Source organism: Herpailurus yagouaroundi, unplaced genomic scaffold (assembly GCF_014898765.1).
Source record: "Herpailurus yagouaroundi ecotype Mexico unplaced genomic scaffold, PumYag 216, whole genome shotgun sequence".
Lineage (NCBI taxonomy): Eukaryota > Metazoa > Chordata > Mammalia > Carnivora > Felidae > Herpailurus > Herpailurus yagouaroundi.
In genome coordinates this window covers 3,821,583-3,891,791 of record NW_024412447.1, presented here as the reverse complement: position 1 = coordinate 3,891,791, position 70,209 = coordinate 3,821,583, and the positions used below count along the sequence as shown (strand labels likewise).

General features: G+C 51.4%; 2 protein-coding genes and 1 long non-coding RNA gene across 5 annotated transcripts in view; all 3 read right to left on the bottom strand.

The window, feature by feature from the left end:
* LOC121017531 (uncharacterized) overlaps positions 1-569 on the bottom strand; it is a 3,438-nt gene extending 2,869 nt beyond the window's left edge. The window contains exon 1 of the long non-coding RNA XR_005784803.1: positions 1-569. This exon is cut by the window's left edge and continues 127 nt beyond it. This is a non-coding gene — a long non-coding RNA (uncharacterized LOC121017531).
* Positions 570-18,625: 18,056 nt separating this feature from the next.
* On the bottom strand, positions 18,626-58,414 carry WIPI2 (WD repeat domain, phosphoinositide interacting 2). 3 transcript variants are annotated; one of them, XM_040455786.1, is made up of 12 exons: positions 58,158-58,414; positions 51,110-51,192; positions 31,819-31,988; positions 29,667-29,763; positions 28,924-29,021; positions 28,403-28,495; positions 25,646-25,716; positions 23,247-23,354; positions 22,141-22,305; positions 21,175-21,282; positions 20,246-20,343; positions 18,626-19,327 (listed from the first exon to the last, which is right to left on the bottom strand). In XM_040455786.1, exons 1-12 carry the CDS (start codon positions 58,229-58,231, stop codon positions 19,215-19,217), a joined length of 1,278 nt encoding a protein of 425 aa, XP_040311720.1. In that variant the 5' UTR covers positions 58,232-58,414; the 3' UTR covers positions 18,626-19,214. The 3 variants fall into 3 exon arrangements, with proteins under 3 accessions (XP_040311720.1, XP_040311719.1, XP_040311721.1); XM_040455785.1 differs by having other exon boundaries at positions 20,213-20,343; positions 58,158-58,412; XM_040455787.1 differs by lacking the exon at positions 51,110-51,192 and having other exon boundaries at positions 20,213-20,343; positions 58,158-58,412.
* A 1,679-nt stretch (positions 58,415-60,093) lies between these two features.
* Positions 60,094-60,388, bottom strand: LOC121017835 (NADH dehydrogenase [ubiquinone] 1 beta subcomplex subunit 1-like). The gene has a single exon (XM_040456311.1). The coding sequence runs from the start codon at positions 60,328-60,330 to the stop codon at positions 60,157-60,159; it is 174 nt and encodes a 57-aa protein (XP_040312245.1). The 5' UTR covers positions 60,331-60,388; the 3' UTR covers positions 60,094-60,156.
* Positions 60,389-70,209: the final 9,821 nt, after the last annotated feature.

Sequence of the window (70,209 nt, the reverse complement as noted above, 5' to 3'; positions counted from 1 at the left end):
AGGAAACCCTGGATTTTATCAGATCTTCGGTGGGGCCCCCGCTTCCTCCCAAGGACTAAGAAGCCTCGGGGGAGGTTTCTTCCAGCCCTAGATGCCCAGATATCTCAGCCGCCGCTGACAGGATGACCTTGGCGGGTTCATCCCCAGACTTCCCTGGACGTCTCCCCGGTCTTGTCCTTCGGCCCCTCCTGTCTGCGTGGCGCCCTGGGAGCTGCCCCGTATGGACCACACCCGTGGGGTCTCTGCCTCTGGCTCCCGGTTGGGTTTGCTGGACGGAAGGCCCCGATTCTCTCTCTCTCTCTCCGCCCCTCCCCTGCTGGTTCTCGTTCTCTCTCAAAATAAATGAGTAAGCCTAAAAAAAATGTCCTGCGTGGTAACGCTCAGTCGATGCGGAGGGTGAGGCAGGACGGAAGAGGCGACCCCGGCCTTGGCTGGGGGAACGGACAGCCGGTGGCCCTTGTGGAAAGCGGGACAGGGCGTGCGTTACCCGGTGCCCCCCAAACCGGTGGTGCGCGCAACAGCGTGGCTCCTTCCGCTTGCGGGTCTGGAGGTGAAGCGGCCTCCGCTGGCAGCTCTGGAGGTGAAGCGGACTCCGCTGGCAGCTCCCGAGCCGCGTGTCGAGCGTGGTCACGGGCGGGTGGTGGCTCCTCCCCCTGCCCCGCCCCGTCCGTCTGCTGCCCCGGCCAAGGCTCCCAGTGCGCGGATGGAGCTGCCGGGGCCTCTCCCCCACGTGGCGGCCTCACGGGGAGCCGGACTACGTGGGTGGCGGCATGGTGTGGCTTCGACGGTGTCCAAAGGCCCAAGCCCCAGTACCTGTGAACATGACCTTGTTTGGAAATAGGGTCTCCACACAGGTTCAGAGGAGGTCCGAATGGATTCCAGGGGGTCCTAGCCCAACGGCCGGTGTCCTTAGAAGCAGGAGAGCTGGACAAGGACACATCATGTGACAATGGAGGCAGAGACTGGGGACATGTGTCTACAAGCCCAGGGATGCCCCGGGGTTGCGGTCATTCAGCAGAAGGTGGGAGAGCGGCCTGAACCGAACCTCCCCCCCCTCCCCAGGTCACCCCTGCTCCTGCAGAGGGAGCCAGAAACAAGGTGTGGGCAGGGCCGTCTTGTCCTGTGTCCACCCCCATGTGGTCGTTCCTCTGTGAGTGTCTGTGCCCTGAAATCCTCCTCTTAGAAGGACCCCAGGCCTCTTGGATTGGGGCCCACCCTCGTGACCTCATTTTACCATAATTACCCCCTTAAAGACCCTGTCACATTTTGAGACGCTGGGGGTTCAGAACAGAAGGTTAATTTGGGGGTCACAATTCAGCCCACGTGACGATGCTCTGAGTTACCCGGTTGTGGACTTTGTTGCAGTGGCCACGGGAGACGGGGACATAACTCAGGGTTCATGGAGCAGTTTTCCCAAGAGACACCGTGGCCTTTCTTGACACGGTCACTGCGTCCTCGTCCGCCCGTGGTGGTGGTCACGAAGGTCCGCCCGGGCAGAGCAGCTAAGGGTTTGCAGACGCCCACCGAGGGGGGCCTGGGCTGGGAGGAAAGGTGGGTGGTGAGAAAGAAAAGAGGGACAAGGGAAGTTACTAGAAATAAAGATTGTAGTCAGTGGAACCATATGCACAATATGACGTTCGGGGGGGGGACGCGCAGGATGTGCGTTGCTGGATAAAATGCACGCGGGCCAGGTTTCTGGGGGGTAACGTGTTCATGGGGAGAAAAGAGCTCAGTCCTCAGCCAAAGGTTCGCCTCCGGGTTCTCCAACATTTGCCTATAGAGCCCCGAGACGTGCAGGATTTGGGGGTGTTGCTGATACCCGGGAAAGCACTCCCATGCCCCGGCCCCCAGGATGTCACAGGGGCGACACCTGCCTGGTTTGCAAAGTCCTGTCCTCAGAAGGGCTGTCATTCTCCCGGGGAGGCTCCAACACGGGGAGATCTTGGTCTCTGGGGCCCGCGGTTAACTCCGGGCGCGCCGCCGCCCCGACGCATCTAATTGTCCCTTTTTAGCCAAAGGCTGTGAGGGGCCCGATGGCTTCCCCATCTCAGCTTTCCTGGGCTTGGAAGGGACATTTAATGATAACTGCGGCTGCCTTGTTGAGCCGCTGGTTGCTGCGGGCGACCGGGATTTTTCCGTTTTGACCCAAGGAAGGAGGGAAGCTTCTCTGGGACTCTGTGTCCCTGCGCCCCAGCCGCGTGGCCGTGGGCAGGTCGCGCCTCCCTCCTGGGCCTCTGTCATCACGTCCACGAGATGGGGATGCCGCTGGGTCAGAGCAGGGGGCAGTCCTGGTTCCGGCACGGGGTCGCCCACCTGGGACGCACCTGCCGGCCAGGCCCATGTGTGCGTTTGGCGGAAGGCCCTGGGAGCGGCTGCAGTCAGCGACCTCGCTTCCCTAGCCCCCAGGCCCCCTGAGTGCCCGAGGGCCCTCCAAGCCACTGCCCCCTCCCCCGGGGGCCCCGCCTGGGCCTCCCTCTGCAAAGCACACTCAGGACCCCCTCTCTGTTCCCCCGGCCCCACCTGAGCTCTGCCCCAGACGCTGCCCTGGGACTGTCTTCTGCGTGCCTGTTGCACGTGTCCCTTGGATGCCGGCAGCTCCAGACCAGAGCTCCAGCCCCGCTTTCTTCTCGGCTCCAGGGACACAGAGCCAGATGCCTCGTGGCTGGGAGAGCATGTGAGGAAGTGGGCCTGGGGGCGGGGGGGTCAGGGCTCCCACCGGGCCTTACTTTCTGCTGGAGGGACCCCGGGGGGCTGGTGGAGGGACGAGTCACAGAGGCCCGGTGACATCTCCGATGCCTCGCTCTGGTCCGGACGCCCCAGGTACGCCGGCCGTACGTTCGGATTGGGTTTCTGAAACTTGCCCCTGAAAGGGTCCTGACTGATCCAGCCGTATGGGTCCCTGCCGGCCGGTCGTTTGGCAGTCATGGGGGGCGGGGGGCGGTGATGACAGGTGAGATGCCCTCCCCACGTACGTCACCGCTTGTGACAAATGCGAACGAGGGGAAACACGAGGGGCCGGCTAGAGAATAACAGGGGTTCACGTAGTGGGTGGTCGGGGCAGGCCTCCGAAGAGGTGATGTTTAAGTGGAGACGCGGTCGAGCGGCGGGGAGGCAGGTGGTCCGTCCGTGGAAGGGGCCTCCTCACCTCGGGCCGCACCAGGAGCAGGGCAGGGTGGGGTGTGGCGGGTGAGCTCGGGGCCTGGATGAGGACTTGGAAATGGCAGGGGCCGCAGCATGTAACCACACAGGGGCTCCAGCCAGGGCGGGGCAGGGGCCCGGAGGCACTGGAGCCAGAGACCCCCAGCTCCTGGCTCACAGCGCCCCACCCCCGCCTCCCCGAGAGGGCCTGACCCTCCTGGCTCCATCCCCGTGGGAAGATTTCTGATTGGCCCAGCGTGGGTCACATGGCCACCTGCTGGTGAGGAGCGTGGGTGGTCGGATGGTCCCTGCATGGCTGGGGGAGGGGGAGGGGGGGGCTTATCCCAGGAAGGGGGTGCTGTTCCAGGACAGCAGAGGATGTGGCATTCAGAATGACGGGCAGTGGCCACGACAGCATCTAGAATGTTCTTCAGGAGAGAGCCAGAAATTTAGAAGAGAAAGAGATTCTAAGAGTTAAGTGGGAACCAGCCCCTCGCATCTATTCTGGTCCCTTTGATCCTTATCAGTATTGTCAATTCCATGACAACGAGGGACGAGCGCTTTTAGGCTGCGATTTTTGTAAGCAACCAAGCTGATATTTTTATCGCTACAAACTCTCCCAACGGCTGCTTTCTCGAGGGCTGCGGTCAGGGCGCGGAAGGGGCTCTGGGGCCCGTGGTGCCGCAGGGCTGGGGACGCTCCGCATGGGCCTCAAGCGGGGGGGGGGGGGGGGGGGGGGGGTCCTGTGACTTCATCCCTGCTGCTGGGCCCTGTCTCGTTCCTCCGGCTACCAGGCCCCCTCCCCTCTCTCCCCTGCAGCCCGTGTCCTTTGCCTCCTCAAGGACATTTGCAACCAGAGAGTGTCATCCGTTCACTCAGTCTGCATTTCCCTCGAAAACACAATCTTCAGCTTGAGAGGCCGCGCACGTGCACACACACACACACACACACACACACACACACACACAAACACACACCCTCCCTGTGCCGACCAGTCTCTCTCCATGCCGGTGTCAAGATGGGCCTGGATTGAAACCTCACTCTGCTGTGTGTCTTTGGTCACATTTGTCAACCTCTCTGAGCCTCGGGTTTCTTATAAAATGGGAAAAGCCATCCAGAGCGGACGTAAAGGCCAGGGCTCACCTGGGAAGGCCCCGCAGGGAGCCTGGTGCCTGGGGTCCAGTGGCCAGAGGCCCAGGGCCGTGCCTGGCACATGGTGGACCTCGGCTGTTCTTGAGCGGGACTTGGGCCACCTCGGGCCAGCGGCACAATTTGGGGCAGTGTCAGCCTCTGCAGCCTGGTCTCCTCCCTCACAGCCCCTCACGCTCCCCCAGAGGCCCCAACACACCAGTGATTTGCACCTGTCTGCCTGCTCACCCCCTCCCAGACGTCAAAGTCCTGTCGCCTGCAGCTCCCCGTGGGGATGTCCCCTGATGTCGCCTGCTAACCTCAAAGCAGGCCCTCGGCACAGGTTCACGTGTCTTGCCCGTCTTCCCGAGAAACGCCAACTCCAGGGGACAGAAGCTGCTCCCGGCTCTCATCCCCGAGCCCTGGCAGGACCACGGTACTGTCGGGTTGGACCGAAGGGGTCCAGAGGCTCTGTGAGCCTTAGGACAGCAGCGCGTGGCTCCGAACCGCCAGCCACAAACAGTGGCCAAGCCTTGTCCGCCAGTCGCGGACGTGAGGACACAGGGTGTCCCGGGCTCGAAGGGTCCCGGTGCGTGGGCCAGAGGAGTCGTTTGCTCGAAACTGTGCTCCGCGGGCTGAAGGCCCAGGATTCCGGAGAGCCCTGCCCCAGGCCTGCTAGTGCGCATCTCTAGCGCTCGCCGCAAGACCCCGGGGCCGGGTTCCGGCAGCGCCTCCAGCCGCCGAGCTGGCACAGCGCAGCCTCATTCCCCCGAACCGCACGGCCACTCGCCCAGACCGACTTGAGTTCCTGCCAACCTGGCCGGGGGCCGAGGCGTTAAGGGCGGGAGTGACCAACCTGTGTCAAGATGAATAATGTCGGCGTTTTCTGACCAGGAGAAAAACAAGAAAAGTCAGTAGGCTGGATGTAAAATGCTGTCACTTTGGAAGAGGGTTTGGCTGGTTCCTAGGAAGACGCACCATCTTTCTACTGTACAATCCAGAAATTATGCCCCTTTAGCCCCCAAAGGAGGGAAAAACTTAGGTCCCCACGAAAACCTGTACACAGGGGCGCCTGGGTGGCTCAGTCGGTTAAGCGCCGGACTTTGGGCTCAGGTCATGATCTCACGGTTTGTGGGTTCGAGCCCCACGTCGGGCTCTGTGCTGACGGCTCGGAGTCTGGAGCCTGCCTCGGATTCTGTGTCTCCCTCTCTCTCTGCCCCTCCCCTGCTCATGCTCTCTCAAAAATAAATAAATAAATTTTAAGAGAAAAGAAAAGAAAAGAAAATCTGTGCGCAGATGTTTACGGCAGCTTCATCCATAGCTGCCCAAACTTGGAAGCCACCAAGATGTCCTTCACCAGGCGGTGGATAAATAACACCGTGGTCCATCCAGACAGCGGGATATTATTCAGCCCTAAAAAGGAATGGCCCATCAAAGTGTGGAAAGACATGAAGGGGCCTTAAATGTGTATGTTTACGTGAGAGGAGAGGAGCCAGTCGGAAAAGGCTGCATACTATATAGTCCCAACTATATGACGATCCGGAAAAGGCAATTACAGAGGCAGCACCAGATCAGTGGTTGCCAGGGGCTGGGGGCAGGAGGGGTGCAGAAGATGTGCAGGGCAGTGAACTTGGTCTGTATGACATTATAATGATGGCTGGGGCTCATCATACATCGGTCCAAACCCCCAGAATGTGCACCAAGAGCGAACACTCACGTTAGCTGTGGACTTTGGCCGATTATGTTGTGTCCACATAGCTTCAGGGATTGTAACAACATGCAGCACCCGGGTGGCGGATGTGGGAAATCTCTGTATCTTCCTCCCAGTTTTGCTGGGAGCATAAAACTGCTGTAAAAAATTTAAGTCTTGGGGCGCCTGGGTGGCTCAGTTGGTTAAGCATCCAACTCTTTTTTAAAAAAAAAATTTAATGCGGCTCAGTCAGTTAAGTGTCCGACTTCAGCTCAGGTCGTGATCTTGGGGTTTGTGAGTTGCAGCCTTGCATCAGGCTCTGTGCTGACAGCTCAGAACCTGGTCCCTGGACTCTTGATTGCGGCTCAGGTCACGACCTCATGGTTTGTGGGATCGAGCCCTGAGTCAGGCTCTGCAATGATGGTTCTGAGCCTAGTTGGGATTCTCTCTCTCTCTCTCTCTCTCTCTCTCTGCCCCTCCCCTGGCTCTTTCTCTCTCAAAAACAAAACAAAACAAAAAAACTTAAGTCTTAGAAACCACTGGCAAGCCAGGCTTTCTGCTGCTCCGACGACCAAGCCAAGTATTTGTTGAGGGGTTCAGGCAAAGTCTCTGTGGAGGTTTAAGACACTGCCTCAAGTTCTCTGACCCCCTGCCACCGAGAGGAAGGCCCATGTCCCCTCATCTTGCGTGTGCATGGGTCAGGGGAGTCGGGGGGCGAGACACTGGGTCACGGAAGCTTCTGGTGCTTCTCACTGGGACATCGGCTCCTTGGGAGACGCCCCACCGCCCTGCAGGGCACTCGGTCACAGCCCTGCCCCCTGCCGATCTCCTGCAGGCCCTCGGAGCCCTCAGGTGACCCCTCAGGTGACGGCAGTGCCTGGGGACATCTGACTGCAGCCTCAGGGGAGACCCCAGCAGGGGACGGCCCAGCAGAGCTGAGGACCTGCAGACGGAATCCTGAGCGAAACAAAAGGTGTTTCAAGTATGTTCTGTGCAACTGTAACCAGAGAGGGGAGGAAGCATTTAGCCAGCTGGGCCCCTGCCAGGTCCTGGCGCCCTCTGAGGTAGGTAGGATTAGTACCCCATTTCACAGATGGGACAAGTGAGGTGCGGGGAGGTTGGATACCACGACCAAGGCCACACAGAGAGGGGGTGTGAGCCCAGGGCCGTCTGATTCTGAAGCTGGGGCCCTAGGCAGAGCTGCCTCCGTGAATGAGCCCGCGATGGTCAGCACTGTCCCTCCCCCCAGGCTGGCCAGCATGCTGACGTGGGCCCTGTCGGGCACTGGGACCTGCGGAGGGTCCCTGGCAGTGTCCCCCAAGGACGCCTGTGTCTAGCCTTCACCCACTGCTCTGGAGACCCCGGGTGGAAGCCAGGGAGGGTCGTCCTGCCCCATCCCGCCAGGGTCCTAGAGGGCCACAGCCTGAGGGACAAGGCCGCCCCAGCCGTAACAGGCAGCTCCTTTTCCAGGACCCGGGGCTCAGAGATGCCAGCTGGGATCTTACCACCCACCGGCTGGAGCCACCTGTCCACCTGCTGCGCCCCTACGTGCTTTGTGAGCGGTTCCTGGCTCTCCCCAAGTTCATCTCCCGGGGGAGAGAAGAAGCCTCAGGCAGGTGGAGGTGCACCCTCCTCCCTCAGGGCCTCGTGCTCCCCTCGTGGGTTTTGAAGGGTCTGTGCGTGTGGTCTCCACGACAGAGGCCTCCAGCCTGGTATCATCCCCGAGTCTTTGGGTTATTATGGTTTGCACGGTCCTGGCGGGCGTGTGGCAGCCTCCGTGGGTCGGTGATCCCCAAGGGCAACCGTGGGAGGCAAACCAGCAGGCTTGGCCGCTGAGCGTCCTCCCTCCCTCCCCCAGGTCGTACCCCACCCCCACCCATCTCCTGCCAAGTGGCCTCACCCCTGCTGGCACCTGCAGACTCAGGAGCCTGTGGTGCCCAGAACAAGAACAGTTTTAATAAATGGAAGGGTCTGGACGTAAACCAGGCACAGAGAGCAGCGGGTGCTGAGTCAGGAGGGCCAACACATGCCAGCCCCGAGGCCCAAATCCAGCCACTCCCAGGCCCCACGCGCCATGCAGGGCGACCTCCCAGGGCCCTCCCGGCAGGTGAAGGGGCTCACATGGGCGCTTTAAAGCAGATCGTTCAAGTTGTAGAAATGGTGCAAGCCAGCGGTTAAAGTCGCCATTGAGAATTAAATGACACAGGCGTATGATTAAATAAATAATACTCAAAATGACGGTTACTTAGGTTTGGTGAGGCCACGGTTAGGAGACGCCTTTTGGTGGTTTCCCACAGCTTGTTTGTGGGCTCGCCCAACCTGTGGGGGCCTCCTGGGTGCCAGCTGGTTCTCCTCCCGGCCGGCCTAGGGCCCGGGGCGGGGGTTCTGGGTGCGCCCAGTGGCCTTGGCCTCCTTCACAGTTTCCAGATACTCAGCAGGCAGAAATGCTGGAGCGGAAGTGATTTCTTCTGAGATGTCAGAGGCGAAGAGAATTCTCACCTTCCAGAGGGCCTCGTGGAGGAAGGCGGGAGGGAACGGGCATCTCAGGCCCGGGAGGCCTAGTTGGAGGCACACGATGTGAGCCCCAGCTTCCCCAGCGACGGGTCCCCGGGGGGGGGGGGGGCGCGCAGGGGGGGGGGGGTGGGCCCCCCCCGCCCCCCGCCGCCCCCCCGCCCACACCGCCTTGGGCAGCTCCTCCCACACAGCCCCTCCCGGGCAGCTCCCGTGATGAGGAACCACCGTTGGGCTTTGCCCCCTGGAGAAGCCGAGAGGCTAATAATCTTTCTCCAAACACTTCACGCATGATGCAATCCTAGACTCTCCGAGTGCAGGCCTCACAGCCGGGCGAGCGTGAGGTTCCTTGGCAAGTGCTCTTTGTAGACTCTGGAAGAGGTCCCTGGCTTCAAGGAGAGCTTCTTGAGCTCTGCCTTGGAGGAAGAAAATGTACGCGTGCGGTGTTTGCAAATGGCCTCTGCTCTCAGCGCCTGTCCGGGGTGCGGCCTGGGAGCGCAGGGGTGAGAGGCCGGGCCCCTGCTTTGCCATTATTCGCCCAGCGGACGCGGGCTGTGGCTCAGCTCTGCAGGGGAGGTTGGACTAGGCCAGACTGGATGTGATGAGGCGGGTTAACGAGCCTGGTGCGGGTGTTTGCTACCTCTAGGTCCTTGGCTCACTGGAGGGCAGGAGGCGTTCAGCTGTGCCCGGGGGCCCAGGGAGAGAACAGCAGGTTGGGGAGGAGGGGTCGGGGTCGTTGGGGGCTCTGGCTAGCCCGACTCCAGAAAGCAGCACTTTGTCGTGGGGTTTGGGTGACAAGGGAAAGGGCAGGACCGCGGGCGCTGGGCTGGGGCGCGGGCGCACGGTTTCGTAGGGCAGACTGACAACCTGTGCTCCCCTTCTTTCTCTGTCCCTCGTCCCCCTGCTTCCCCCGCTTCCTCTCCGCCACCCACCCTGACCCCTGCAGCTGGGGCACAGCCGGCCTCTAGGTGCCGGCGACCTCCACCGGGGGGCCAAGCAGTGCTCGAATTTGCCGAATTCCTTCAACTTCCCAACTTTTTATTATGAAAAGGGTCGATCTTACAAAGTGGTTGAAAGATCAGTAGAAACAGACCCTCTCCTGGATTCACTCTGCCCTCCTTCCTTGCTGACGCCCAGCGTTTTCGTAATACGTATACATCACTTTAGCATCCCAGGCTGGTCATTATTACTGTCCTTACTTTTTGGTAATAGCCTGCATGTCTTTGCTCATCATTGCTTCTCCCCCCCCCCCCACCCCCCGAACAGGATACATCTTTTCTTTTATTCTTCTATCCCTCTGCGCAACGGGTAATTATTCATTCATTGCACAAGTGTCACGGGCAGCTCGGACACTGGAGCTCTTCACGGAGCCTGGTCGCTTGGTCAAGTGCCGTTACTCAGGTCTTAGCGACGACCCCGGGTGACCTCCTTCACCTCTGTATTCTCTAAGCTCTGCTGGCACAGGGGACTAGTGACTTGTGTTGCCTTCACAACCAGGCACCGAACTGAACATTCTTTTGTGATCCGAACACATCTGCATGGGTTTTCTTGGGCTTTCCAGGGAGACAATCAGATTATTTGCAGACACCGGAATCCTGCCTCCTCCTTTCCAGGATTTTTTTAATTTTGCTTTTAATTGTGTACATAGGTACACCATAAAATTTCCTGTTTTAACTGGTTTTGAGTGTAGAGTTCAGTGGCATTAGGTACACGCCCAATGCTGCATAGCCTTCACCACTATTTCCAAAGAGAAACTCCGTTCCCATCTCCCAAGCCCTCTCCACGCCCCTCCTGGGCCCTGAGCTCGGCAAGTGTCCTGGGTCTCCTTCAGGGCTGGTGGCCAGGGCCATCCTGTCCCTTTTCACCGGGCAGCTCTTCTGTGACTTATGTTTGGAACGTCTCTGTCCTGATGCCATCTCAGATTCAGGGTCCCACCCGAGGCTGCCGTCTGGATCTGGGGTCCCCACGCCAGGCACCTGGGCCGCGAGCCTGAGCTCACCGGTTTGCTTTTTGTTTCTCAACCTGGGGATTTCTCCGTCTTTCTTTGGAGCATTTATAGCTGGAGTGGGGGTGGTTCTGTGTCCGCCAGGTTCATTCCTGTTGCTAAAACCCTCCACGTTTCCCTACCAACCCACACAGACTCCCATGGCAATCCTTCCGTTTATGGAGCAGAAACCACGGTGCCTGCCTCCCCCGTGGGCTCCCGGGTGTCTCCTTTGAAAAGTGAATACTGTATCTATCCAACGATCAGTTGAAACATAAAGTCAGGCAAACACTGCAGAGGATTTGAGGGCTGAACAGGAGTTTGAAATGACAGCTGGGTAATCACATCTTCTCTTAACTGGCCTGTTTCTTTACCAGGTTTTATTTTAAGCGCCTCCAGCATTTGTGTGGCTATTGCGAACCTCTGCTCAGAGCTCTTTGGCAGCCAAGCTCTCCCCCGGCTTATGCAAATAGAAACCCCCCAGAAGGCAGCCCCCCACGCACACTGCGGAGCTCTGGGTTTCTCAGGCAGTGGAGGGACCGGGCCTGGGCATCGGGCCAGCAGCCTCTCCACCGCCCGCAGGGCCCCCAGTTCAGCTCTCCTGCCGTGGAGCTGGTGCATCCTTTTGGACACGAGGTGCTGGGAGCGCCCTTTCCCTTGGTTTTAAAGACACAAATGCAGGGGCACCTGGGTGGCTCCGTCGGTTGGGTGTGTCCGGCTCTTGATTTTGGCTCAGGTCATGATCTCGTGGTTCGTGGGTTCAAGCCCAGCATCAGGCTCCGCGCTGGGGGTCCTTGCTCTTCCTCTCCCTGCGCCACCACTCCCCCCACCGCCCCGCCTCTTAAAAATAGACAAAACTTTAGAGACACAAGTTGGAAAAAAAAGACATTCAGTGTCCCACGGGGCTGGGGAGGGCGTGAACTGACTGAAATGCTCACAGGCTGCCAGTGGAAGTGAAAACCGGTACAATCTCGGGCAGTCTCCGAGGATGGCCGTCCCCCCTCTCTTCCCACTGTTCCACATGCAGAGGTAGAGCTCCCCCTCCCTTAGACCTGCCCTGATCTTCTGACTCGTCCGGGTCAAAGGAACGAAGTCAACAGCACAGCATACCAGTTTTTATTTTGAAAAGAAAGCCGGCAGCCTCCACGTTCACTCTTTGCAAGTCGGCCACCGTGTAAGAGGTCTGACCGCCAGCAAGCCACCATGCTGCAAGGAAGCCCAAGCAGCCACGTGGGGACACGGCTGCCCGCGCAGCTGGTGACAACTCCAGCCACGTGAGTACAGAGGCCTTTTGGGGGTTCGAGCTGATGGAGAGCGGCTGGGTCCAGCCAGATTGCAGTCGTGATGAACAAATGTTTCAAGCCGAGTTGTGGCTGATGTGCTCTGCAGCAGGATCTCTGTTCCGCCATAACCATCTTGGAAGGCTGGTGCCATCTTCTGAGGCTGCACATTGGTAAACCTCATGCTCCGGCCACCCCACTCCTAGGGAATAACCCCACAGGAGTGTCCCCAAATACGTATACGAGAATGTTTGTAGCGACGATGTTCGGACAGCCCCAACCTGGAGACGTCTAGTAAGACCCACACGTCCAGCAAGAGAAGTACATGTAAACAAGTGATGTCAATGTCACTTCCACACAACGGAAAACTACACGGCCACGATGACACGTGGGAATTTCCTGAAAAGCCAAGAGAAAAATGTAGATGTCCTCTTCTAAATATATCCTCTGGGACAGTGGGGCTGTCTATAAAACCCAACAAAAAAGTCTTTTCATTCCTTCCTCCATTCATGGGTCTGTCGAGTCTTCATGGATCCTAAGTGAAATGCTCCATATTCGAGGAAGTTGCAGGCTGCAAGTGAGGTCACCCGGGAGGAGGGGGCTGTGGGTGTGCAGCAGGGGTGCCCAGGGAGGGGAGACCTCCCGCCAGGCCTGAGGACCTGCCTGACGTCACATCCGGCTGCCCACGGGAACCCGGAAGAGAGTCCTGGTGTCTGGGACATCGGAGGTGACCTTTCCCCTGCTGTAGGCTGAATGTGCCCCAAATCCATAGGTCGGATCCTAACTTTGGGGTGCAGCCCTCGCGAATGGGATTAGTGTTCTTACAAAAGAGACACCCGCGGAGCTCCCTTGCCCGTCCCACCTTGCGAGGCTGCAGTGAGAAGACGTGGTCTGTGAGCCAGGAAGCAGCTCCCTCCAGACACAGAACCCGTCAGCCCCTGGGTCTGGGAAACCCGGCCTCCTGAACTGCGAGACACGCACGCGCCACGCACGCACGCACGCACGCAACGTCACGCCCCTGCCGTCCGACACTTCCTGGCCGTCTTCTGGCTGCCACCGTAAACCTTCGCTCGGGCGGCCTCTGTGCCCCACACACAAATCCTTTGTTAGAGAGCAGATTCCAGTGTGGGGACTGGAAAGATAAGACCTCCGTTAATAGTTGAGGGAGAACACGATGTCGCGGCAGAGCTACATTATCATGTAAAGAGATCAACTTATAAAATGCCGTCAGAAAAGCAGCTGGAAGGAAACACACCAAAACGTTAACCCTGCATCAGCTCAGGGTAGGGGTGGAGGTGGCCTCGGTCCTCTTTATCCATCCCTATTTTTTTCGGAATTGTGCGCACAGACCCTCTGCGTTTACGATCAGAAAACCGTTACCAATGTTTATGTTGAACACAGAGCGGGTGGGAGGGGCTTCAACCAGGAGGACCCCACCCCTGTGTGCCAGGACCACCGCACGCCCGCTTCCCAGGCAGGAGGCAGAGGGAGCTCCCCCTCCCACACTGGCCCGCAGGCCTCCTGCGTGCTGCGCCCAGGAAACGGGGCCTCTAGGCCCGCACCGCACAGATGCCTGCACAGCCCCGCAGCTAAGACAAAGAGGAAGACGGCCGAGGGCCCCCTCTGTGGGCCTGCTCCCCACGTGTCACGCGCTGTGGGGCGGCTGGGAGAGTGGCCCAACCTCACTGAAGGGCCGAGGAGAGGGACCCACAGTGTCAGGGCGAGGTGGCATGTCCGGGTGAGGCGGGACAGCCGTCCACCCCATTATGAAAACCTTACCTCGAGGGATTCCAAGCAGTCTGCTGCTGGAGCGTAATCGCAAACAGACCATGTTTTATTTCCATTTTTTATTCAGAGAGGAGCCCAGCAACCGTGGCTCTCACCCGCCAATGCAATCGGTGAGCGTTAACAGAGTAAGCCGGAAGGTCTAAGCCCCGGAGGCACAACAGGGTAGCTACCTTTAAGTTCAAATCCAGCAAGTTAATGACGGCGTGTTCCCGCCTGTCACAACCGCGCGGACGGAACGGATGAGGAGGCAGGTCCCCTTGGAGCGCACGGCCGGCAGCGACAGAGCCCCGTGTGGTCTGTCCCTATGACCTCCCAAACCCCGTTCCCTCTGAAGAGCCTAGCTAGTGACACAGCCAACGTGGCCTGGCATTTCCTTCCCCGAGAGGCTATGCGATGAGCATGACCAGCCCGGGGGGAGCCGGTGACCGGCCGCAGCTGGGAAGTCGTGTAAATGGAAGGGAGCGCTCCATTTAGAAGCCACCTAACATCATTATCCCCCATTACTACAGGTACTGCAGTGGTGACCAGGGCAGGCAGGGCGAGACTTCTAAGGGCTTCTTTTTAGAAACTCACTTTATCTTACTTAAGAGCTTGTTCTGGGGCTGGCTCTCTGGAAAGCTGGTTTGAACAGGGCATCCCAAGGGCATCATTTGAAAAGGTGGTTGGAGTTTGTAACGTTCCCCATTTAATATGCACCCTGCCTTCTTGTTTCAAGCGCTTCAATCCCTACAGGACCCGCGTGCCTTCGCGCGACGCCCATCTCGGCGTTCCCGCCGCGTGGACACGTCTGAGCCCGCTCGTGTCCTGGGCCCGACAGACTCCGACTAGACTGGGGAAGGTCAAGGGGTGTCCTCCGGGGAGAAAAGGGGCAGCAAAGAGCCCCAGCGCTCTGCCCCAGCCACCCCGCGTCACGCTCCCTTGAGACAAAAGGCCCAGACGCTTCTAAAGATACATCTTTGTGTCAATCCACTGAAATAAGCACAGGAGGAAAAATAAATTACAAATGTTCTCTGTAAAAAAAAAAACACGACGACCGTGGGCGCGTGCAAAGACTCACGGGGTCTCGTGTGCCTCCCCGCAAACCGAACTGCTGTGTCAGCGCCCTCACACAGGACGGCGGCTGTCAGACCGACGGCGTGCGGTCCCAGCAGGGACGCGGCCCCCACGGCTTCGGGCAGTCGCCCCCTCAGAATCTCACCTGCTGGGGTCCCGGCACGCCTTTTCAGGACATTAGACGTGTCTCCGCCTTCGACGTAAAAAGGAACAAGTCCTCCAGCCTGGAGGGAGGTCTGTGACACAGCAAACCGGTGCCCAGGAGGAGGCGCTGCCAACAGAAGCCTCCACACTAGCGCTGCGCCCCGGTGACAGCGGGGCCCAGGCAGGGGTGCGGGCGGAGCTCCTCCCGCTACAGCCTCCTCCCCAGACAGAACCCCACGGCCTCGGGGGCGGGGCGAGCGCACGCACCTGCTCAACCCTGCCCAGCCCGCGAGGGGCGGCGTCCTGGGAACATCTGGCAGATGAGGCCGAGAACACTAGCGGACAGGAGCGTGTCGTCTGTTCCATAGAGGACAGGAATCAGCTCCAGAGGAAAACCTTTATGAGATGTCACTTGGGCTTCAGGACTCTGATATTCTGCCCAAGTGCTCGAGGCAGAAGGACAGCGCATTGAAACACGAGACAGATGAGATGGAGGGCCTGTGAGGCGGCAACGAGGCCGCGAAGAAAAGGACATCGCAGCTTCTAATTTCTTAATGCAGTTAGTTATAAACGCTAACAGCAAGGGGCCATCCGCTCGGATGTGGAATCGGTAAGCACGTTTCCCCACGGCGTGCGCGTGCGCACACGCACACCTTTCCCCCTCGGCCCCCTCATGCGCACGTGCACCACACACACACACACACACACACACACACACACCCTCCCTCCCTCCCCCCCACCCATATACACCGGCAGCACATACAACAGCTTCACCTACAAAGGAAATGTAAGAACGAACAGAAATTACAACTCGGTAAAGTGATACAACATAGGAGTGAGGAATCGAAACAGTTCCTTTAAATTCTGAGCTTTAAAAAGATTTAATTTTTCCAAATTAAAGACTTTCCTGGTCAGATATCGGGGAAGGATAAGAAGGGCTGGCCACGCCTCAAAATCCAATTTTTTTTGTGCTTCACAAAATCCACAGAATGAAAAGGTACAATACGGGCCAAGGGTCAGGACCTGGTAGGAGCCCAAATATCCATCAGTGAGACCGGCTTGGCAATGAGCTGTCATTGTACGTTCTCAGTAAGAAAGCAGTCATTCACAAAAGAGAATTCTATAGAAAGCGCTCCTCCCACACAGAATACCAGTGGCTTGAACGCACTCTTTTTCGTCTGACACCACAGAACCCGATCCAAAACCTTTCCGCCCGTCCACCGTCAGTTTAAGAATTAAGTACACTTGTAAAGTAACATATTTGGATTTTCAGCTGCACTAGCTACAGAGTCATACACGCATGTTAGCCGAGGGCTCCTGTCATTCCCTGCATGCACAAGACAGGACCTACAGACACATAGGGCAGGGGACAAACAAAACCAAACCAGCATGGCCCACGCACACCCCGCAGACGGCCGCACAAAACCTCGGACGACAGCGGGAATGAGCCCGGAACTCAGCTCCCACCACTGACTGGCCTGTGACCTGAGCACATCTAGTCTTTTCTGTACATGACTCACCATCTTCCCCATGGCTCCCCAAATGGATCTGAGTAGGCAGCGCCCAGGAGCCCCTCCTTGGCGAGCGGGGGGGGGGGGGGGGGGGGCGGCGGCGGCTGCAGGGGAGTGGGACAGACGAGGCACGAGCTTGTGGCCTGTGCCGGCAGAAGGGAGTCTGCTCTGGGGTGACTGTGGAGTCTCCCCCAGCAACCCTCCTGCCCAAGACCCACTCCCGCAGCTGCTCAGGGTCCTGGAATCTGGGAGTGGGAAAGGCAGGGACGACAGGGAGCCACGTGACCTTGACTGGGCCTTACACTCACACTGTTCTCGTTTCACCTTTCCCACCGGCTCAGTATTCAAACGAGAACCGAAGAAGAACCATCGGTTGCATTTGGTCAGACGAATTTCTGTTTCAAAGGTTAACCGGGCATTTGCAGCATGCATGTCCCGTTTAGGCAGTGGCCCCTCGGGGCAGGGACAGGAGGAGACCGAGGCCCCAGGCCCACCCAGGCCAGCTGACAGTACGGTGCCAGGATCGGGGGGCTGCCGCAGGCGTCTTCGGCTCCAGCTTCCACCTGACTGTGGCTTCCGCTGCTTTAGGAAACACAAAGGGTTTGGTCCCAGTCCACACCGCTCTATGAAGCAGGCTTCCAGGTTTTGTTTCCTACCCCGTGATTCTTTCGGAAGTTCGGAAAGTGAGGACATAATAAAGTTACTATCTGCGTACGGCTTGGAGTTCAGCACGTCAGTGCCCCGTCTGGTTCGGCTGGGGTCCCGTCTTGTTTAAGCCTCGGGTGCGGCAGCAAGAGTCCTGCTAATGTGCATCTCAGCGGCTTCTCCCAGATTTGTCCTCTCCAGCGCCCCCCGCATGCTCCTCCGGCTTGCTGATGCCCAGGCACAAAGAAGCACCTGGCCAGCCCTGTCGTTGCCCCTTGGGGCAGGGCAGGCAGTGACAGTCACAGCCACTCAGGCCACCTTTTCTAAGCGTCCGTCCCACCATCGAGGAGATGGCGGCTGACAGGGCCACCAATCCCAAAGACAGACAAAGCCACGCACTCCTGGCCAGGAGGAACCACAGAGCAGACGTGACTCCTCACGTCGCCACAAGCGTGCAGGCCGACGGAAAGGTACCCAGCTCGGCAATACTGAACACACAACAGGAAAGGCGGTTCTCTCTTTGGTAGTCAGGAGACCCTAGCTGAGGGCCCCACGTCCGCTACGCAGCCTCTGACACTAGTTTTCCCGTGAACACTCACCCTGGCCAAAGGCACCACCAAAGACATGGAGTGCAACGCCTTGCTCCAGAGGGAACAGCGAGTGGGCCTTCCGGGTCTGACTCGGGCAGGCCGTGTCCTGCGCGGGGCCTCAGCAGACGCACACCCTATCGCCCCCGTGACTGCGGGTCACGCTGGCAAGCGTGCCCGCCTCCAGCCTCCAGAGGAAAGTAGAGTATATTCTGCCCTCACCTTCGACTAATACGGCACGTCCACTCGTTGCCACAACCGGCGTTTCTGGAGATTTCTGCCACAGTCAGAGCTTACTCTGGGTGCCCCCTGCACCTAGGCTTTCTACCTGAACCGCCGGGCACACAGCCGCAGGCACTTGGAGCAGGTGCCTCTCCCCCTTCTCCATCCAGGCCGCACGACTGCCGAGACCAGACAAATACAACCCGGAGCAGATGCCTCTGCCCCTCTCCCGCCTCGGCTCAAATGCCCGACAAAGGGAAAAGGGAGGGCAGACACATTTTTGCTTTTTCACTTCTATCCTTAACTGTCACCATTCCACAGAATCCACCACGATCCTTTATGCCGCTAACTCCGTTTGAACGGCCTCAAAACTTTACCGGCTAGATGTCTTGGTTTGGAATGCAGAGTTTGAGGTATCTGCGGTTGTTTCAGGCTGTGAAAACGAAAAGGGAAGCTGGGCAAACACTGGGACCCGTGACCACAGCCCCGCGTCACTCTGCCGGACAATTCCTTAAGACTAAATGGAAAAGGCACGTATCACACTGGAAGGCAGGCGCTCAGAGCCAACCTCCCCGTTTCTAGCTCTCTCTACCACTTCTGACGCAGGTGAGGAGAGCCCCTGACAGTCAGCGGGGCTCAAGGTCAGAGGACAACTCGGGTAGCCACCACGCTGTAATTCTGTGCTCTGTGGGTCCAGGGAGCCGCTACTAAATTCCCTAAAAACAAACAAGCCCCCCACACAGTTATTCAACAGGAAAATTAAAGACCAGATAATTTAATCACACAAACCAGACCACTTTCCTCGGCGCTGGCCTTCCCGGGTGCTCTTTCAAGTTCACGCGCTGTCCGAATACAAGGTTTTTAATGCCAGAAAGAATCACTCTCCTCCAATACCCACGTGGAAAATAAGGCCAGAAACAAAATAAAAGTCCAACAAGCAAGAATTCCCAGAGTAATCCAATCTGGAAAGAATTTAATTAACAAAATAAAACGGGGAAAAGGGCCCGGGAGGGGCTCCGGGGAGTGAGCACTCCTCCCCACGGCTGACGCCCCAGCCTGGCGAGCCCACAGAGGGCTCTTGGACCCGCCGAACAGGTCCGCCTGGACACCCACAACCACTGCGCGATGCTGCCGTCCCCCGAAGACGCTCCTCACTATATACAGATTTTAAAAACCAGACAACTGCGGGCGTCGTAAAGTGGCTTCTAGCTCTCCTCTCCTCTGCTGGCTTGGCACATTAATGCATGCAAAGCAAGGAGGTTTCAAGGGCTTCACCGAACAGTTAATTTTGGCAAAAAGAGAAAACAAACGAAAAGCTAAGATTCCTAAGCGGGATTAAAAGCCACTGAAGTGAAAACAATGTATTTCTCGACAGTATGGAATGACACTACGGCTACAATCTTTTTTTTTTTTTTCTTTTGAAGTCTCTGCCGTCCTCTCCCCAACTCAGGTCAAAGTTCATAGCAGCATAACACAAAGTCCTCTGTCAAGCCAGTGTCCTCTGCTTCAGGGGTCAGAGTTCACAGGTCAAGTTCAGTCCGTCCGAAGAATCATAGGGGGGTGCTCGCTGTCTTCCTCCAGCCGCAGGGCGCTGGCCTCCTCCTCCAGACACGCGCCGCCCGCGGCTCCCAGCTCGTCGGCGTAGGCTGCAAAGAGACAGCGCGGCCACGCTCAGGGGCTGCGAGGCAGGACGGCGGCAGCCAGCGGCCATGGAGGCCGCGCGGGGACACGGCCGTCGGCGTGTTTACAGGCCGCGGCGCACACTAAGTCTGAACCGTCCTCCCTCTCTGACTACAAGCCTTTCGCGGCCTTGGGCAGCCCCAGGTGAATCAGGTATTTTCCAAAATTCCTAAACGTCAAACGAGATGGCTACACAGTAAACGGGGCTTCCCGACAGCCAGGCCGCAAATTTTCCTCCACAGACAGAGTGGGAACAGTTCTCGAACTGGTGATGCGGGGTGCTCGTCACCAGATACCCAGGGCCTTACCCAACAGAAAGGGCCGCTTCACCGCACAGAGCAATGGTGACACCTACAGTCTCCCGTGGGAGCAAAATGACAGGATCGCCCCCCTGAGGTCAAGGTGGTTTTGGGGGTGGGGGGTGGGGTGGATGCCTGCATGGCCTCCCCTGTGTCTGTCCCGCAGCAGGAGGGGCCCCGAAGGCAGGCCTACAATCCCATCCTCCCAGGGCCCCAGTGCCTCCCAGGGCCTCCCAGTGCCAAGGGGGTGCCGCACGCTCGCCCGGTGAGCGATCACACAGGACCAAGGGCGCCCCCTTGGCAACGTCAAAATCGAGGGTGATCTTTTAGCAGCAAGACAGGAACAATTCACACGCACCCAAAGCAGCCTGAGCCATCATGACTACTCCTTCGAAAACGGATACAAGTAGTTCAGCCTCGAACCACCCCCCCCTTGCCAACAGCTTGCCTCAGGGCACCGCCTGTCCCGGCCCAGGGGAAAGGGCGGGGGGGGGGGGGGGCAGCAGCACGGGCCGCACACATCTACCTCCGTGCCTGTGGCACAGCCCTTACCAAGTCTGGTCGGAGACGAAGGCACGTGAGTACCTGTGGCGACAGCCGTGCCGTAGGTCTGCGTCACTAGGGGGCAGTCGTGAGAGGCCGAGTCCAAGATTTCATTGGTGGCCTCCATGCTGCCGTCCAACCTGGAGGGAGGCAGGAAAACAGACGGCGAGGCCGTCAGGGATCCTCACAACTCAGCCTCGTGGGCCTGTGGGGCCAGAAGTGCCCAGAAAACCCAACAGGCTCACCCAAAATGGACACACGTGTGCGCTCCCTCCACTGTGCTGACTAGAAGCTCATTCCCTGTGTTCACTCGGACTTCTCACCAAGATTTCTACCTGGGAAATCTGGTGAAAGTTATACCCACTGAGATAATCTCCCATTTTTAAGACTGAGAATCATAAGTAGAATCTGCTGTAAAAAAAAGACCCCAGTTATAACGTTACAGTATTATAGGATCATTGGTAGGGGAATTCCTGCGTAATTCAAAAAAAGCAAAAGCAACAGCAAACTGCACTCTTCCCAATGAACAAATGTGAATTTCTTCTTTTCGAAGAGAACACCTGTGTCCCACGTTGAGGCAGCAGGCTCTCCAAGAACGCTCAGTGTACCGTGGACGACACCAAGAGCATCATCCCTTTCCTGGAAAAGGCTAAGTTCCCGCCTCGGTCGGCCCGGCCCGGCCCGGGGACGGACGAGCACAGCGCCGGCCGCCTGTCCGATCTCTACGCAGTCACCGCACTGGGCCACCAGCAGAGCAGCGCCGAGAGCCGGGGCCCGCGCCCTCACCCAGTTCTGTCTGCGCAAGGGAGTCTCCTCAGCGGCACAGGCCAGCCCCGCGGGCACATGCCCGTCTGGGTCACTCACTGGCTTTTGGGGAACCGGGCAAACGCACGGCGGTGGGGGGGGGGGGGGGGGGTGCCTGACATCACAGTACCCGCGCTGGCGGTGCTGGCCGGCTGAGGCCCACTTACTTGTGCTGCTTCATCAGGGTGCACTCGCCTCCCTCCTGGGGGTCCAGGTTGTACATGTACAAGTACCCGTCGGAAGCTCCCACCAGTAGCCGGGGAATCTTCTGAATTCTAGGAAGAATCAGAAGGAGCCCGGTTCTAGAACCTCCGCTTTCATACAACATTCTTGGTAAACCAGGAGCCTCGCCTGTGGCACAGCCAGGAAGGCCTCTCACCCCCCACCCCAAAGGAGCAGAGTTAGTTTCGTGCGCTCCACTGGTGAGAAGAGAGATGACGCCCGCCCGCCGCCTGAGGCCACAGCATGGGGGCTGCGGGTGCACTTCGTGCGAATCGACACCCAAGCCCACAGAAGAGCTGGGAACAAAACCACTTCCATGGCTTCTCTGAATGCTAAGCGTAGATATTTCAACTACGTTAGTTGGACAAAGAGGAGGTCAAGTAACGTTTGTTACGTGCACGGAATCACGAAGACGTGCTATCGCGGAATTTTCAAGACAGTATCTCCCTGCGTGGCTACACTCTGGACAATCCGACGAAGCTCACCAGGCGCCTTGTGCATTCTGAAGACCCACTCCAGAGCGACACAGACAGCCCTGGACTAGGTCACAGTGCAGGTTCTGTAGGTCCCAAGAGGTTAACTATTGGCGGCCTCCTATAGTTCAGATTTAGGCGGTTTCTTTAGTAACACGACCAATATTCCCAACAGAAACAGAAAGAGGAAGAATTTTTGGATCAGAACAACGCAGGGGAAGCATTTCAGTCTAGTAACGGTGAAGAGGCACTTGGGGGTTCCCTCCACTTCCACTTAACTCTTGACCAAGCTTTGCAAAGGCCTAAGTTCCGGGCTGTTCCCGGGCCGGGAGCAACTTAACGGGGCCACACCTCCACCGTCTGCAGTGATCCGAGACCAGGCTCCTGACTGGATGTACCCTGGCAGGAGAGAGAGAGGTGACCCCTGTCCCTACTCACGTGGCCAGTGAGCAGATGTTCTTGTGGCCACAGAAAGGCAGGCGGACTGTGGCAAAGGCTCTGCCCTGGTTGAACATTTCTGTTACTTGGGAGGGCAAGTAGCTGGTGGACGCCATGAGCACCTTCCCGAAGTACCCGGTCCAGGTGGTGGGCTCCTCCTGAGGTCTAGAAGGAAGAACCATTATCAGATACACAAAGGCGGACTCTCCGCCAGGACAATGACCAGGTCCCACTCACAGAAGCAAGTATCAGCCCTGAAACTGGAAGAGGGGTTCCCCACACCTCGGGAAAAAGGGGCGTAGAGAACGACGAAGTCTCAAGAGACTGGGGACGCTGTGGGCGCATCTCCTGAGAAGGGTCAGAGGAGGCCTGTCAGGTTTCAGAACCTAGAAGAGCCTTGCTCCCCCCAGGGGGCCACACGAGACGGTGGCAGACGGGCAGGCTCCCCACTTTGCAGCAGAAGTGAAAATGCACGGGGCCAGATTCACGACCCGCCCTCCGCCCCAGAACTTTTCAACAGGAAGTCTATGGAAACCTCATGAGCACACATCTCAATTATTTCCCCAGAGCCCGATTTTGTTGTTGTTCACGTGCATGTATTTGTTAACTTATCGTAAATATTCCTTTGAGTAAGACAGCACGTGAACTAACAACACTCAACCTCGTGGGTGTCTTTTTAAAAGTTAAGAAAAGAACCTCTCCTTCGCTGCGCACACCCGTCAGAGTAACGCGGAATTTAAATCAATTGCTTTAAATGCAGAAACCACCTGTGGGCAGGCTGGAGCCAGCACGCACTCCCACGTCTTGTGTGGGTAAAGGCAGTGGAACGAGGGGACATGTGCACAGACCCCAGGACGTCCCTCTTCACACCACCCCCGTCCCCCAACCTCCTGTCCTGCCTCACTGCCTCATCTTTCAGGGAAGTCATTTCACTGCTGAGCCCACATCTGGTGACACTTACACGAGAGGCAGCTCCGGGGTGTTTACTGGCAAAAATGTCTAAAGGCAGGACAACATCCGTGCTGGAATTTCCACCCAGTCAGTGGAAAAAGTGCTTTGTATTTTTTTTTTTTTTTAAACAAACACGTCTCTGCAACTCAACTCACTTTTCTTTCACAGTCTCAAGTTTGAAGATGTGCACAGTCTCAGTGTTGCTGGATGCGGACAGGAACAGGCTGTCCATGCTGAAGGCCAAGGAGCAGATGCTCACACACCTGCGGGTGAGCAAAAGAGGCCTGAGTGACGCGGTCGCCCGCAAACCTCCAAGGGGCGATTAGCAACCTTTCTCCAGGGACTTTAAGGTCAGAGAAGAAAAGTTCTCGGAATTGGCATACTTGAGTCTATGGACATCTTTCTTATTCCTCTCCAGACGCTTTTTCAAAAATTTTTCTGAAGAAAAAATGTTTTAAAGATAATAAATTAAGAGCAATTCTTTACCATACTGCTGGCTAATTTTCTTTGAAATTCCAAATAACAAAGGGATTCAGGGCTTCACTAAACCAGTTTTAGCTGAATCAGGCAGGATTTACAGCACTCAGGTTAATAAAACAAAGTCCAATAATTCAAATCCTCGCAATTCTTAACGTGCAAGGCAGACTGGCAACCTTGGTGGTATCTAAGAGGAAAGCAGAACTTTCAACACGCTCAGACTCTCCAGTTTATCTTAAAAACCGCTGTAAAAATCCCAAAGCCTCAAATGAACCTGAACTTGCTCCTGATACTTAGAAGTACAAGATGCGTCTGCCCCGTCAGGTCAGTACGTGTTTAACGGGTGCCTGTGCAGTGCCGGTGTCGGGCCAAGCTCTGGGGATGAAGCGGGGAAATCAGGAAGGGCTCTTGCTTTCACGGAGCTTCGGTGAGCCGAGTTCGCGGACAGTAATCTGCCGCAAGAAAGGAGAGCCGGAAAGTACGAGTGGGCGGTGCTAGAGACCCGTGGAGGGAAAGGTTGTTGCCACGCGAGGGTCAGCAGTCGGCCGGGTCACGAACTGACACCCAGCACAGGAGACCGCACAGGCGAGACCCGGTGCAGACAGTTCCCTCTGAGGAGCGGGCGTTCAGTGTGGCCGGAGCTGGGAGTCACGGGGCCAGGGCAGCCGAGCTGGAAAAGCAGGGAACGGCAGGCCTCACGCGCCACGGCTGGGGGGTCTGCGGTCGGCCCTGCCGGCAGGAGGCACGCCTGGAACTCCCCCAACAGGCGTGTGCTTTACTGACACTGACACCCTCAAAGAGCAACCTGGGCCACAGTCTGAAGAATGGACCGAAGGGGTCGACGACAGAGACCGAGGCACACAAGAGGTCAGACGGCGGTGATTCGAACTGGGAGGGCAGAGGCGGAAGGGAAAGGGGGTTGGTGGGACTGACCCAGGGTGCCGACACCCCTGCCACCTGACTGAATGGGAGAAAGGAGCCAGTGTGGAGCCCCTCTGACCCAGGCACCAGGTCGATGATGGCGGTGTTCACCAAGATCAGGCACGTGAGCGATGAAGGGCAGATGGGGGGCACCTTCTGGTGGGTCACCGGGGGCCCCAGCATCCAGCAGGCAGGAGAAATACAGGTGCGTGTCAGGAGAGCAGCCTGGGCCACACACACAGGTGGACCCACCAGCACACAGACAACCCGGTTTAGGAGCCTGTGGGAACCTGTGGGGCCGCACAGCACAGGAGGAGAGGCTCCAGGGCAGAAGTGAGACACAGGGAGAGGAAATGGAGAAGCAGTAGCAGTAGAAAAATCGAGAAAGGTGAATGTAAGGAAAACCAAGAGAAAAAAGGCAAGAAACCTAGGAAGCGGTAATGGGGAGGGACTGAGGCATCTGGCTTTGGAGACGGGACCCTAAAGCACGCGTGTGCCGTCTCTGGGAAGGACCCCGGGGATGAGAGGGAGTGCTGATGCACAACGCAAGGTTCCCAGAAGTGGGGGTGGCCAACAGCTGCAGGTTCTGGAAAACCTCCCGGCCCAGTTCCCGCCCTGGGGTGGGCATTATCGGTGGCCCCTTCAGGACAGGGACCAGAGCCCTAGAGCCAGTCCTGTGGAAGAGGACCCAGGGGGTGCCAAGTGCAGACCCAGCAAGGTGTGCGGATGGACAGGGAGATTAGTGGAGGGAGCACCAAACGCTGAGGGGTTTTCTGAGTAGAGGAGCAGGACAGGAGCGTGATGAGCAGGTCGGGAACTCACGGGCCTGCCACCTCAGAGCAGGCCGAGGAAGCCACATGGCTCCAAGGGGTCCAGTCAGGCCGCTTCCTCCTCATTCTTGGGCTGCCTGGCCATTGCCCTCCGTTCTGGGGGGGGGGGTGGCAGACAGAAGAAAGCCAGCTGGCGTTATAAACGTGCTCCTTTACCCGTCAGGACGACCCCCAAGTCCCCTCTGACCGTCTGGCTGGGTTGAGGAACACTTGTGCATTGAAATGGGGCTCTCAGGGCTGCTTTAAGTTTCCACTCGATCCAGAGAACACACACCCGAAATCCAAATGTCAACTCCAAAACCAGTTCTGGGACTTCTGTACCTTACCTCTTAACTCCTCTCCGGAACTCAAAGAGTTTCTGTCCCTCTGGAATGGAAAACACCCTAATCACGGTCCCCTGTGACAGGTGAAAAAGGAAAGAAAAAGGGATTTTAACCGAGTGAGCCCAGCCTTCTGTCTCCTTCACATCAGACTGTGAAGGAAACACAAGGGGCGCCACTCACCAGCAGCTTCCGCACGCCCCCTGCACGCCAGCAGCACCCCACTCTGCCCACGGGAACATTTCCCGCTTCTACTGCGTACTCAACGTTTACGCTTCTCTTCAAATGCGGCCGCTGTAACTCCCTGCTTGCTCTAAACCCCGATACCCTTGGAGTCAACTGTGCAACAGTTCTGGTCCTTCTACGTGGCGTGAAGTTTAAACTCTTACGAGCCGACCCTGCTGCACATCAGGAAGCATCACCTCACTCGGTGGTCTGAGAGGTTCAAGGACCGCCCCCCCCAACCCCCCACCCGGAAGCCTCTCTTGCTGCTTCAGGTTGAGTTACTGATCAAGGGAACCACTGGCTGGAAATGCTACTTAACAGCCTAAAAACAAGTAAGTCTCAACTTCTACATGGTAGGACCAACACTAAGAAAACCCGTATGCCTCAGACAAAGGAGCGTGTGAACGAGCAGTGAGCGGCCCTACTTCCCCGTGTGGGGATGAGCCATTCTCAAGATGCTAGTTTCCTGCCGCTGCCCTGGAGAACGGGGACGTGCGCCTGGAAGGACAGGACTTGGACATCTGAGAGAGTAAGACAGAACATCCAAGAGAGTGAGCACAAGTAGTGCTTTTGACATCCAGATGTTAAAAGAATACTAACAAGCTACGGTCATAAAACACACAGGGAAGAGACTCCTAGGAAAACCTGAAAACGGGTAGTATCTCGAATGTGCGGGGACAGGAAGAATTACTCAGAGGGTCACCTGACACCAAATGCGTGTTGGAAGGTTCAAACTCTTTAGTGTGAAAACCATTCTACGATATCTGACGTGTTTATAAATAGTAAAAATAAATAAATAAGCAAGCTATAAGCAACCTAATTACAGAACACCAGGAATCGTTTCCTTCTGGAAAACGTTCTTTAAATATAGTGATTCTCTCTGGATAAAAAGATACCAAATGAGTTTGCCATTCTTGAGACTTGAAAAGGATAAAATAGCACACTCATCTGCAACAACAACCACAGCAAAGGTTTTGTCCTCTGTAGTCTAAATTTTCGGAGGTAGAAATTTATTTTAACGGCATACCTATTGCGTAATACTAATTAACGGTGAGCCGGTAAGGAGCCTCACTGTGCCCACTGAATGCAGGATCAAGCATATAGCTGCACACGGCTGAGCGCCCCGCAGGACGGGATGCCGCCAAGGGCTAACCCCACGCACCAAGAGTATTCGGGCTAAAAGCAAATCAGAAGATTGCTCTTCATTGTCCAGAAAGCTCCAGTTCTGTTTTTACCGGCCTTGAGGCTCCACAAAATGCTTTAGGGTGCTTCTCTGACCCGATGAGAACTACGGAGACGAGACTTTATTACCCAAGGAGTGACAGAAGCTCACCGCCACTGCCCTAGAAGCGAACAAGGCGACGACGCAATCGTCCAGTGGTGTTTAAAAGCAAAGCCAGGCTTGGAGTCCAAACCTCTGCTGCCACCCAGCTTGGTGACTCCGAGCAAATGATTAATCTCTCTGAACCCTCGATATGAAATGAGAATATGTGTACCTTGCTGGGGGATGGGATGGGGTCATGAACATAAAAGACCTGTGTCCTCGGTGACTAAGGGAACCACAGATGGCAGCGCTGTTGTTACTGAAACTGGGGGACCCTCGCGGCAGAGTTCAAGCGGACTTTTCTCAAATCTTATGTGGTTGGCTGGCTCAAGGGGAGAGGAGACAGGAGGCAGGCTACCTAGGTTGTCGGTGAGCAAGCAACAAAGCACAGCTAGGCAGCAGGGAACTGCACAGAAGAAGCCGGAACAGAGGAGAACGAGATTAAGGAGACCAGAGGAGCTGCAAAGGAACAAGACGTAGCAGCCAAGCTGGGAAGACAGTGACGCCCCTCCGGTGTCAAGAAGGGGGGGGGGGGGGGGGAGAAGAGGTCCAAGCAGAAGGGAGTCGCCCTGTGCTGTGTGGGGAGAACCTTACAACAACCACATCCTTTGAACCCAGAAAGTCTGCTCATTGGAATCTCTTAAGTGAACCGAGAGGCACAAAAAAGATCTGTATGTAAGACACACTATTATCTATATTCCAAATGTGATCATTCCAATCTAAACAGTAGGAAGAACATAAACGTCCCCACAGGGTGACGTCTCGGTAAAGCACAACCAAGTGCCGTACGGCCGTGAGAAGGGTTTTTAACTCTGCGAAATACGACACACGCAGGGCGAAAGAGGATGTAGGTGATACATTCGGCACGGTCACTGTCTTAAGTGAGCAGACACAGAAGGAAAGGAAACAGCGTGCACCGAAATGTGTTCAGACCCGCCCTGGGCGGAACCACGTCCACTCCTCACTGCCATTCGAGTTCCCTGGCACCGCGCCCGCCAGCACCGTCTCAGAGGAGGACGTGGGGCGTGTCGCCCACACGCTCCCACCGCAGTCCGGGCGGCTCGTCCCACGGCCGCCGCGGGGGCCGCTGTCCGTGCTGGTCTGGGAGCCGGTCGACCCAGAAACCCATCTGGTCGCTCGACTGTGTGAGCGGAACTGAAAAGTGTGCCAAAGCCCCCAGACCGGGTTCCCGTCGGGCCACGCGGCAGACGTACCTTCTCCGAGGCGGTGGCCAGCTTGGTTCCACTGGCGTCGAATGCGAGCGCCGCCAAAGGACTGTCGTGAGCCGGGATCATGTTCGCGGCTCTCTGGAAGGCAAGACCGACGTGCCGTGGCCGCCACGCGGCGAGACCACACTCCCCGCCGCCCCCCGTCCCGAGGCTGAAGCGCTGACTGGCTGGGCCTCCGACACCACGCCAGCTGACACCAAGGCCATGTCCACCTGATTTACTGGGGGTGGGGCCCGAGGCAAGGCTGCTCCAAGCAGGCCGTCTGCGAAGTGGCTACAGTTCCCTCCGGCCCTTCCAGCGGCCAGTCTGCCCGAGCTCAGCACTGCGGGCGTGACCACGGGGATCCATCTGCAGGGAGAGGTCACCCGGACCTGCTGTGCCCCCAGGAAGGCAGCAGTGAAACCGCAGGGCCGAGCCACAGAAACGAGGAGGCTGAAGGCTCCCCGGCACCCGGTTCGGGGACGAGGACGTTCGAGCGAGTGACCCCAGCACAAAAGGAGCCTCACCAAGTTGATGGTGTCGAAGACCTGCACCTCTCCGATGGTCGCACTGCCCGGGTACGCCAAGTAACAGTTGTCGTTGTTTATCGACAACGCACACAAGCCTGTGGAAACACACGGAGGCCCAGGAGAGTTAGGACGAGAGGGTTTTCTGTTCCGCTGTTAGAGAGAAGCTGGCATTTACGTAACAAAGAACGCAGACAGTAAAGGGGACCCTGAGCCAGCCCTGGCGGCTGCCGAGCGGGCTTGCTTCTAGCACCACAGCCCCAACCACCTCCTTCAGTGACAAGATTATAAAAACAGACTGCAGGCCTTTGCTTGAAACCGATCAGTAACCTCAGAACTGGAAGCCGACGAAACCAATGGTTTACGTGGTCACAAGCCCAGCAGCAGAGGGAAAGCAGCTTGGTTTAAGATCACTACTTTCCAAAGCAGTCTACCCGGGTAGAAGCTATATGGACAAAATGGCTAATCTTTAAAAGGCAGAACCAAGGGCACTTGGGTGGCTCAGCTGGTTGGGCGTCCGACTCTTGATTTCGGCTCAGGTCGTGATCCCAGCGTTGTGGGATCAAGTCCCGCACGGGACTCGGCACTGAGCGCGGAGCCGGCTTAGGAGTCTCTCCCTCTTTTCCTCTGCCCACCACCCGCCCCCCTGACCCCCACGTGCACACACACTCTCTCTAAAATAAAATCAAAATAAGTGAGAGGCAGAATCAGGCAATGACACTTTCTTCCCGCAACTCGTTTACCTGCAGGGTTCGGAGGGGTCTCCCTGATTGTGTGCAGTACCTTCATGTCCCGGATGTTGTGTATGTAGAGAGATTCCTCCAGGCACACTATCAGCCGCTAGGGAAGGGACGCAACAGAAAACCAAAAATAAAGACACAACACAATGCTTGCTCCCCAGTCTTAACCGCCTCCGGGATACGGAGGCTCCCTGTTCCTTCCGGAACACCAGGCGGACTGGACGCTCGCGGCACAGAGGACGTTGGCCGTGACCGGGCGGCTTTGTTCCTCATTTACCACTCGTGTGACGTCCAAAGCCAGCAGTGCCTGCTCCCGTGACCATTTCTGCCGACTGTACCAGGACCTCTAACCGTGACATTTAATTCACTATTACAGACACTGGTGAACTACAGCTAAGAAGAGTTTATTTTGTGTTTTTGGTTTGTTTTTGTTTGGCTCACTCCTCCCCTCATGAAAAGCAGAGCAGGTGCCTTGGACAGGTCTGGTAAAGGTCAGCTGCTTTCAAAAACCCATGCTGGGGGTACCTGGATGGCTCATTCAGTTGAGCGGCCAACACCTGATTTCGGAACAGGTCGTGGATCAAGCCCTGTGTCAGGCTCTGTGCCGAGCATGGAGCATGCGTGAGATTCTCTCCCCATCACCCTTTTGCCCCCTTCCCCGGCTCGTGTGTGTGCACATGTTCTCTTAAAAACAAAAAACAAACAAACAAACAAACAAAAAACAGAAATAAAGCATGAATAAACGAATAAAGCATGGCAAAACAAGAATAAAAGCCTAGGGTTCTGTTTTTTTTTTTTAACATTTGAGAGATGAGGAGCAAGAGTGAGTGAGTGAGTGAAAGAGAGAGGGAGAGCACACTCGTATGGGAGGGACAGAGAGAGAGGGAGACACAGAGAATCCCAAGCAGGTTCCATGCTACCAGCAAAGAGCCCGACATGGGGCTCAAAGTGACAAACCGTGAGATTATGACCTGAGTTGTAATCAAGAGTTGCTTAACTAAGTGAGCCACCCAGGTGCCATATCTATCGATCTATCTGGAGCAGGGGTGGGGGCGGAGGGCAGGGATAGAGACACAGAGGGAATTCCAAGCAGGCTCCGCCCTGTCAGTGCAGAGCCCCACACTGGGCTCGATCCCTTGAGATCAAGACTTGAGCAGAAACCAAGAGTTGGAGGCTTAACCGACCGAGCCGCTCAGGTGCCCCAAAAGCCTAGGGGTTTTTAAAAGCATGAAAACTCACTCTGCGCTCTCATTATTTTGCAGGTGCAGTTCACACCCCGCTCTGAGGAGAATGACTGCTTGCAGCTGATGCGCCAAGGGACGATTCACACAAGGAAGACGGCCCGGCTCGCACAGTAGCTGGTGCGTGCACGTACACTTGTATGTTTTAGGTTCAAAAGCGTTCAAAAGGTCACGCCTTACAATCCTCCGCTCTGACCCACTTCCGCAGATCACAGCCCCCCTCCCAGTCTGAATCGCACCAGCGCGCCCCCCAGTGCAACCACTCCACCCGGTCGGACGCTGCAGACCCCAGCGCGGCGACGTGCGCTCTGCACCCGGCAACGTCGACAGCTTTCCCTGCGAGGAATACGTGGTTGTCGCGGAAAAGCTGAAGCATCTTCAGGACGGTGCTGCGTTTTGTAGGGAAGCGAAAGCCATGAGGTGGTCTCACGAAATAAGCTCCGGTGCCAGCCACCAAGCGCATACTCTGGGCCAGATGTTTTTGGGAGTGTGGGGAAGACAGTAAGTTTAAAAGAGAAAAAAGAAGAAAAAAGGAAAAAGACGCCCACAGATGTATTTTTTAAGTAGCACCTATGAAAGTGAAAGAAGGGACGAAAACCCTGACGCCACTCGACGGCCGAGTGCGCATTCAGGGGAGCGCTAGGCTTGTGTCTTGACGAGAGTAGAAGTTAACCCGGCGGAGCCCAAGAACGTGCGCGGGGACAGTGTGCTTGGAGCAGAACCGTCGAGGAGACGGAGCTGCATCGGGGAGGCGGCCCGGGGCGAGCAGGACCAGGGCCCGGGGCTGGGGCCCGGGAGCGCCAGCTCTCCCAGGCCCCGGGGGAGACCGGGTGGCGGCAGGGCCGGCTGGAAGCTGCGTGGGAGCGGCGGGGCGGGGACGGGGCGCCTGGCGTCCTGGGCGCGGTGTCGCTCACCTGCCTGTTGAGTTTCACGGCCAGTATGGTGTTCGAGTAGCTGTAGTTGCAGATCTCGGTGCCTTTCTTGAAGTGGCAAACTTTCAGCTTCCTCGGGGCTTTGAGGCTAACGATGGCCACTAGGCTGCTGGAGAACAATCTTTCTACGATGCACACATCTTCGGTATCAGCTGAAAGTACAAAACACACACACGTACGTATTCGTCGCGACGGGCGCGGTCTGCTCACACACGCGGATGCACGTCGAAGTGCACACGCACGACCAGTGGAGCACCGCGGGCTCACAACGGTGGTCGTGTGGCGATGGGACGGGACTGCGGGGACGGTCCGAGAACACAGCGGAGTGGGAAGATGAGCTCGGGGACAGACTACCCCCCGGGTCCACCCCCCTCCTCCCAGGAGGCCCTTCTCGCTCCTCTCTCACACCATCCTGCTCACTCCCGCCCCACAGCGGCTCACAGCCGGCTCCCCGGGCACACCCCGGTCACACCCCGGAACGTGAGCTCCCATGAGGACAGAGGCTTCACGTCCCCGCTCGCAGCTGTGGTCCTGGAACTTCTCCATCAGTGCTTGACAGGCGATGGGCCCCGAATAACCGACCTCTAGAGGACTCGATCTTTCTAAGTCTCATCTCCTCACAGGTAGGCTGGGGACCACGGCTCCTCCGTGGAACTGTCGGGGGGCAGGGGGCCTGCAGATACCGGCCCGCAGCCAGCGCTCTACACCGTTATCTGCCTGCGCCCACTTCAAGTGGGGATACCCCCCACCCACAAGGTGATGTTAAAAGTTAAGTGCACACGTCCTGCACAGAAAGCAGCAGATGCAACAGACCCTCCATAGATACTACCTCACACCCACCCCATCTCCGCTAATGTCCACATGGACCCCAGTCTCTATTTCTGCGCTTGTTTTCTTAGTAAATCCCCGGGTCGGTTCAGATCTAGGAGCAAAGAGAATCCTGGACCGTAGAAAAATCACAGAAGCAGCAATCCCCACTATTTCCACGGGCGGCCTGTGTCTGTCGGGATGCGGCTGCGGTGGGTGCTTCGAGCTCGTACCCGTCCATCAAGCCAGCAGAGACCCGGGACCTACCTCTCTGGACCTGAGCGGGGCACACAGAACAGAGATAACCTGACAGGCGCGGCCCGGGGGACCTGGAAGTCCTGACTATCTGAAGCCTCAGCGATGTTTCCACTGTAACTAAGATGCCCTTAGGCGAAAATTCACACAGAACACAAAATACAAAGTTACCCAAAAGGACTCCTCTCCATTAGCTCTGACGCTGGATTTAAATGGTGTAACAAAGGCACACTTAAGTTTAGAAACCCAACTACTAGAAAAAATGAAAGAATAAGTTCCAAGGGCCCCTTTATGAAGACATACTATTTCCAGGAAAGCGCTTGGAATCAATCATTTCCATACGGATGCGATGGCCCAACGTGCTCAGCATGACCAGGCGCTAACAGACCTGGCGGCAGCCAGAGCCATGTGTGTGCAAAGTGACGTCGTACATGCCTGTGGGGGGAACTACAGGCTCTTATGACTTAGAATAGGCAGTGAAATCAAGTGCCCGATTCGCAGTCCCTTTTACCCAGAACATCACTTCTTTCCCACAGCAGCGGGCTAACCTTTATGCAAACAGAGCAGGGGTCCGTCCGCAGCTCGGAGAAGCTGCCGATCCCATCCAGGACCCGACTCTCACCTGGCTGACCAAACTCAGACAAGACCCATCCGAAGCCAGAATGCTGATCGTGTGCAGCAAGAACTTCCTTCAGGGCCCAACACTTGAGTTCTCTGACCAGCCCCTTCCCTCTGGAAATTGGCGGGGACGCCGCGTTAGGACCATAAGCCAGCTTGGTGAGCAGACGGTCTGCTGGGCCAGGAGGAGCTGGGAAGGGCGCCTGGCGCCACACTTGCTGTGCAAGGTGTTCTGGCCCGGGGGCCAAGGGTGCTCCCTCCATCACTGTCCAACATCTCCCTCTCCAGGCTCCCCCCACCAGTTACCCTGCTCCTTCTTCGGGATTCAGGGACTGTCTGGGGCGCATCTAATTGCGTTCTCTACTTCTCCCTTTGGCGGTTATCACGTTACCACTGGCCATCTGGTGGTGTCCCCCGCCAGCTCGGGCAGTACCCCCAGGTCTGGCACCGCCCGGCACAAGTGCAGCCGGTTTTACATTTGTTGGATGATTGAAAATAGGCCTAGGATTAGATTTTGGGTTGTTTCTCAAACCTTTCAAAACACCACCAAACAAAACACAAAAATCTCTCGAATTGGGTCATATCTAAAAAATGGGCTAATCTTACCCGTGACATCTGCTTCAGTGGTGAAGTGGTCCACCCACAAGAGCTACCTCTAAGGGGCAAAACTCCTTGGTAATGTCCAAGCGCATTCACGCTAACCTAAGCACAGGGCGATTGCTCCCCCTCAGTACGTACCGGGGGTGGATGCCAGGGACCGGGAGAGGCAGGCCCCTCAGGAAAATCAGACTGTAGTCTCGATTCTGTTGTTTACTAGTTACAAGACCTGGTACCCATTTCTTCCATGATGAAGTTAAAAGCTGGAGCCTCAGCTTTATTAATCGTAGGACAGGGAAATAGTGAAGAGAAGTTGGCATACGCAATACCGACTTCTTATTAAACAAGTAAATATTGAGGCACCTGGGAGGCTCAGTCAGTTAAGCGTCCAACTCTAGATTTCAGCTCAGGTCATGATCCCAGGGTTGTGGGATCGAGCCCCGTGTCGGGCTCTCCGCTGAGCCTGGATGGAGCCTGCTTGGGATTCTCTCTCTCTCTCTCTCTCTCTCTCTCTCCCCACCCCCACCCCCCCCGGTCCTCCCCTTGCTTGTGCACTCTTTCTCTTTAAGATGAAACAAACAAAAAAACCCCACAAAACTTACTATTAACTTACTATTATTCTCTGTTTGTAAATTTGCCTGGTTGCTCAAGTTTCTGCGTCACCACCCCCCCCGCCAAGTGAATACTCGTGGTCCCTGCACAGCCATCCTAGACATGCACAGAGGGGCCAGAAAACGTGGACGTGACTGACCCAACACCCCCAGCGGAGGCTGGACGAGGTGACACACTGCCTTCTTGTTTTCAGCTCATTCTGTGAACCATCATCCTTCTCATGGTCTATGTTCTCGTATTTTGTGCTTTTGGTTGGTGATGTCACTGTTTAAAATGGTCCCCAACCACAGTGCTGGCTGGTGCTCCCAAGGGCAAGGAGACTGTGATTGCCTTCCGGAGAATCATGTTTGTCAGATAAGCTTTGTTTAGCACGAGTTACAGTGTTGTCTGTTGTGAGTTCACTGTTGACAAATCAACAATACATATTAAGGTAAGATGCGTTTAAACAGAACCTCCCATAAAGCAAGATCGTGTGTTCATTAGCTGATGACAACATGGTGACCAGAGCTGCACGGGAGCCTAGCCCCGGGAGTGATTGCTGGGTATTCACGGCGTATTTCCAGAACATGACCACAATGGGAACTGACTGTACTTCCCTTCGAAGAATGGATTTTCACTCCTGTCTGACACAACCTTACTGACTTCACCCATTCCACATGCACGATGAGATGCGGGCCACAAGCTGTCCAAGGCCCCGAGGATGGAGCAGGGAACAGGAGCAGGCAGCACCCCACGTGGCGCGGAGGCCGAGGAGAGGCAGGCCCAGGGCCCCGGGCGGCACGGAGACAGCTGAAAGTCAGGCAGAGGAAGAGAGCCAGTGAAGGAGACCAAGTGAGACAGTGGCAGCGGCTGTACGACCCAGGGGACGAGGCTGCAGGAAAGCGGCAGCAACGGCGGGCCGGCCGGCACTACCAGAGGCGGAGGTGAAATGAGAAGTAGTCACTCGCTCTGGGCCCAGGGATGTTATTTGGTGATCTTGACCGATTTTGATGGGGAAGTGGAGGCAGCAGGAAACGTGGAAGGGAGGGAGGAGGCGGAGGAGCGCAGGGAGGACAGTGGCTGCAGACTCACCCGCAGGGGCCTAGCGGTCAGGCCACGCCTCTGTTTTGAAATAAAGGAGCCACGGGATCTATTAACAGAGAGACTGAGGACGCAGTCAAGCCAGGACAGACGGAGGCAAGAACTACTTAAAACCTGGGAGGTGGGCCGTGACAGAAGAAAGGTCACACAAGACAGACCCAGAGCTAACACCACACTCAAAGGTCAAAAACCGAAAGCTTTTTCCTCCAAGTTCAGGAACGAGACAGCGATGTCCTTTCTCACCACTTTTCTTCAACAGGGCGTTGGAAGTCCCAGCCACGGCCACAGGAAAGAAGAAATAAAAGGAAGCAAGAATATCCAATGGAGGAAAAGAGCCTCTTCAATAAACGTGTTGGGAGAACCGGACGGCAACATGTGAAAGAATGAAACTGGACCAAGTCCTCACACCATACACAAAAATAAACTCGAAACAGATCAGAGATCGAAATGTGAGACCTGAAACCATAAAGCTCCTTAAAGAAAACACAAGCAGTGAGCTCTTCTGACCTCAACTTTGGCAACATGTTTCTACACGTGTCTCCTCAGGGAAGCAAGACAAAAGCACAAATAAACTACTGGAACTGCACCGAAATAAAAAGCTTCTGCACGGCAAAGGACATCATCAACAATATGAAACGGCAACCTACTGAATGGGGGAAGATATTGGCAAATGAGATACCCGATAACAAGTTAATATCCAAGATACGTATAAATAAAAAAACTCAGCTAAACACCAAAAAACCCCAATAATCTGATTTTTAAATGGGCAAAGGACCTGAATAAACATATTTCCAAAGAAGGCAGACAGATGGCCAACAGACACATGAAAAGATGCTCGACATCACTCATCATCAGGGCAATCCAAATTAAAACCACAAGGAGATATCCTCTCACACGAGTCAGAATGGCTAGTACCAAAAAGAAATAACAAATGTTGGCCAGGCTGCGGAGGAAAGGGAACCCTGGGGCACTGGTGGTGGGAGTGGAAACTGGTACAGCCATTTGGAAAACAGTAAGGAGGCTCCTCACAAAATTAAAAATGGAAATACCACCCGATCCAGGAATCCCACTACTGGCTATTTACCCAAAGAAAATGAAGACACTACTTTGAAAAGATGCACGCATCCCTAGGCTTACTACAGCACTGTTTACAAAAGCCAAGACATGGAAGCAATCCAAGCGTCCGTTGATGAATGAATGGATGGATGAAGAAGACGTGTACACACGTATGTACATATGTACACACACACACACACACACACACACACACAGAGGAATATTATTCAGCCGTGAAAAAAAGTATGAGATCTTGCCATTTGCAACAACATGGATGCACCTAGAAAGTTTTGTCCTAAATGAACTAAAGACAGAGAAATATGAATACCACGGGGTTCCAGTTCCTATGTGGAATCTAAAAGAAACACACACAGAGACAGACTCCTAAATACAGAGAACAAAGTGGTGGCCGACAAAGGGGAGAGAGGTGGGAGGATGGGCAAAGGTGGGTGGAGGGGAGTAGGAGGCACTGGCTACTAGTTGTGGAGTGAGTAAGTCACGAGGATGGAAGGAACAGCACGGCGAACGCAGTCCGTGGTGCTGCCGCAGCACCGTATGGTGACAGATGGCAGCCACACTTGCGGTGAGCACAGCACCATGCAGAGGTGCTGAATCCCTAGGTTTTACGCTTGCAACGAACGTAATGTTGTGTCAACTATACTTCAACTGGAAAAAAAAAGGTAGGTCAGGAGATAGATAAAAACAAAGATACGCAGGTATAAATCATTGCCATGCTAGCAGCATTTCCCAGTTTGGAGAGAAAAGTCTGTCCTGGTTGTCCAGGAGACTGCCTACTGACACAACCTCCCTGGGATCTGTTAAGAGCTCCACTGGCCTTGTGCAGAGCAATGGTACTCATGGGATTCTCACACAAGGGGTCCACATGCTCTCCATGTGAGCAAGTGTTTTCTGAAGGCCTTAAGAAAAGGGGAAGGGAAGACACATCCAAACTGGAAAGGAAGAAGTAAAATTGTCACTCCTTGCAGATGACATGATACTGTGAATGGAAAAACCTGAAGACTCCACCAAACCACTATTGGAACTTATAAGCGAACTCCGGAGTCACAGGAGACAAAATGAACATATGGAAATCGGTTATGTTTTATACACTAATAATGAGCTATCAGAAAAAGAAATTAAGAAAACAATCCCGGGGGCGCCTGGGTGGCGCAGTCGGTTAAGCGTCCGACTTCAGCCAGGTCACGATCTCGCGGTCCTTGAGTTCGAGCCCCGCATCAGGCTCTGGGCTGATGGCTCAGAGCCTGGAGCCTGTTTCCGATTCTGTGTCTCCCTCTCTCTCTGCTCCTCCCCCATTCATGCTCTGTCTCTCTCTGTCCCAAAAATAAATAAACGTTGAAAAAAAAAATTAAAAAAAAAAAAGAAAACAATCCCGTTTACGATTGCATCAAAGACTATCAAAATACCTAGGATTTTTTTTTTTTTTTTTTTTACACAGAGAGTGAGAGAGCATGAGCAGGGAAGGAGGCAGAGGGAGAGAGAGAGAGAATATTAAGCTGAGTGTGGAGCCTGATGCAGGGCTCGATCCCACGACCCCTGGGATTGTGAATTAACTAGGAATAAATTTATCCAACATGGTGAAAGAACTGTACTCTGAAAACTGTAATGATGAGAGAAATTGGAGAAGACACAAATAAGTGGAAAGATATTCCATGTTCAGATTGGAAGAATTAATATTGTTAAAAGGTCCATACTATCTAATGCAATCGAGAGTGTCAACATAATCCCTATCAAAGTATCAATGGCATTTTTCACAAAACTAAAGAATCCTAAAATTTGAACAGAACCACAAAAGATTCTGCATGGCCAAAGCAATCTTCAGAAAGGACAAGTAGGCTGGAATTATGCTCTCTGATTTTGAACTACACTACAAGACTACAGGAAAACAGTATGACACTGGCACGAAAAGAGACACACAGATCAATAGAATAGACCCTGAGAAAAATCTCCTGCATGTACGGTCAACCGATCTATGACAAAGGAGGCAAGATATACAGTGGGGAAATGACAAGTCTCTCCAATAAACGGTGCTGGGAAAACTGGACAGATACATGCGAAAGAACGAAACTGGATCACTTTCTCACACCATACAGGAAAGAATTAAAAATGGATTAAAGAATGTAACAGTGGAAACCATGAAACTCCTAGAAGACACCGCAGGCAGCAAACACGTTGACATAGGTTTCAGCAACATTTTCCCGGACCAGTCTCCTCACGCGAGGGAAACAAAAGCCAAAATAAACACACGGGATTATAGCAAACTAAAATGCTTTTGCACAGCAAATGAAATCATTGACAAAATGAAAATGCTACTTACTAAATGGGAGAAGACATGTGTAAATCATATATCAGGTCAATATCCAAAGTCTATTTAAAAAACTTACGTAACAACACCAAAAAACCAAATACCCCAATTAAAAAACGGGTAGAAGACTAGAACAGACATTTTTCCAAAGACATACAGATGGCCCACAGGCACACGAAGATGCTCAGCGTTACTAATCAGTAGGGAAATCCAAATCAAAACACAGGGAGGTATCTGTCAGATTTACTATTAACAAAAACACAAAAAATAACAAAGCGTTGGCAAGGATGTGGAAAAAAGAGAACCTTCGTACACTGTTGGTGGGAATGTAAATCAGAGCAGCCACTCTGGAAAGTATGGTGGTTCTGCAAAAGATTAAAACAGGACTACCGTATGACCCAGCAATTCCAAGTGTGGATATTTATCTTAAAACAAACACACACACAAAAACAACCAAAAACACCAATCCACACAGATATATGCATTCCTATGTTCACTGCAGCACTGTTTGTAATAGCGAAGATCTGAAAGCAGCCTAAGTGTCCATCAATGGATGAAGGCATAAAGATGTGCATACACACACCGACAGGGGAGTATTAGCTACAAAAACAAATGAAATCTTACCATCTGTGACATGAACGGACCTAGAGAATATCAGGCTAAATGAAATAGGTCAGAGAAAGACAAATACCGCATGATTTCACTTGTATGTAGAATTAAAAAACAAAAACAAAAAACAGAACAAACAAAACAGAAACAGACTCACAGACACAGGAAACAAACTGATAGTTACCAGAGGGGGAAGGAGTGGGTGGGCAAAATAGGTGAAGGGGATTAAGAGGTACAAACTTCCAGTTACAAAATAAATAAGTCATGGGGACGTGACGTACAGCACAGGGAATACGGTCGGTAATACCGTAATAACTCTGCACGGTGACAGATGGCAAATGGACTTACCGTGGGGATCATTTCATAATGTACACAAATGCTGCCCCGCTATGATGTGCAGCTGAAGGTAATACGATATCGTACGTCAATTATACTTCAAAAAAAAACTGGCAGGGGCGCAAGGGTGGCTCAGTTGAGCATCTGACTTGGGCTCTGTCCCCACTCTGTCAGCGCAGAGCTCGTGTCAGATCCTCTGTTCCCCCCCACCCTCTCTGCACCTCCCCCACTCACATTCTCTCTCTCTCACAAATAAAGAAAACACGAAATAAACTTGGAAGTGGTGAGATCCACGAAGAGGGCTGGTTTTAACAAGACGGGAATCCCTGCTTTGCCACCTGAACAGGCGGGAGATGGGAAGATGGGAGGGTTGCAGGTAGACAGACCGTCAGCTGAAGGTCAGATGAGGGAAGTCCGTGCTCAAAGTACCGGTTTATCTTTGAAGCGTGAGCAGTGGTCAGGAGCTTTGAGGGCCATAGTGGTGGGAGGTTTAAGAGTGAAAACAGCCGGAAACAACCATCTCAGAGGGCAAGCAAATACAGTTATTAGAAAAATGCAGGACCATCAGTCTCCACCTGAGGCTGTGATAATAAATGCAAGTTCAACTAGTCAGAGGAAAAGTACATCAATTCAATAGATGCAGGAAAAGCGTGACAAAATTCAATGCTTATTCATGGTAAAAACTTAGAAACTTGAGACAAGGAAGAAACTTTTTCAATCAATAAAGGACATTTATGAAAAATCTACAGCCATACTTAATGGTGAAAATACTGAATTCTTCCTTTTAAACCTGGAAACATGGCAAGAATGCCAATTCTCCTCACTTTGTACTAGAGATTTTACACATTGCAATAAGGCAAGAAAATGAAGGGGGAGGGGCGCCTGGGTGGCGCAGTCGGTTAAGCGTCCGACTTCAACCAGGTCACGATCTCGCGGTCCGGGAGTTCGAGCCCCGCGTCAGGCTCTGGGCTGATGGCTCGGAGCCTGGAGCCTGTTTCCGGTTCTGTGTCTCCCTCTCTCTCTGCCCCTCCCCCGCTCATGCTCTGTCTCTCTCTGTCCCAAAAATAAATTAAAAACGTTGAAAAAAAAAATTAAAAAAAAAAAAAAAAAAAGAAAACGAAGGGGGAAAAAAAAGGCAAAAGGACCAGAAAGACGTCAAACTATTTCTATTGCAATTGTAAGGCATCTACAAAGCAACTATTAGAACTAATGAGTAAATTCAGCAAAGTCACAGGATACAAGGTTAAAATACAAAAGTCAACTGTATTTTTACAGACTAGCAGCAGACAAATGAAAAAATGAAAAAAATCCATTTACAACATTGTCAAAACCCAAAATATGAGTAATAAATTTTAAAAAGATACATGACCTCCATGCTAAAACCCACAGAACATCACTAAGAGAAAAGATAAAGAAAATTAAGAAAATTAAAAATAAATGAAGATCTATATAAATGGAGAGCTACACCATGTTTATGGATTGGAATACTCAATATTATTAAGATACCAATTATCCTCAAATTGACCTCTAGGTCCAATGCAGTCCCAAGCATGATCCCAGGTGACTTTTTTGTAGACAATGACCAACTGACTTTAAACCAGAAAGGCAAACTATCTAGAATATGCAAGGCTACCTTGAAAAAGAACAAAGTTGAAGGCTTACACTGTGGTACTTCAAAATTTTGTATATAAAGTTATAGTAAACCAAGCAGCGTTACTGATACAAAGACTCACAAACAGATCAATGGGAGAGAATAAAGAGGAGAAAATAGATCCACACTTACAGGGTTGTTTTTAGGCACCAAAACAATCCAATGAGGGAAGAAAAATCTTTTTGACAAATGGTGGAAGCTACAGGAATCCATCAACGGGGTAAAAAAAAAAAAAAAAAGGAGCCTTGACTCACACCACACACCAAAAGTAATGACATGGACCATGGAACTAAACATAAAAGCTGAAACTATAAAGCTTTCATAGAAAATGTGGAAAATATGGAAAAACATCTTCATGACCTGATGGTAGCCAAAATTTGTTCAGAAAGGACAGAGAAAAAATCATAAATTAAAAAGAGGGTAAATCAGATCTTACCAAAATTCAGAATATTTGCTCAAAACATAAGACAAGCCATAGACAGAGAAAAAAAAATTCATAAAACGTGACAAAAAATATCCAGAAATTTAAGAACTCTGACAACACAATAATGAAAAGACAAACAATGCAATTGAAAAGGGACAAAATATCTGAACACACATTTCACAAGAGATAAGCAAATGCCCAGAGTACCAGTTTGCCTCAGTCAGGTAAGCGTCTGACTCTTGATTTTGGCTCAGGTCATGATCTCACGGCTTTGTGAGTTCGAGCCCCGTGTCAGGCTCTGCACAGGCAGTGTGGAGCCTACTAGGGATTCTCTCTCCCTCTCTTTCTCTGCCCCTTCCCCACTTGCACAGTCTCTGTCTCTCTCAAACAATAAAGAAAAACAAACTTAAAAAAAAAAGATGCAAATGGCCAACAAGGGCATGCAAGCGCCCAACGTGATGAATTATCGGGAAAATTCAGATCAAAACCACAATGAGATCTCACATCACATCAGCATGGCTAAAGTGAAAAAAGACTAGTTAACACCAAATGGTGGTGAGGACGCAGAGCCACCAGACTCTCACACAGCACTGCGGGGGGCGGGGGGGGGGGCAGCGGATACAAAATGGGACAGCCTCGTAGGAGAATCTAGTGGTTTCTCATAAAACAAAACACTCTTTCCATCCCTAGATATTTAGTTAAGATAAATGAAAACGTACGTTCACAAAAGGATTTGTACAACAATGTCAGTAACGATTATATTCGTAATTAAAAACTGGGGAAATTGTGGATGTTCGTCAATAAAACAATGGACAAATTCACATATTTATATACCGGGCAACAGAGATGCGTTAACAGTATGGATAAACCCCAGGAACATGACGCCGAGTATAAGAAACCTTAGCGAAAGCACGTGCTGCGTTCCCACAATGTCTGTTCTATTACAGGCAAGTCTAATGTATAGCAGAAAACCCCAGAACACTGCTCGCCTCTCAGAGGGTGAAAGGGAGTTGGAATGGATCGGAGGGAGGAAGCAGAGTAAGAGGGAACATTCTGGAGTGATGGTAAACCTTGATCGGAGATGTCTGATTTGTCAAAACACAGAATGTTTACTTTAGATTTATACATTCCACTGTATGTAAATATTATCTCAGAATAAAAGAACAAAAACAGTGAACTCTAGTTAGTAACATCCATGCTTAAGTATTTAAGCAAGTACATACTGATGCCTGAAACGTGCCTTGAAATGCACACAGGTAAGGTGGATCGAGGGCTAGATGCGTGACAGCATGAACACAGTACAGTGTTAACAACAGACTCCCAAGCGGTGTATGTACACGTGCAGCTGTAAAATACTTTCAACTTGTCTGTGTTTGAAAATTTCCATTAACAAATGGTGGGAAGCAGACATGGTATGTTGTGCGTTCGCCTAAATGCAAGAGCAGGAAAGTGTGCGGCTAGTGCGCTGGGGTGTTTGCTTATTTCTTCCATCAACTACAAGCTTGGAACTTTTTGGGAATTTTAAGAAAAAAATGCAGGTATGATTTTAGAATTTTTTTGGTGGTGGGAGGCCATAAAGCTATTTTAAAGAAGAACAATTTTAGGTTCATTTATTTATTTTTGAGAGGGGTAGGGATGAGCAGAGAGGGAGACGGAGAATCCCAAGCAGGCTCCATGCTCTCAGCCCAGAGCCGGACACAGGGCTTGAACTCATGAACTGCAAGATCGTGACCGGAGCTGAAGCTGGATGTTAAACGGACTGAACCACCCAGGTGCCCCAGTACTATCTTTTTTAAGGGCAACTTGGCAATATCTACTCACTTAAAAAATGTTCTTCTGTTGAGTCTATCTTCTCGACTCCAGGAATTTACCTTATACCCTAACTCACAAGTGCGACAAAGATGCTCACTCAGCAATTCCACTCCTACAGGTAACCATCTACTCAAGAGAAATGAAAACCTATGTCCACACAACAACCTGCACACCAATGAACGCAACAGCACTATTTACAACAGACAAAAGTAGGAGGGACCCAAGTGTCCACCCACAAAACACGGCGGAGCCACGTAAGGGAATACTATCGAGCAATAAAAAGAAATGAAGTGTTGGCACGCTCTCCCGCACGGATGAACTCTGCAAACGTTCTGAGTGAAAGAAGCCAGTGGCATCTGATTCCATTTATCTGAACTGTCCAGAGCTGCCGACGTGCAGAGGCAGAGAGTAGATTAGCGCTTGCCCAGGGCTGAGGCGGGTGGAGGGAAATGGGCAGTGACTGCTAATGGACTCAGGGTTTCTTTTGGGGATAAAAATGCTTTAAAATTAGATTATGGCAGGTTGTCCACCTTAGCAAATATACGAAAATCCACTGACTTGTACACTTTAAACCAGTGATTTGTACGGCATAGAAATTACATCTCAAAAAAGCTGTTAAGCCACACAGACTATTGGCGAATTGGCATCCTAAGATGTTAAGAGCCGATGTAAGAAGCGTAGGGCATCAGGGACGGAGGGTGGACACTAGTTGTCAGGCGGAGCCTCTGAGGAGGGGGGTCTTCTGGGAGACCCCGGCGCCCTGAACCCTGCCACGCTCACGCGGGCCTTGAGGTCTCTCAAACCACCAACTCACATACGAACTACTGGGTTTTCTGGGGGAAACCGCTACAACTCATCGGACTACCAAAGGAGCCAGGAACTAGGAAACGACCGAGGCCCCGCGTGCAGGGCTGACGCACCAGGTCACCCCGCAGCTAACGCGTGTCTGGCACCACAGAGGAAGCGGCAACACCCCGAAAGGATTCGCTTCAGGGTCAGAGTTCCTTTACGTCCGTGGCACCGAGGGCCTGCATCTTGTTGGGAACGCAGCCACCGGTCTTCACGGACTATCGGGTGGTTTGGGTCTGTTAATTTTCTACCGTGCGGTTTCAAGAAGCTCTTTGCCATTTTCACATGACACCACACTCCCTAGAGCACGTTTCAACGCGGAAAGATGCTCAGAGCGCACGTGCCCAGCACGGTCACCTCCCGGCAAACTCAAGTCCACACAGCTCGGCCCTCCACGAAACCAGGGTGCACATGTGTAGGGCCGGTTACAGGGCGCTGCAACTGAATGAACAGCAAGAGAAACAAGGCCAAACGAGGCTGAACATTTGTAATTATTGGAGGTGGCCTGTTAAGGAGACAATGGCACCGATGAGCACTCGAGCCACCACTAAGAAAGTGTGAACTCGATGACCTCAAGGGTCACGGAAAGCTTTGCTCTCAAGGACCATTCTACGTGGCCTTGGCCACAGTTTTTGACAAACATTCTTCCTAGAGATACCCTGTACAAAATTTAAGAAACAAATTCCTTGATTTAAATTTTTTCTTAATGTTTATTTTTTTTAATGTTTGTTTATTTTTTAGAGGGACAGACACAGAATATGAGTGGGGGTGGGACAGAAAGAGAGGGAGACACAGAATCGGAAGCAGGCTCCAGGCTCCGAGCCGTCAACACAGATCCTGACACGGGACTCGAACTCACGAACCGTGAGATCATGACCTGAGCCAAAGTCAAACGCTTAATCGACAGAGCCATACAGGTGCCCCTTTTTCTTAATGTTTATTTTATTTTTTGAGACACAGAGTGTGAGCAGGGGAGGGGCAGAGAGGGAGGGAGACACAGAACTTGAAGCAGGCTCCAGGCTCTGAGCTGTCAGCACAGAGCCCAACGTGGGGCTCGAACCCACAAACCATGAGATCACGACCTGAGCTGAAATGAGATGCTTAACTGACCGAGCCACCCAGGCGCCCCTAGAATTACTTGATGTGAAAAAGAACGCTAGGGACATCCGATTCTTGACTTCCGTTCTGGTCATGATCCCAGGGTCATGGGATCAACACCCTGTCGGGCTCCATGTGGGGCATGGAGTCTGCTTAAGATTCTCTCTCTCCATCTGCCCCTTCCCCTGCTGGTGGGCTACCCCCCCCCCCTCGCCAAAGAATGCTGTTTGCTTCTGCTGGCACTACTTAGAACTGGCAATGAGAACACCTCTAAAGCACTAAGAAGCGAAGAAGAAACCATGAAACACGTGACATAACACACTTGTAAACGAGGCGTGTCTGTCGGATGCCTGCAGCTCTCAAGAGAGGCAAGAGCCCAAACCTCATCACGGCAGATTTACGCAGAGAGGCTACTGGACCTCTCCCCTTAAGATCCAAAACTATACAGCCCACTGAAATTGACACTCAAACCAGCTGTGTGTCTAATCAGAACGATCTCAAAAAGCACCGTTTCTCGACCCGTAGGACGCAGATGATGCCTGTCCGGTCAAGAAGGGTTGGTCTCCCGAGGAGACGCACTCTAGGTCTGTGGAGGCGCTGCAGATGTCGAAGCAGGCACTGGTCACTTTCGCTGCTTATGTTCGATTTCACAACCGAGTGCCTCCTGACGCATAAAAGTTTTCCTAGCTCAGAAACTTAAAAATGCAAACACGCACAATATAGAATGTAAAAGAGCCAACTTTTCCTCCCAACCTAAGTGATACTTTACAAATAACGACCACACACCCTTCACAGGGAAGGGAGACCACACATGTGCACATTATGCATCTTCACACACACAAAGGACAGAGAGAAAGAGAATGACAAAACAAACAGGCAGGCACAGACAGTGGGCAAGGCGTACACGGGAGCTCTTGCAACTCCAGAAATTACAATAGTACGATAGGAAAAAATCTTCCACTGATTCTGGGCAAAAGGTTTTCTGTTGCTGTTGTTTGAACAAACAACAGAGAAACAAGCAGTTGTCCATCTTGCTCTTCCCAAGACCAGTTCTGGCTCATTTTTTCTGTAACAGCAACAGCGACCGAGAGCAAAGATCTGAGTTTGTAATGCATGCTTGAGATTATGAGGGAAAGGCCAACGCTGGGCCTGCAGCAAACAGCGAGGCCAGGCATCAAGTATGTTCTTTGCTCTGGGTCTATTTGTGGAAAAACTCCAGAGAACAATCTCGGTTCAGCAGTTAACCTGTTTTTGAAGGGACGTTCTTTTATCTACTCCATAAAAGTGTATGTGAGAGGGGAAAGGCGCAGAAGGCTCCAGGAGCAAAAGAATTCAATCACTTCCAGTTTAAAGTATTAACCCTCGAAAAATTCTTTGTCCACTTCATCATCTATTTCTAAGGGTCCAAGTTCACTAAGGACAAAGGAGCCTATGTTCCACCTCACGGCGTTGGTCAGTAAATACCCACTCTTTGCACAGTATTATCAAGACATCACGTTTTGGTTTTGTTCCACCAAAAACCTTTAAAAAACAAGACACCAAAAAATCAGTAAATAAACTTCAAGGAATCAGGTGAGTCATTAAACTGATTCAATTTGAGAAGTAAAGACCAGGTTTTGGTCTTCTTACCCCCTTTCTAAGCACTGGGTTCCAAATGGCGGCGTGGTGGGGGGGATGGATTCTGTGGATTTCAAAGCAGATGACCCTATTCATTACAGCAACCAGGTCATAGCACAACTCGGGCTCCCCTGGGTACGGTGTTAGTAAAGGTTTGTCATTCACAAAGGCCCAATGGAATCCAGAGACCGGCTACCCTTCTTTGAAGAAGCCCTATCGGGAACAATCCTGCGTGGGGCCACGGGGAAGTGGGGAGGTGGCCAGTCTGGAGATCTGCACAACTCCTGGCCCCACTCGAGATAAGCAAGCACACTAGCTCACAGCTATCTTATCACCCACATCACATCTTCTGGCTCCATACTAGAAAGAAAAGCTTTCTGGAAGGAAGATTTAGTGAACATCAGCAGGCCAAGTCTGAGGACAGAGGAGGAGCAAAATCTAAGGCAGCCCACAGGAAGCGTGGAGTCAGGGCCGCTGATTACATCCCTAGGAAGGGCCTGGCTGCTGGCCTTTGGGCAGCAACAAACAGCGGACTTGCAGGGGGTGGGACACACCCTCCCGATGGAGGCGGGAGGCAACAAACAGCGGACTTGCAGGGGGTGGGACTTGCGGGGGGGGGGGGCCCACACACCTGCCCGATGGAGGCGAGGGGGCACCCGAAGGCTTACCTGCCTGCCGGGAGGAGGCCGAAGCCTAGGAGGGGCCAAGGAAGCCTCTGACCTCCTGGGGGACCACGAGAACTTCCTATTGCAAGCAATTGGCAGAAGAAACGAGATCGTCCCCCCAACATCTTCATCTTAAGTTAGCAGGGGTGGGGATGCAGGGGGTGGTATCTGGGTCTGTGCCGGCTGCCATGTGCCTAGCAGAACGCTGGACACGAATGTATTTACTCGTTCTTGGTCTTCCTCCATTTAAGCGCAAGCGGCAGGAGAGCAGGGGCTGCTAGCGCATCGTCACGGGCGGGGCAGGCTGGCACAGAGCAGGCCCTCTGCAAGCGCCCCCGGAGTGGACGGACCCAAGGGTGAAGGACACGCCTATCCCGTTACTCGATGAACCGCCCTCCTTCAGAGATCTGGAAGGTGAAGCGGAATTCCAAAGTGGAACGCTCACTCCGGAGGGAGCAAAGCGGACGACACGGGGCCAGTCGCTCGGAACGGGGGTGCCGACGCCGTTCGGAGGGAGGAGACCCCACTCCCCACAACTGTCCGCTCGCTCAGGTACGTGAAACGGCACATGTTAAATCTTTCCCCGAATCCAAACCCAGTGTGACTCATTACAAGCATGTCGTGAGTACGGAAGCCCTAATTCTCCCACAAAGATTCTTTTTTTTTTTTTTAACGTTTATTTATTATTTTTGGGACAGAGAGAGACAGAGCATGAACGGGGGAGGGGCAGAGAGAGAGGGAGACACAGAATCGGAAACAGGCTCCAGGCTCTGAGCCATCAGCCCAGAGCCCGACGCGGGGCTCGAACTCCCGGACCGCGAGATCGTGACCTGGCTGAAGTCGGACGCTTAACCGACTGCGCCACCCAGGCGCCCCACCCACAAAGATTCTTAACTGAGGTCAGGCCACAGGCAGCCTTCAGGGCTGCTCGTTACATACAAAGAAAATATTTACAAACCACATATCTGACAAAGGACTAGTACACGGAATATTTAAAGAACTCTGAAAACCTTACATTAAAAAACTCCAAATCTGCCTATTAGAACACAGGCAAAAACACGGACGTGTCACTAAAGAGAACATACACGTGGCAAATAAGCCCACGACAAGATGCTCATCATCAGCCACTGAGGAAATGCAAATCAGAACCACAATGAGACAACACTGTTCATTATCGACCAAGGTGGTACAATGAAAAACAGCGGTAACACCCACCGCCAGCAAAGGTACAGAGGAACCAGATTCCTCAGACATCACTGGTGGGAATGTAAAATGGTACAGCCGCCTGGAAAATACTTTGGCAGTTTCTTTAAAAAAAAAAGGGGGGTGGGGTCCTACCATATGACCCGACAATTGTATTCTTAGACATTTATCCCAGGGAGGTAACAACTTATGTTCACACAATCTCTATACATGACTGTTCACAGCAGCTTTATCTGTAATAATAGTCACAAACTGGAATCAGCCCAGATGCCCTTTAACAGGTAACTGACGATACACTATGGTCCATCCATACCCCAGAATATTTCTCAGTAATAAAAACGAACTACTGACACATCCAACCGTTCAGATGAATTTCCAAGGAATGATGCTGAGTAAAAACAACAAAACAAAACAAAACACAAAACAAAACAAAACCCAGTCCCAAAAGGTTACATATTTCCATTTCCATGTCATTTTTGAAATGACAACATTTTGGAGAGGCTAGATTAATGGCTACTAGGGATTAGGGCTGGGAGGTAGAGACAGGTGTGGTTATAAAAGGGCAGCGGGAAGGACCCTGTGTTGTTAGAACCAACCAGCATCTTGGCGGTGTGTGGGGGAAACAGGAATCTGCAAGGGCGTTAAGACCATACAGAACTTAGGAAACACAAACGCATACAGGTAAAACTGGGGAAACCTGATCAGGAGCAATCAACTTTGCTATCCTGGTTGTGGTATTACACTGTGGTTTCGCAAAATGTTACCATTGGGGGAAACCGGGAGAAGGGTATATGGGGTCTGTATTATTTCTTACAACTGCGTGTGTATCTACAATCACCTCAATTTAAAGTTATGTTTTTAAAAACAAAAATAAAGAGCAAAACATTACAAGCTCACTTATATAAAACAAAACCACACACAAACACAAAAGTATATCTTTATGTGTGTAACTACATACATGCACAGAAAACAAGTTACGTATGCAGGAAAAGCCCAAAGCTTTCTAGCAAATTCTCTCTGGGGAGGAGGACTCTATGCTTACCGTTTACTCAGCAAGTCCTACTGCGCGCGCACACACACACACACACACACACACACACACACACACACAAGAAAATCAAAGAAACTGAGATCCAAGATGAACTAATCTATCTGAAGTCACAAATAAGTGACTGAACAAGAAGTCAAAGCTCATATGACCCTTCTGCAAGTCCATATTGCCTCTGACATGCAGGCCACTCGAATGCCATAAGATGTCAAATAAATCATTCCTATGGGGGCTGTGAAGTTTTCAGTTTTCTGGAAGTGGTTTATAACAGAAAGATAAATGGTTTCACTGGCATTTAAAATGGGGAGAAATTACAGAACACTACACACAGCATGATATCGTGTATTGAAAGACAACCCATAAAACAAGCATCTCCGCAGTACATTTATAAACACGCAAACACGCAAACACGCACACCTTGGAGAACGCGTACCACCTGTTCACAGCTGTCATCCCAGGAAGCCCAAGGTCAAGGAAGAGTACTGGTCAAGGGGTGTCTGGACTTTAATCACAGTGTTAGAGTTTGAGAATGCATTCCAATTCAAGTATACTTTGTCTATTTTTTTGTTTTGTTTTGTTTTTAAGAAGGGGGAAAAATAAAGCAAACACTTACTGCATTCATAGATCTGTTCCAGCTTATCCACAGAAGAAAGGGAGAAAAATTTATAACCGGACTTACTACCAACAGCTAGGGACCTGCAAAAAAGCCAAATCAGAAATAAGAGCTGATACGTGTAGACAATGATAATGCAAAAACAAGCTCCATGTTACCAACTAGTAACCATCACCTCTACTGAAAATTAGCACGAGTAATTTCACACAGTTTGTAGTGGGTGAGTGCTGGCTGAGCAGAAAAGAGGCAAGGGGCAGAGCCAGGTGCCCCAGCTCGCAGCCAGGAAAAGGTGAAGGTCAATAAAATACAGACCTTATTCTTACTGAAAACCTACAAAACCTTAAAGATTACTTTGACAAATAAATGGAAATAATCAGCCCTTAATTAATGATCCCCTCAAAACAAAGTGGGGCTCCTCAGGTGATCTGCTCTATGTGTGAGTCCAAAAGCGAAGAAGGCGGACGCCCCGAATTTTAAACAAAGACATTTACAATGGTGGACGATGACATCCTTCTGCCTCGGCAGGGCCACGGCAAGCGCAGCTCAATCACCTATGTGAAACTATAGCTGAGCAGTGGGGTGGAAATAAAACAGACGGAAAAGATAAAATCACTCACACCTGACGCCAAAGCCACGGCTTTCGCCAGGAGGCCTGAAGGGAGCTCACGGGCTCCCCAGCTGCCACCCCCGACCCTGTACAGGTACAGTGGGCCACTGAGTGAAGCAGTTCCCCACCGGAAGATTACTACTCTCCAGAAAGTGACTGACCGCGGGGGGGGGGGGGGGGGGGGGGGAACAAAAGGAAGTCCAGCTCTGAGAAACAGAGGACGAGCCAATCAAGCAGGATGCGTGGGGCGTAGGAGGAAGCAGCGACTGGATGGTTCTGAATCTAGTGTCTGGAAAAATGTGCAGACAAGTGGAGGCAGAAGACAAACCAGAAGACTAGAAAGACTGAACACCGACGTTTCCTAGCGGGAGTATCTGCACACCAAGACAAAACTTAGGGCTACTTCAACGGCTATTTCATCTATTAAAAACTTGAGATTTCCAACCCTTCTCTTGCCCATAGGTAGAAGAAATGTATTCCAAGAATGGAGCTACTGCAAACACTATGAAATTTTTAAGTTGTAATTGGTTCATCTTAGAAGTATAAACAAAAGCAAAACTCTTTGGGGCACCTGGGTGGCTCAGCCGGTTAAGAGTCTGACTTGATTTCGGCTCAGGTCATGATCTCATGGTTTGTGAGATGGAGTCCTGTGTTGGGCTCGGCGCTGAGAGCGTGGAGCCTGCTTGGGAATCTCTCCCCCCCGACCCCAAAATATGTAACTAAACTAAAAAAAAAAAAGCAAAACTCTTTCTACCTTTTTTTTTTGCAAAAATACTTCACTGTTTTGAATTAATTGTGTCAATGAGGTAATTAGATATTTTTACCTGTAAATAATTTGAAAAGCAATAAAGAAGCCAACAAAAACATAAATATCCAGGAGAACTAAAAATAAGACAAAAATCTCAGCAGTCTATAACTTTTGGGAAATGTTTTCCAGATAACTAATGGTTGCTATCTTAAGCACCGATAGATTCTTTCTATTTTTGCTTAAAAAATGAAAAAGGTGTTCTTGTATATGCTTTCCTGTATGCCTATCACAAGGGGGTGGGAGATTCTTAACATTTTCCTGGAGTCCTATGGGAGTGATCATTAAACCTACTGTACTATTACAATACGGTGACCCTCTCAGACCCTACCAAGGAGATGAGGGTTTTGTGTGTGTGACCACAAATGGTCAGACTGTAGTGTTGAGCTGCTAAAAATATTTTCCATTTATTCTTTTGCAGAGAGGTGTCACTTCCTTGTGACCCTCTCCCCAGGATTAACAGCTCCTCTCCCTTTCTAATTTGTTGCCTTAGAAACCCAATCGCCAACCTTATTGACACTATATATAAAATAAGCTTAGGGAGGGCTTCTTTCATGGGCAAACTTAATGAGCTTTAACTGGTTTATGAGAAACTAGATTTTGATTCTATGCTCCGAACAAAAGAATCTGTCAAAACTGGCCTTTGGTGATCAAACATCAGAACTTTGATGTCCTTACAAATATTCAGAAACTGCTTTAGGATATTAAATACCTTAGCTACAATTTTAATTGCGTGGTTTGTAAAACTGCTGTGCACCTCCATCAATAAGAAATACAAGCACAAATATTTCGATTATTTTTCCCTATATATCCACGGAATAGTTCAAGTATATATTTTATCAGTAAAAATGGATGTTTTATTTTTATTTATTTTTGAGAGAGAGAGAGAGAGAGAGAGGGGGGGGGAGGGGCAGAAAGAGAGGGAGACAGAATCCGAATCAGGCTCCAGGCTCTGAGCTGTCAGCACAGAGCCTGACACGGGGCTCAAACTCAGGAAAGATGAGATCACGACCCAAGCTGAAGTCGGACGCCCAACCGACTGAGCCACTCAGGCACCCCCTAAAAGTGGATGTTTTTAAAGGGTGGTAACACCAATGATCAGGTTCATACATCCCTCTTTGGGACTGATCCTGCTTTTAATAATTTCTCATGATTTGCCTGACCATACAATGGCAGACATATTAATGGGAGAGGCACAGTAACAAGGAAGTTTGAAATTCCCTTATTAAATAACCTTATCCCCCAATAAATGTTTGTGTAGTTTTTTTTTTTTTTTTTTTTAAGGTAACACAATGAGATCTTTTACTGCCGAAGGAAAAAAAAACAGCTTACTATCCTAGAAAAAAGGTTATATTTACTCAGTCCCACGTTTCAACACCATAGCCCGGCCTTCACCTGTGCCTGGTGTCAAAATCCAGAGACCCTGTTATATAGTCTTGAGACGAGGCCTAAGTCCTTTGCCAGGATGGGAGAGTGAGTGCTTGTGAGACATGCTGAGGGCCAATCCTCTTTATTTTCACCACACCCCCCTTTATTCCACTTCTAGAGCTTCCCTAGGCTGCCAATCCTGAGCCTTTTGGGGATTCTGCAGTTTATGCCAGGTTGGCTCTCTGCTTTCTCCACCAGCAATCCGGGATCACCTTCCTGTACTACTTGCTAGCTTCTAGAATGTTGCTAGTGACTCCTTCCTCATTCTCCCTATCCTATGGGTTTCAGTCTTTTAAAATATTTTTTGAGTGGCGCCTGGGTGGCTCAGTCAGGCTCAGTCGGTTGAGCGACCGGCCAACTCCTGATCTCGGCTCAGGTCATGATCTCAAGGTTCCGGAGGTGGAGCCCCTTGTCAGGCCGGTGCGGACAGCCTGCTTGGGAAGCTCTCTCCGATCCTTCCTGGCTTCCCCCTCTCCCCACGGTAAATAAATAAGCTTAAATATATATCTTTGGGTAATTTGTTGACTGACATTTCAGTAGGGTTTTGGGAGGGGCCAAAACAAATGCCTCTGTGTGATGCACCATCTTTAACTGCAAGTCTATCACTGAATTGAAACTTGAGCGCTCAATATCTAAAAGATAGTGAATTTCCACTAAAAAAAGCGTGAATCAGATCTTTCTCTTAACTCCTTTTTCTTTCGTAAACTCTTACCAGTAGTTAGTCCCGAAAGGCTTTCCCTTCCTACTATCTTACTTGATTAGAGTTAGGTGGCAACAGTCCACACGCATAAAAAGGAACCCAAGGAGGACACCTCGTAGACCCTGGGGCCCTACTTAGTAAGTCTGCTCCACAGCAGGCTCTTCCCGCAGCTCCCAGCATTTCCACCGCAGGCCTCCAGCTGGTTAGCCCTGATGCCTTGACAACTCAATAGCAGCCGAGCAGAATTCATCTTTTGCCCCAAACCGAGTCCCCATAATGGAATCACTGTTCACACTAGACCCAAACCAGAGACTTGGGAGTAACCTGAACTTCCCTGCACCATGCCTGTCCCACGGGTCACACCAAGTCCTGATGGCTGACTGGTCTTTTCTCCACGGGCCACTGCTGTTGGACAATATCCTCCTGGGTGACTGTCCTGCCCTCCTCCAACACTCCCTCTACCCAGCCGACAGAATGGCCTAAAACTTTAAGGTTGAAGGATCCTTAAAGACCATCTACAATCAAGCCTCTCGATTTACTGATGAGAAAAAAGCGGACAGAAGTGACTTTCCCAGAATAACAACTGTCACTGTAGAAGAAACTCAGTTAAACAAGCATCTCTATAATTTTCTGGACACTAACAACTTCAATCCTGTCAACAGGAGACCGGGAGAATCAAGTCCCTTTCTTTATTCTACCCCTTTTTGAAGTGTAGTTTAAAAAGGACATCGCCAAATCACAGATTTGGCATCCACTGGAGGAATTTAGTCCTTGACATTTCCATTTCAGGGATACTCTTACTAGTTTGTTAACTTCAATTTCAAAAGCCAAAAATTCCTCCAAAGTAAACTGTTCAAACGGTTACTTTCAGAAACCAGCATTGGAACTAACCAGTTAATAGCGAGATGACTGAAAACAACTGTTCTCAGTGCCTCTTTCACTGCTCTAACTAAAAAATAAACAAATAGTAAAAAAACAAAACAAAAACAACAAAAAAAGCACTTCTTCATACTTTTAGGATGAGAATCCTAGGAAAATTAACACAATATTTGAAACCATATTACTAGTACAAAAAGCAGGACAGATAGTTTGGTGTACAGGGAATATTCTTTTGTTAAGCATTATTGTGTAACATACGTGTATTCTATTAAGTGAAATTGCTTCCAGATTTTCTCACTGAACACAGTGAATGTGGATCCTAGACCGACAACCTTTGTCTTGTGAAAAACTGTGTTCTTCTATTAAATTCTGGAGACGGGTAAAGGAGACAAAGGGGTAAACTGTATAGCCTTTCCTCATAAACATGTCTATTTCTTCAAGACAAATTAGCCATTTTAATCAATGATTAAATCCTATCTTCCCATTTCTTAATAATTTACTATAATCCCATCCTACTATTTCTTAACAGTTTACATTCATAGTATATCAAGGTTTCTGGCAAATCCAAATTATGACACAGAAACCTCCTGAACTTCCAGACTCACTGAGGAGTGAGGAAGCACGTGACTTTCAAGTGTGAAAAGGTCTAACTTCAGGCCAGACCGACATTTTCTACTGTGTATGTAATTTGAAAGCCCATTTGAAATAACAGCCAAAGAGAATATGTTCTCATATTTGATTTCCTTTCAACATAAATGATGAATAGTGAAAAGCTGGAAAAAAAAATGGTGGAAAACGTTTTGGAAATTCTCTAACTTATACAAGACATAAAAACCCAGAAAGCTACCGTTTCTTAACCGATCTCAAAACACTAAGGGCTTGGGGCACCTGGGTGGCTCAGTCGGTTGAGCGTCCGGCTTCGGCTCGGGTCATGACCTCACAGTCTGTGAGTTCGAGCCCCGCGTCGGGCTCTGTGCTGACAGCTCAGAGCCTGGAGCCTGCTTTGGATTCTGTGTCTCCCTCTCTCTCTGCTCCTCCCCCGCTTGCGATCTGTCTCTGTCTCAAAAATAAAAACGTTAAAAAAAAATTTAAAAACAAAACCAAAAAACACTAAGGGCTTAAAAACTAATCTGTTTGAAATGTTCTATTCGCTTCCTGGGTTCACATAACATAGTCTATCCCGATCACAACCACTGGCAACAGGTTATTCAAAATGCTTTTGCTGTGCTGGTTTTTACTCACGTGGAACACTAAGCGTTTGGTAGTTTTAATCTTTAAAGACTGCTACAGTATGATGCCTAAATTCACCATCCTCAAAATCCTACTTTTTAGGTAGAGAAGACAGTGGCAGAGTGGGAAGGGCAGTGGAAGAGACTCGGGCCTGCCCACACTCCACATTAACCAACTCTAGGACCCAGGCACAGCTCTGAGCCTTTGAGAACTTCAGTTTCCTCATCTGCACTTGGGAAAAGGGGATCTGCTTCCTTCTAACCTCAGCGCAGTCCCACTGCCGGGCCACCCGGCACTAACCTCACAATTCTGGGGAGGCGCTACCGAGTACCCGCTGCATGCCACGGACTTGATGCCTGCTTGCCATTCTACAATGAACTCTTCATTAAAAAAAAAAAAAAAAAAAAAAATCTCATTTTCTACTTTGCTGACTCCATTCCGCCAGTAACAACTCGACCAACTACTTACTACGAAGCCAATGACCCATTCCTCCTCACTTACATCACTTCCTCTTACTCACTTCCCAAGATGGCTCTCCTCCCTTCCACAGCTCCTTCCTTCTCCAGAAACTTCATCTAGTAACTATCCTCACAGGTCACCGAGACAGCCTCTGAAGAATCAGCTTCAAACCCATAGGCGTTTGGACCAACAGCGTCCCAAATCCATGGGTTGGCATCGGTGGGCCTCTCTTTCCCTAAGGATGGGCCCATTCCCTGAAGCACCAAGACTCCTCAGGTATTTCTCTGCCACATCCCCCTTGACTCAGTTTCTCCCCAGATCAGAGGCCAGGATTAAGGCTAAGTTTGTTTCTTGCTCGGGCAGGACATCGAAGTTACCTAAAAAAAAGAACAACGAGACAAGAAGAAAGGGAAAGAAAGGAAAAGGGCACTAAGAAAATGCAGAGACAAGGAGAAGGGCCTGAAGAGACAAGAAGGACCTGAAGAGGGGAAAGAGCGGGGGAAGAGGGCCGAGGGAGAAGGGCAGGTGGGGTAAGAGGAAGAAACCCACGCTCACTGCTCCAGAAGCGGCTGGGACAGCAAGTCAAGGCACAAAGTTCTGCCCCAACTTTGTGAGAAGGGCGGTCCCAAAAGGTAGGTAAAGCAATCTCTCCGTCGGTGGGTGAAAAGCCTCCTTATCTCCATCACTTTCCCCGCCCAGGGATCGCAGCTCCAGCGCAGAGCCCGGAGGGTCCCCGAGGGCAGCGCCCCTCCCTCCACGCTCCAGGCCCGCCCCCGGGGACGCCCCCGCCCGCCCCGGCCTCCACCCCGAACCTCCAGGCCGAATCTCCGGCCCTGAACCCGGCCTCAGGCTCCCGCCCGCCCCGGCCCCGGCCCCGGCCCTCGGGCCCGGACCCCCTCCCGGCCCCAGGCCTCGGACCCCAACCCCCGCCCGGCCTTACGTGTTGTCCTGGTTGAAGTTGGCGAAGAGCAGCTGGCCGGCGCCGGCCTCGCCGCTCTGACTCGCCAGGTTCATGGTGGGCGCGCGGCGGGCGAGCGGGGGGGGTGGCCCCGGCCGAGGGCTCGCGCGCGGGAGGGCGAGTCGGGTGCGCTCAGGGTCGGCGCCTGGCCCCGCTCGCCGCCTCGCTGGCCGCAGCTGGCTGCCCGGGGATCAACCGCCGCCTCATCCCGTGCCCGCTCTTGTTTATGCTCAGGAGCCGGGACGCCCTGCGCGCCGGCGCGGCCCCGCCTCCTCGGCGCACGGCCTCTCAGGGCGCAGGCGTATTGCGGAGGTCCCGCCCCTTCATCTCCGGCCAGGGCTGGGGTTCCGGTCGAACACGCGCACGCGTGGGGACGCGCAGGGGCGCGCCGGGCAGGGTAGCTGGCGTACGGAGGACGGCGCATGCGCAAGGGAAAAGTGAGTCCCTATGGTTTTATTAATATTAAAAGTGTCCGCTGTGTGCCTGTCCTTGCGCTAAGGATTTCTGTGCAGCATCTTATTTGATGCTTCTGGCAGGCCTACATAGAGACTATTGCGTCCCCACTTTACAGATTCGAAAACTGAGGCTCAGAAGTGTTAACCTAGTCGCCAAGTGTTCAATCTGAGAATTGTAACCCCGTTCTTTCCCTGAGGCGCCCGCTTTCTGGATCCGTGGCGGATTCAATCATATTTACGAGACACCTTCCATGTAAACTAAATGGGCCTCCCTCCCCTCAGAGAAGTTAACCCCGGAACACAATTACAAGCCGGAGTACAAGAGAGCACATGATGAGGTCACTCAACCTAGAGTTAAGGGACAGGGAATGTGCAGTCAGAGAAGGCTTCCTGGAGGAGGTAAGACCTGAAGTTTGAATAGTAGGTAACCTACGGAAGCATTCTGTATGGCAAAGGTTCAGAGGTGAGAGTGTGTCCAAGGGAACGCTCTGCTCAGCGTGTCTAAGTTTAGAGTGGGGTGATGGACACAAGATTGGGCTTGTGAAACTGGAAGTGGCCAAATCGAGCGGGGTGTTGTTAAGATACATTAAGCAAGAGCCTGGACATTATCTAAACAACGGGTTGCCATTGAAAACACTTAGGCAGGAGAATGGCACAATTCAATCTGTGCGCAGGGAAGCTAATTTTTAGCCCAGAGTCAAGAATGCGTTGCAAATCCTTGAGGAAACAATGGTCCTTTCCTTTAAAGGTGCTGGCTCTCCTACCTCCCACCGAACTCAAAAACTAGTTTGAGATGGATTGTGGACGTACTCGTGAAAGGTAAAACAGTCAAGTTTCTGGAAGAAAACGTAGGAGAATGCCTTCATGGCTCTGGAGTAAATGAAGTCTCCCAAATAAGTACTTTAAAAAGTACTCACCACAAAATAAAACGTTAATCTTCATCAGAACGGAGGGCAACTGCTCAGGGCGCCTGGGGGGCTCCGTCAGTTAAGTGCCCGACTCTTGGTTTCGGCTCAGGTGGTGATCTCACGTTATTGAGATCAAGCCACCCTGCTTGGGTTTCTGTCTCTCTCTCTCTCTCTCTCTCTCTCTCTGCGCCTCCCCAGCTCACTCGTGCTCTCTTTCTCTCTCTCTCAAAAATAAATAAACTTTATGGGGCACCTGGCTGCTCAGTCGGTTAAGCAGCCAACTTCAGCTCAGGTCATGATCTCGCCGTCCGTGAGTTCCAGCCCCGCGTCTGGCTCTGTGCTGTCAGCTTGGAGCCTGGAGCCTGCTTTGGATTCTGGGTCTCCCTCTCTCTCTGCCCCTGTCCCACTCATGCTCTGTCTCTCTCGCTCTCAAAAATAAAGAAACAAACAAATAAACTTTAAAAACAACTTCTCGTCAAGACAGGTCAAGAAGGCAAGCCTCAGAATGAGTGGGGTACCTAAGCTTTCAATACATACACTTGAAATACATTTTGAAAATAGTGTGTTTTTATTTCCTAATTTTTTTAAGGTGAACATTCTTTATTTCAGTCACAGCCTTTATTTCCAGGTGACTTCTTCACTGGGTCTCAATTCCCTTTTAAGCAACACACTCTTGTTCTGGAAGGCAGTTCGTTTTTCATCATTCTTTTTGTCTAGATAACATCCAAGGACAAATCCCACGGGTACAAGTGTATGTACCCAGTGGTCACAAACAATCTGAAGTACGTTCATCACAGATGCTGCGCCCTTGGTGCCAAAACACGGCTCCACGGCCAAGGGCAACGGCGAGCTCAGCCCTGTTGTACACATTGTTGACAAAGGACTTCTTTCCAGAACGTTAGAAGAATTTCTACAAATCAATGAGGAAAATACCAACTCATTTTTGGGTACTTGAGCATGGTACTTCAGAAAATATCAAAACGGCTAATGAGCACCTGAGAAGGTGATCATCATTAATACTCATCAAGAAAATGCAAATTAAGAGCAAATGAGATACTACAAGCATCCACCTGTTAAAATCAAATACAAATGGAGACCAGACTCGAAAATTCTGAGTTGACAACGCCAGTGTCGTCATACAAGCAAAGCTTAATTTAGCTTATTTTGCAAGACTAGCAAAAGCTAACTTGACCTTGCTTGTGCCTCTGAAAATCACAAGCGAAACCAAAGTAGTTCCCCAAAGTTGATGTGAGGCGACCACCAGCAAATTTCCTTTTAGTTTAGAAGATTCTAATACTGTACCCAATCACTAAAGAGCAAATAGTCATTGCTTCCACGCTCCACACTCTAGAAGCTGCTCTATGATGATATACCTCTGAGCCTCATTCTGTGTTTTGGTGTGAGTGCTCCTCATTTGCAAACTGTCTTTTTGGTGGGTGCACCATAAACTTCTAACTATTACTTCAGCAATTCGCTGATTTTCTTTTTTTAAGTTTATTTATTTTTGAGGGAGAGAGACAGAATGCGAGCAGGGGAGGGGCAGAGAGAGAGGGAGACCCAGGATCCGAGGCAGGCTCCAGGCTCTGAGCTGTCAGCACAGAGCCCGACGTGCTAGAACTCACAAACCCCAAGATCACGACCTGAGCCGAAGTTGGACGCTTAACCCACCCTGAGCCACCCAGGCGCCCCGATATTCTTTTTTTGTTCTGAACTTTTGACATAACGTGTTGGCTAAAATTAAAATGGTTGACAACGCAAAGTGTAGACAATAATTGCAGAGCAACTGGAACTCTCATAACACTGTGAGGAAAAGTCTTAAATGGCTAGACTCAGCGCCCCTGGCTGGCTCAGGCGGCAGAGCAGTGACTCTTGATCTTGGGGTTGTAAGTTCGAGCCCCACGTTGACTGTAGAGATCACTTCAATATAAAATCTTTTTTAAAAAATGAATTGTTAGAATCACCTTGGAAAACCGTTTGACAGTATTTACTAAAGTTAAACATACATATTCCCTGTGACTCAGACAGTTCACTTCTAGGTGTATGTACTCAGTGGTAACTAATGCATATTTTCCCCAAAAGACAGGTATAGGAACGCTCACAGTTGCTTTACTCGTAATAATCGCAAACTAGAGATAACCCAAACATTCATCTACAGCAGAATGAGTAAGTAAATGGGGGTACATTCATACAGAAGAATACTACAGACCAATTAAAAGGCCATACGCATATGAGTGAATCTCACAGATACAATACTGAGTTTAAAAAGCCAGATGCAAAGGAATATATGAGGCCCTGTGTGGCTCAGTCAGTTAAGCGTCCGACTCTTGATTCCGGCTTAGGTTACGATCTCATGGTTCATAGGATTGAGCCCACATCAGCCTTCATGCTGACAGTATGGAGCCTGCTTGGGATTTTCTCTCTCTCTCTCTCTCTCTCTCTCTCTCTCTCTCTCTCCCCCTCCCCTGCTTGTGCTTTGTCTCTGAGAATAAATAGACTTAAAGGGGGCACCTGGGTGGCTCAATCATTTAAGCATTCAACTTCGGTTCAGGTCACGATCTCACGGTTTGTCAGTTCGAGCCCCACGTCAAAGTCAGTGCTCACAGCCCAGAGCCTGGAGCCTGCTTTGGATTCTGTGTCTCCCTCTTCTCTTTGCCCCTCCCCTGCTCGCATTCTGTCTTTCTCTCTCTCTCAAAAATAAACATTAAAAAAAAAAAGGATATATACTGTATGAATCTATTTATATGAAGTCAAAAATAGGCAGAGTAGTGGTTACCTCTGGCGGGGGATTGGTTCGGAGGGGACATGAGGGGAACCAGCTGGAGTGCTAGAGCTGCCCTCTGTCTTGATTTCGGTGGTTGGCTACATGGGCATGGACATATGTAAATGTATAAATATACGTATGTGAATGCCCATGTGGCCGATCGCCAATCACCAGAAGTCAAGATGTAACACAGGAGCAACGTCTTTAGTGGTGTATCTATCAGTTGGCACAGTTTCCTACGGACCATTAGTTTTGAACAAAGCCACATAAAGAGGTGCCTGAAGAAATCTCCTGGGTTCTCAACACAGTTCTTGGCTTCATTTGGAAAAGCCACCTGGTTTCCCCTCGTTCGTCGGAATCTATCACTTCATCCAGGATAGTAACTTCTATCGGTTCAGCAAGTGAGGATTTCCAAATGGCCAGAGGGTCGACTCAGTTTCCAATCTACCTGAACCATGAGTCTGTTCCCTGGAGTAGTAGGGGTCCTTTGGGTACTAGAACCTCAAAATCCAGGGAGCCCAGGGGTGTGTGGATGGAAACAAAACATTTTCAGTGGATTATTCTTTGTCACATGCAAGAAGACCCTACCACCTCCACTCCCGGTTTGCAGGCATGTATTGCCTACTGTGGAATGACAACCCAACCCCACAGGGTGTGGTCTCTTAGCTGGTGCCACAACTAAACCTTCAGTAAGCCATTCTGCCATCTCTTTAGGCAATAGGGCACATGATAAGGACGGTGAATTCCAAGGGCATGAGCACACTGTCAAAGCTTCCTCACCACCGTGTGAATTTCCGGTCAGAAGAGATGGGGTATGAACTGGATAACCCTCTTAAAAATGGTCACCTCCCTACTTTCTTCTATTCCTCATCCCTCTCCTTGCTCTCTGTCTCTAATAGTACTTATCACTTTCCGATGGACCACAAAACGCCCCCTCCTGACCAGAACATAATCCTCCACTGAGGGAGGATTTTTGTCTGTATCGTTCACTGTGCGATCCCATTCCCTAGAATGCTAGAACTTAGTCCTTGAACAACTCAGCTCTGGGCTTCCATTCCTGCGGGCCAGAATGGGCTGGCGCTCAGGGCTGCTCCCCACCTGCCCAGATTTTGATTCCCTGCTCTATGATCTGGGAGATATGTTGGGAACCACGGACAAGCGTTGCTGGGGAGCAGACTGGGATTGCGCCAAAGAGCTTGACCTGCGTGTGACTCAGAAATGCACCCTCATGTCCCAGCTCCCCTGGGGAGGACATGAGCTGACATTGCTGATGGCAGACAGAGCAGGAAGGATGCTCTCCTGAGCTTCTGTCATCACTGCTTCCCTCCCTCCTGTCAACCTTAGAACAGAACCATCATCTGCCGGTGCTCAAAAAACTCCCCAAGTATTCTTCTTATGTGCAACGTTCAGAGATGAGCAATCCTCCCACAGGCGAGTTCCTAAATAAACCCGTGGGTTAAACAGCTGGCACGGAGGAGGGAACTAAGGGCTGAGTGAAAGGGTGCTGGAGCGCACCTTGCATGAGGTGAGGCAGTGGGAGAGAGGTTGGGATACGCACCACACCGAAATCGCACAGGCATACCGAGATTCGGATCCTGGCTCCGATTCTCACGAGCTGCGCCTCATCAGGTGAGCCACGTAACCTCTCCGAGCATGTTTCCTCAACAATAACAAGCGCTAGAATAATTCACCTCTGGAGAATGCTGTGGGGATTGAATGGGTGGGAAGGAAGCCCTTCCAGAATTGTGGAGCAAGAATCTCTGAAAACCATTCCTCCATGAAGGCAAAGAGAACGCTGGCAAAAATGATCGAAATCAACCTTTTCGGAACTCTGGAAATTAACAACAAAAGGCTCGCAACCATCTAAGAAGCTTTTGTTCAAACAAGACAGCCGCGTCTCAGCGACAGCAGTGAGATTTGTGGCCTTTTAATTTTCCCTAATCTCATCTCTCTATCCAAGATCCATGGTAGCCTTGAAAATCAGCAGCCTTACAACTGTGATAGATGTAAAAACAAACAGCCTAGTGGTCACTGGAGGTGGGCAGAAAGGGCTTGGAGCTCCCCCAGAAGCCCCATCCCCAGAGAATGGTCACTATTTGACCTGCCTGATACTTTGCTGAAAAACTCCCTTTCAGAGCTTGTCTTTATTTGATCCAAGGGTTTGCCAGCTCATCCCCAAGACATTTGGCCAAAACAATCATTGGCAATTGTATTGTATTGTATTGCAACTGCCTTGAGGTTACCAGTTAGGGCGAATAAGGGACTAAGCAAAACCAAAACTAAAACACACAAAAAACAAATCCTTGAAAGGAATGTCTGGGGGATGAGATGTCCATAAGAAGCTTTGAAATGCTCCTGGCATATTCCTGAGAGTCCACAAAAAACTGTGAGACACACAAAGAAACGGGAAAGTATGGCCCCCAAACAGGGGGAAAAGTTATTGCCTTTGAAGGGACCCAGAGGGTAGGTTTAGTGGAAAAGATTTGAAAGCATCTATTACAAATAAATTCAAAAAACCAAAAGAAACCATACTTGAAGAATTGAGATGGGTATGATGACCGTGTCTCACCAAAGAGAATCTCAATGAAGAGACAGAAATCATAGAAATCTGTTCAGAAAATACTAGAGGCCATCAGGCTGAAATGAAGCCATGGAGGACAGTAACTCAAAACCACATGAAGAAATAAAGAGCACTTGTAAAGCTACAACGTAGGTAAATACAGAGATAGCCTGAGTGTATTGCTCTGGTAACTCTTCTTCTGTTTGACTCGAAAGACAATGGCATAAAAATAATTAGAATGTTGTATTGATGGACTTCAACTGTATAAAGCTGTATGAAGATGATGATTCAGTACAAAGGTCTTCATTTTCTTTTAGCACTGCTCAACAGTTTTCCATATATAGGCCTTGTAGTTCGTTGGTTAAACTCATTCCTTAGTATTTTATTCTTTTTTTTTTTTTTTTTTTTATTTATTTTTGGGACAGAGAGAGACAGAGCATGAACGGGGGAGGAGCAGAGAGAGAGGGAGACACAGAATCGGAAACAGGCTCCAGGCTCTGAGCCATCAGCCCAGAGCCTGACGCGGGGCTCGAACTCACGGACCGCGAGATCGTGACCTGGCTGAAGTCGGACGCTTAACCGACTGCGCCACCCAGGCGCCCCAGTATTTTATTCTTTTTGATGCAAGCATAAATGAATTTTTTGTTAGTTTCATTTCAGGTTACTCATTGCTAGTATATAAAAACTCTTGATTTTCATATATTGTTCTGGTACTACCAAAACAAATAGTTTTGTTTCAGCGGATTCCTTAAAATTTTCTGTATACACTAGCACATTATCTGCAAATAGGGTTTACTCCTTCCTTTCTAATATGGAGGCCTCTTATTTCTTTTACCTCGGCACACGTCTCTGGCCAGTTGTCCCAGCTAAAACCTTTAGCAGAGTGTTGAAGAAAAGTGGCAAGAGCAGACATCTTTGTCTCATTCCTGATCCTGGAGGGAAAACGTTACGTCTTCCACCATTAAGTATGAGGTTAGCTCATGAGTTTTTTGTAGATGCTCTTTATCATGTGGGTGAAATTTCCTTCTATTCCTAGCAGTTGAGTTTTATCACGAAAGGTGGTTAGGTTTTATTAAAAGCATTTCTGCAGCTATAGGATGATCACGTGGTTTCTGTTCTTTATTCTATTAACATAGTATATTACATTGATCAGTTATCTTTCTTCCTTTCTTCCTTTCTTTCTTTCTGAGAGAGAGAGAGAGAGAGAGAGAGAGAGAAAGAGAAAGAGAGAGAATGTGTGCACAAGGGGAGGAGAGGGGCAGAGGGGGAGAGAGAGTATCTTAAGCAAGCTCCTCATAGGGTCACCCAGGAGCCCTGACCAAATGGAATTTATCCCTGGAATGCAACATAAGAAAACTGATCAGGGGCACATAGGTAACTCAGTCAGTTAAGCATGCAACTCTTGATTTGGGCTCAGGCCATGATCTCACGATCACAGGATCAAACCCTGAGTTGGGCTCCAAGTTGGATGTGTAGCCTGCTTAGGATTCTCTCCCTCTCTCTCTCTTTCTCTCTCTGCCCCTCCCCTACGTGAGCACCCTCTCTCTCTCTCTCTCTCTCTCTCTCTCTCTCTCTCTCTCAAATAAAAAAAATTATTTTAAATTCCATTTGGTCATGGTATACAATTCTTTTAATTTTCTGTCAGATACGGTTTGCTAGTATTCTCTTTTTTTTGAGAATTGTATATTAGGAATATTTTTTTTTTTGTAGGGTTTTCTCTCCTTTTGGTATTTTTCTCTAGCTTTGTGGTAAGATAATGCTAGTCTCATAAAATGAGTTAGTAAATGTTCCCTCCTTTTCTATTTTTTGGAAGAGTTTGAGAAGAATTGATGTTAATTTGTCTGTCAATGTTTAGTAGAATTTTCCAGTGAAGCCTGTGTATAGGTCATGCTGTCTGGTTTCTTTTCATGTCTCACAATTTTTCTCGAAAACTAGACATTTTAAGTAATATATTGTAGTAACTTTGGATACTGGTCCTCTCTGCTCCTGCCTCGGGAGATGTTATTGTTGTTGGCTTGGTAATTTGTGTATTTGTTCGGTGACTTGGTTGAACCAATTCTGAGAAGTCAGTCCCACCCCTGCATCCCTCAACTCTCGGTATGCAATTTCTGATCTCCCCACTCAGATTTTTTTCCTCTCATTTTCGCCTTAAAGTTTTTTTTTAAACGTTTATTCATTTTTGAGAGACAGAGAGAGACAGAGCTTGAGCAGGGGAGGGGCAGAGAGAGAGGGACACATAGAATTGGAAGCAGGCTCCAGGTTCTGAGCTGTCAGCACAGAGCCCGACACGGGGCTCAAACCCGTGAACTGCGAGATCATGACCTGAGCAGAAGTCAGAGGCTTATCTTCCTGAGCCACCCAGGCGCCCCTTATTTTCGCTTTTTAACCTGCCTACCTGGGGACGTCTCTGGCTCAGCCTAAGCGACCGATGGGTCAAAGGTTCTGTAAGGCCCTAGGTCAGTTAGATTTTTACCTGCTACTGTTGTACGTGTGGCCTAGAAGCTACTATCACAGTTCAGAGAGTTTGTTTCTGCCTTCTGTTCGGCCGGAAACTAGTAGCTCAGAGTTCTTTCTGTGGTCTCTCCCAATGGGGTGGAGCCCTGGGCTTGCACACCGTCTTTCAGGTGGCCAGAGTTGACTTGGATAGCATTTCAACCCCTATGGCTTGCTTGGAGCCACCACTGAGGAATAGTAGCTACTGTCCAGTACGTGTGGGTCCGAAGTTCTGGTAAGTTCCTTGTGCCATTGAGGCATCCACCTGTTTCAGCGAGAGCTGGGTGCGGCATGGGGAATGCCTTGGAGTTTACCCTGAGTGCTGTTCTGAATGCCTTGGAGTGGGTACAGTCTTCCTGATTCCCAGAGCTGTCTGCCATCCCGGGAAGGCCGTGGGAATCTGCCAGCTCTCCCTCCAGGCTTGGAGTTTTCAACTCTACACGACACCAGTCTTCTCAGCATAGCTGCTCAGCTCCTCCTCCTGGAGCCTGCCACTTCCTCTGGGCAGGACGCTGGGCCACTTCACCTGAGCCGGGTGGGGACCAGATTTTCTGGGAGTGATGCTCTTGCCCTATGAGTGAGCAGCAGGGCAGGGTGGGGTGGCTGGCCTGGTCTTCGTGGCTTCCACTGCTGTGAGTGCAGAGTGAGCTGGGATGGGGGCGACTGGGGCCCCAGTGTTCTCAGCTGTGCCCCAGGGTGAGGGCTGGGCAGAGCAGGGACTGGGGACTCCAGGCCAGTCACATGGCCTGGACCAGAGTTTCTGTGGTGCGGTTGGGTCGGAGAGTGAATCTGGAGCCCTGGACTGAACGGGGTGGGGGGGCGGGGGGGGAGGGAGCCTCTTTCCCTGGCTGCACCAGCCCTGCACCAGCAGGGCTGGCCTGCACCAGCAAAGGTGGATGAGCCAGGGGGCGTGGCTTTTACAGAGATTTAGATTTTCTTGAATGAAAGTTTTTCTATTTGCCATATGCCCTTACAAGCATTTCCAGAGGCTTTGAATGATTGGTTTTGAATATTGTCATCAGATGAATTGCTGTTTTGCTGGGGAGAGGGTCTACAAGTCCCCTTCCTCCAACATTACAGAGTTCTACAACACACCTGGGAGATATGTCCAACTTCTCCAGGGCGACAGCCTCCAATCAGGCCACCAGAGACTTTCCTCCCATCACTGTCGAGCTCTCCTACCCTCCTGCCTGCCTTCCAGTCCATCAAACAAGTGACAGTGGCCGACCTCCTTGTTGTGGAAGCACCGAATAGCCTCTGCCTGCCCGGGTCTGGGTGGTCTCGCTCACTCCCATGGAGAGAGCATGAAAAGAGAAACAAAGGACCGCCCACCGAGGTGGGAAGGCCTTGGAAGGGAGTGGTTCCCTGACCTGCTTTGGGTTTTCCCATCGCGGGAATAGTTGACCCTAACCTTCTGGAACTCAGGGGAGAGGTCTAGACAGAAGAAATAAATCTGGGAGTAAAAAATGTGATGGGAAGAGAAAAGCCACAAAGTGAGACATTCTAGATACCCATCAACTGGGAAATGCTGTTTTAAAGATGGTAGGATGGCCATACAGTGGAATCCAGTAGCAAAGTGCCTTCAATCCCAGGGCCTGGAAATGCCCCCAGGGTATGCATGGTGTTCAGTGAAAAAGCCAGGCTCACTATGTGACTGGTGAGGGCAGCATCACCGGTTTTCTCTGATTGGTTCCAAGTTGGAAGTGGGGACAAACAGGAAGGAAGCTGTCAGTTATCGATGGATCCAGTGTGGCATTTGGGGCCAATGGCTACTGGGGAGGTTGTCTGACATCCTGGACTGGTTGCTGTGGGTGGTAGGTCAGAGTTCGATCCTCATTTGCGGACTGGCCACTGCCCGTTTGTATATTCAGTCTCCCACATCCTCAATGAACAGCGTAGATGCTATCTCCAAAATACAGTTAGGAACTAACCACTCCCCCAGCCACCATCATCTCTGGCACCATCATCCCAGGCACCATCATCATCAACATCCCAGGCACCATCATCTCTGACCTTGTGGTGAGAAAAGTCTTCCTTCTGGTTTCCACGCTTTCACCCTTGCCCCCTTTCAACCAATGGGAAGCACTGCTCAGAGGAACCCTAAAGGCAATGGGGTCATGGACACCCTCTCCACCCCAATACCCAATCGAATCCAATTTCCTCACCATGGTCTACAAGCACCTGTTCTGTGCAATCGCTGCACCTGCTTCCATTTCACCCGGGACCACCTGCCTTCTACCAGCCCCGTCATGCTTCTTCTAATCTCTCTCTTCTCTCTTTCCCACCTTGAAGACTTTCCCTTTGCTTCCACTCTGCCCCCACCCCTGCCTCCCATCTTTCAGGTCTGAACGGAACTCAGACCAGTGCTGACCCACATCCCTGACCATCCTGGCAGCCAAATGGCCTTAATGCCATTATCCCCCTTCACAAAATGAACAATCATCCCTTTGTATCATCTATTCCGCTGCCGGGAATCCGTTTCCCATGATTATCTCATAGACGTCTTTTTACCATGGTTTCCTTTGAGCCAGGATCCAAACTACAGCTCTATGTTATATTGGATGTATAATACATTGGATTATATTGGCTATATTATATAACCTCTGATCTTGGAAATCTCTTTTTTATCAGAACAGTCTCCCCGCTCCCAGTTTTTATGCCAGGCCATTTTTTGCAGGGACAGGATCTGTTGTCCTACAGATGGCCCCACATTTTGGATTCGGCTGATTACCTTCCTGTGGTTTCATGTAACACGAGGATGAGAATGTTCCTCTTATCCCTTGTACTTAGAACTAGAGGAAACACATTTTGGCAAGAGGGTATCATCTGTGATTTCCAGAGCTGGGGTCAATGGGTC

Excerpts from the sequence above, each read along its gene's own strand:
- WIPI2 (XM_040455785.1), bottom strand. The coding sequence starts at position 58,231 with ATGAACCTGGCGAGTCAGAGCGGCGAGGCCGGCGCCGGCCAGCTGCTC. Across the intron at positions 23,355-25,645 it reads TTCCGGAGAGGAGTTAAGAG|GTGTGTGAGCATCTGCTCCT; the intron begins GTAAGGTACAGA and ends GCTCACCCGCAG. Across the intron at positions 22,306-23,246 it reads CTTGAGACTGTGAAAGAAAA|ACCTCAGGAGGAGCCCACCA; the intron begins GTGAGTTGAGTT and ends TCTTCCTTCTAG.
- LOC121017835 (XM_040456311.1), bottom strand. The coding sequence starts at position 60,330 with ATGAACGTACTTCAGATTGTTTGTGACCACTGGGTACATACACTTGTA.